The 72,089-nt window shown below is 38.5% G+C and overlaps 2 protein-coding genes across 3 annotated transcripts; both read left to right on the forward strand.

Annotated features, from left to right (window-relative positions):
• Nucleotides 1-1,399: 1,399 nt before the first annotated feature.
• LOC131198397 (uncharacterized serine/threonine-protein kinase SBK3-like) lies at nucleotides 1,400-28,891 on the forward strand. The gene is made up of 4 exons (XM_058182992.1): nucleotides 1,400-1,717; nucleotides 21,215-21,412; nucleotides 25,699-25,901; nucleotides 26,515-28,891. Exons 1-4 carry the CDS (start codon nucleotides 1,591-1,593, stop codon nucleotides 27,286-27,288), a joined length of 1,302 nt encoding a protein of 433 aa, XP_058038975.1. The 5' UTR covers nucleotides 1,400-1,590; the 3' UTR covers nucleotides 27,289-28,891.
• Nucleotides 28,892-51,993: 23,102 nt separating this feature from the next.
• On the forward strand, nucleotides 51,994-71,757 carry LOC131198401 (serine/threonine-protein kinase SBK2-like). 2 transcript variants are annotated; one of them, XM_058182998.1, is made up of 5 exons: nucleotides 52,067-52,095; nucleotides 59,394-59,413; nucleotides 62,336-62,510; nucleotides 66,568-66,770; nucleotides 69,789-71,757. In XM_058182998.1, exons 3-5 carry the CDS (start codon nucleotides 62,345-62,347, stop codon nucleotides 70,347-70,349), a joined length of 930 nt encoding a protein of 309 aa, XP_058038981.1. In that variant the 5' UTR covers nucleotides 52,067-52,095; nucleotides 59,394-59,413; nucleotides 62,336-62,344; the 3' UTR covers nucleotides 70,350-71,757. The 2 variants fall into 2 exon arrangements, with proteins under 2 accessions (XP_058038980.1, XP_058038981.1); XM_058182997.1 differs by lacking the exon at nucleotides 59,394-59,413 and having other exon boundaries at nucleotides 51,994-52,095.
• The last annotated feature ends 332 nt before the right edge of the window (nucleotides 71,758-72,089 follow it).

The raw sequence follows: 72,089 nt of genomic DNA on the forward strand, positions 1-72,089 counted from the left end.
GGTATTATTCACTGCTTTAGATATGAATTTTTTCACCTGAGAGCATTTTTTACGCTGAGAGCATATGCACCAAGACAAATTTCTTGTGTGTCCAATCACACCTGGCCAATAAAAAAAATCTATTCTATTCACCTGAAAATAACTGCTTATGAGAAGTAGTCATATGAACTTCCAAACTGTTTCAACTGAACAGTACTGGAATTTGCACTCAGAAGTTAATATGTGCTATTCCACTCTCTGAAATAGAATTAATATTGCTATTACTGAAAGTTTGTATTTCCTTTTATTACTGCATGGATCTGTTTCTCCATATCAAGACATACAGATTTCATCCCACCATCTGAGTTCCCATCCTTTATGGGTTGAAGGCTTTAAAGGTATGTCATGTTGACCTCCAACTGTGCAAGGCAGTCACTAAACAAGAACTAGTTGTATATGCTCGTCACAGATCATAATATTGTTAGATTGTCTAATTTTAAAAGAAAAGAGAGACCCTGAGAATCAGTCCTGAGGAGTAATTATTATAATCCTCACACTGGAACAAGATTATGATTTAGTAACAGAAATATCATGTGTAGCAGTAGCATCTCATAGCGATTCTTGATTTATCTTTAAAATATTGAGAATTGGACATGGTTAATAGTTAAATGAGAAAGCAGGAAATCCTAAGCTGCCAAATTGAAAAAAAAAAAAACAAAACCTGGTAAAAGGCAATGTCTGACCGCTTTCATCCATGGCCAAGAAAACTAGATGGATGCAATCAGCCAGAAATCTAACTTTACTAAAGAGAGTCCTTATTTTTAATAGTAATACCAAATCCTTTCAGAAACGCCTAATGTTAATTCAGTGGGTTTATCTGCAGATTTACTTTACTAGGGTATTATTCACTGCTTTAGATATGAATTTTTTTCACCTGAGAGCATTTTTTACGCTGAGGGCATTTGCACCAAGACAAATTTCTTGTGTGTCCAATCACTCTTGGCCAATAAAAAAAAAATCTATTCTATTCACCTGAAAATAACTGCTTATGAGAAGTAGTCATATGAACTTCCAAACTGTTTCAACTGAACAGTACTGGAATTTGCACTCAGAAGTTAATATGTGCTATTCCAGTCTCTGAAATAGAATTAATATTGCTATTACTGAAAGTTTGTATTTCCTTTTATTACTGCATGGATCTGTTTCTCCATATCAAGACATTCAGATTTCATCCCACCATCTGAGTTCCCATCCTTTATGGGTTGAAGGCTTTAAAGGTATGTCATGTTGACCTCCAACTGTGCAGAGGTGTAAGGTTTGGATTCAGCTCTGGCACTGTGCATTGTTGCTGTTATCTTACCACTCTCCTCTAGCCTTCCCAGCCTATCTTTGGATGCTTGCCCGGCTTGTGTCTGAGCCTGTGACACATGTTCTCTTCTCCTCACAGTGGAGAGATTATAACCAGCTAGGACAGCTTCAGCTTTTATAGGCGCAACCAGCAGACTGAGCACAGAGAAAAATCCGAGAGAGAAAACGTATTTTACAATTCTTTGCACATCCAGGAAATACAGTTTGGGTGTCAGCAAAAGCTCCAAGTCTTAACCAGCAACAATGACACCTGGACAGATGAATGCCATAGTACATGAGAAACAAACAGCAACAGGAGAATGGTCTGCCGCTATGTTTCCACATGAGCCTTCCATTCCAGCACCAGCCCAGAAGTGCCTTCCAGATCAAGGTAAGATCTAGGAAATCAGGTATAGAGAAGCCAGTTTCGACTGCTTTTTCTGTTGAGTCCTTCCAAAGGACCTGGAATATTATTAAATTTGTTTGCCACATCTCACCATAAGATATAAGATAAGATATCTTTTTTAACTTCAGTCCATGTTTTAATATAATTTTTTGAAATTTTATATTTATACTATGTCATAATATAGTTATTATATATATATATATATATATATATATATATATATATATATATATATATATATATATATATATGTTTTCTGAGGTTTCTAACCAAAGACCTACACACACACACACACACACACACACACACACACACATATATATGGACGCGGTGGCTCAGGAGCTAGGATGTTGAGCTTGTTGATTGAAAGGTCAGCAGCTCAGCGGTTCGAATCCCTAGTGCTGTCATGTAACAGGGTGAGCTCCCGTTACTTGTCCCAGCTTCTGCCAATCTAGCAGTTTCAAAAGCACGTAAAAATGCAAGTAGAAAAAATAGGGACCACCTTTGGTGGGAAGGTAACAGCGTTCTGTGCACCTTTGGCATTGAGTCATGCCGGCCACATGACCACAGAGACATCTTTGGACAGCGCTGGCTCTTCGGCTTTGAAACGGAGATGAGCACCGCCCCCTAGAGTCGGCAATGACTAGCACGTATGTGCGAGGGGAGCCTTTACCTATATATATATATATATATATATATATATATGTAGGTCTTTGGTTATTCGGGTTTTCTCCCGCGTAAAATTGGAAGTGTCTTGGCGACGTTTCGACGAAGTCTCATTCGTCATCTTCAGGCTTCAGCTTCGTGCTTCTGGGAGCAATGTTCACGAATGCACGAAACTGAAGCCTGAAGATGACGAATGAGACTTCGTCAAACGCCGCCAAGACACTTCCAATTTTACATGGGAGAAAACCCGAACAACCAAAGACCTACACACACACACACACACACACACACACACACACACACACATATATATATATATATATATATATATATATATATATATATATATATATATATATATATATATATATATATATATATATATATATATTTGTTTTCTGAACCCGAATAACCAAAGACCTACATATATATATATGTATATATATATATATTTTCTGAGGTTATTATATATATATGTTTTCTAACCAAAGACCTACACACACACACACACACACAATATAATTATTGTGAAACAATGTGTAGTTCATATTTATCATGGTGACACTCAGATAATTTACCTTCTTTGCAACCTTAAAATCCATTTTACTTATCAGTTGTGTTTGATCTTCTATTTTTGTTAAGAACTTTGTTTTCTGTTTGTTAAATTTAAAGCCTGCTAATGCACCAAATTCTTTTAATTTGCTCATTAATATTTCAGTTCATAAATTAGCTTTAGTATGGTGTCTCTTCCATGTTCACCAAATAGATAAAGTTCCATTCAAATCTTATTTTATGGAATCTTGATTGCAGAAAATATGCAAAATTGTTGTTAAACTGTATTTTATTTCATAAATACTTTACTATAAAATGAAGATGACATTGTTTCTTTGAAAAGCATCTTTATTGCACATCATCAGTAACATCACCTACAGTAGCCCAAGATGTCAATGCTTATTTTTATTTTTTTCTAGTTTTTTCTGTTTTACATCATTTTTATTAAAAAAAAATTAAAAGGAAGTTAAAACCCAATACAAATTAGTATAAGTAAGGAAAAAAGGAAAAAAGAGAAAAAAAGAAAGCTAACATGCAAAAAAGTAAAAGAAAAGAGAAAAAAATATACGTCCACTTTTCTTTATAGCAATTACATGAACAACTATAAATTTATCTCTTACTCTATGATTACAACACTCTTCTTGCTATAATTTATCCTGTCTAATCATCAAAACCATTAATCATTTCCTGTTTTTCTGTCTTGCGAAAAGTCTGTAAGAAAGTTCCAATCAGCAATAAATAATAGATAACTGTTTTTTTCTCTTATCAAAGAAATGTAGCAATTTCCCTCCTCTTCACCAACCATTAGTCCATCCTGGGTAGTGCTGAACCTTTCCACCTTTGTGCATACAATACTCTTGCTGCAGTTATCATGTAAAAAAATGAAGTTCCATAACATTTTTCAAGTGTTTGTCCAGTAATCCCAAAAGAAAAGGCATGGGTTTCAATCTTGTGAATCAATGTATACATTTTCATCTAGATTTTTCTACTTATTTTACATGTATATCAAACATGATAAAATGTCCCTTCTTGTTCATTTTCTAAGTTAAATTTGAAGTGCCTTTAGACATTCTAAACAATCTGGTGCTATATAATAATTGTAGATTAGTTTATAAAAATTGTCTAAGTTTAAATATAATATAAATTACAATTCTTTCAGCCACGGTTTCCAATTGTTTCATTTGTATACAACAACCAATTTTTTTAGCCCAGTTTATCGTTCTTTCATTTGTTGTTCTTCTGTTTCAAATTTCAATAAAAGTGTGTTGGATATGTTTGCCATCTTGAGTTATTTGTAAAAATAATAAATAAATAAATAAATAACTCAATCACCATATTGGTGAAGGAGGCACTAGACCAGGGGTATCAAATTCGATTTCATTGAGGGCCACATCAGGGTTGTGTTTGACCTCAGGGGGTTGGGTGGACATGGCCAGGTGGGCATGGTCAGCTTGACATCATTCATCTTGGGGGTACCTGTGGTGGCCCGAGTGCTCTGCCAGTAAAAACAGACTCCCGAGCTCCATTTTTGGCTGTGATGACCCCCTGCAGCCCCCTGCCAGCAAAAACAGAGATTGGGAGGGCCGCAAGTGGCCTTCCTGAGCTCTGTTTTCACTGGCCGAGGCATCGTAGGACAGTCCTTTGCTGTTTGCAGGGTGGCCCTATGGACCAGATCTGCCCCCTGGACCTTGAGTTTGACATCCCTGCACTAGACAATAGCAGCATGGATGACTAAAGACATAAGAGGGAAGGCAACTGATACTGCAGATACAGGCAACTCAACATAAAAGTGAGATGAGCTGTGAAGCTTGGTAGAGATGTTTTTGCTAAAAGAATATCAATATCTTAGTCTTCCAGGATAGTGCTGGTGGAACACAAGGAGTTGGTGAGAGCAAAGCAAATTAACATGATTAACTGAAGGTTGCTTGTAATAGAAAATAGATTTTATATTTTTATCACTTAGTGAATTTCTGCAAGAAAGTTCCAATCAGCAATAAATAATAGATAACTGTTTTTTTCTCTTATCAAAGAAATGTAGCAATTTCCCTCCTCTTCACCAACCATTAGTCCATCCTGGGTAGTGCTGAACCTTTCCACCTTTGTGCATACAATACTCTTGCTGCAGTTATCATGTACAAAAATGAAGTTCCATAACATTTTTCAAGTGTTTGTCCAGTAATCCCAAAAGAAAAGGCATGGGTTTCAATCTTGTGAATCAATGTATACATTTTCATCTAGATTTTTCTACTTATTTTACATGTATATCAAACATGATAAAATGTCCCTTCTTGTTCATTTTCTAAGTTAAATTTGAAGTGCCTTTAGACATTCTAAACAATCTGGTGCTATATAATAATTGTAGATTAGTTTATAAAAATTGTCTAAGTTTAAATATAATATAAATTACAATTCTTTCAGCCACGGTTTCCAATTGTTTCATTTGTATACAACAACCAATTTTTTTAGCCCAGTTTATCGTTCTTTCATTTGTTGTTCTTCTGTTTCAAATTTCAATAAAAGTGTTTACATTTTAGCAGTTACATGGTCATCATTTGACAAAATTCTATTTCAAACTCAATCTTACAATATTCAAAAGTATAATTTCTTTGGTCTACTGTAAATAAAGAGGACCATTTCTTAGTCACCAATTCTTCTCTTGATTTATTTTACCTTCTCCTTGATAAAATTCTAGTATCTCTCAAAAAGTCAGCCATTTATGTGTGTCTTATTTCTGGTATATAATATGACAGCGTGTTTTTGGCTATTCACTATTCTCAATTTGGCATGCCTTAAATAATATTTATTTTTTTAAGATCCACATTAATCCTCACTTTGTCATATGACAATTATCTGTGCCATCCAAATCTCAGGTCATGTCCTTTTAATTCCAAAGACTTCTGTTTTGTGCTTTAATAAAAACCTCATTTGGGAAATTAAATGAAATAAGAATCAAACTTGATTCACGAACTTGACTGCCCATCACGAAGAATAAAAAAGACTAAAAAAAGAGAGAAATTCTTGTTGTTCTGGGATGCTGACAATGCTAAAAAGTAATAGGGACCAGAAATGGATTAGATATATTCACATAAGATCTATCAACACCTCCTAGGGATAGTGTAATACAGAGATTAAAATGGTATTGTAATTTTTCTCTCTCCACAGGAGTTCAGCTACAGGACACAGAAGCAGGGAAAAAGACTTCTGTTTCTCAGCAGCATCCTCTCTTTCATTTAAATCTAAACAGCAAGCTTCAAAATACGGTTTAAAATCAAGTAAACTCAGTCCTACTCTTTTCATTTTGTTACACTTTATATTTAATTCATGGTTTTTCACCTGTACATACATTTAGATATAACCTCTGCCAGTTTTTAAATGGTACATGAATTGCCAAAAGAGTTATTATCTGAAACAAAAAATGTATTTCTAGGCAAGACAGTTATTTTTATCACTGAAATTCTCTCCCAAAATTGTAATTTCAGTTGTAATTTCTTCCATCTTAGCATTATTATTTGGTTCATCACTCAGTCAACCAAATGTGCAGACTGGATTTGGCATTTTTGTCCATCTGTTGAGTCCTTCCAAAGGACCTGGAATATTATTAAATTTGTTTGCCACATCTCACCATAAGATATAAGATAAGATATCTTTTTTAACTTCAGTCCATATTTTAATATAATTTTTTGAAATTTTATATTTATACTATGTCATAATATAGTTATTATATATAAATATATACATATACATATACATATACATACATATACATATACATACATATACATACACACACACACACACACACACACACACACACACACACATATATATGGACGCGGTGGCTCAGGAGCTAGGATGTTGAGCTTGTTGATTGAAAGGTCAGCAGCTCAGCGGTTCGAATCCCTAGTGCTGTCATGTAACAGGGTGAGCTCCCGTTACTTGTCCCAGCTTCTGCCAACCTAGCAGTTTCAAAAGCACGTAAAAATGCAAGTAGAAAAAATAGGGACCAGAAATGGATTAGATATATTCACATAAGATCTATCAACACCTCCTAGGGATAGTGTAATACAGAGATTAAAATGGTACTTTAATGGTGTTTATCTTGGAATTGGTACGTGAGGAAAAATGCTTAAGCCATATTTCACGTCACAAAGATATCTTGTTCCAGCTTAAGTGAGTGGAAAAGAACACATGTAAAAGCTGATAGTTATTTGGTTGACTTATGTCTCTTAGTACAAATGAGCAGGATTTATGTTAAGAGAAGTTTTGATAGCAGATTCAAATAAGCCTTTTTTCTGTTATCTGAGCCAAAAGCAAGTTAAGTAGGGTCTGCTTTTGCATTACATTTTAACTGAGGGGAAAAGGTTATTGTTCTAGGCTAAATGTACCCAGTTAATTAACTTCTAGCCTGTAGAGATTTAATTTTATGTTTTCCCAATCTTAAGGATTTTCCTGTGTTGAATAAAATTTCAGGAAAAAAGACTATACAAATCAGAAAGGCTGATTCTCCCTCTTAAAAATGTCTGTTGCTTTTGCAATTTTATTTTCCTGCATTGCCTTTTCATTTATTTATATATTTAGGACAGCTGTCTTTAGTGACGTGAATAATAAGACTTATTCATTGCCTTAATTACAGTAAGATGGCCATTATTAAATACCCTATGTTGCGGCACCTCTTGATTTTCTTTTCTCTTTTTGCACTGAAAGTTTCTTTGTTCAAACAAAGAACAAATAAATATTCTGCCTTTATTATTATTTTTTTATAAATAAGGCAATGAACATACCCAATACTCCTTCCTCCTATTTTCCTCACAACTCTGAAATGGGTTGGGTTGAGAGAAAGGGACTGACCCAAAGTTACCCAGCTGAATTTCATGCCTAAAACAGGATTAGAACTCAAAAACCACCTTGAACTGATTTCTAGGCTGGCTCCTTAACCACTATACCAATTCTAGCTAGTTGTAAAGCTGTTATTTGAAGAAGGGAGATTAGCATATAAACTTGTGTCTACATTTTCACTCTCTATTGTAAGAAATAGCTAATCCTGTTCCTCTTGTATTAGAGTATCTGTCCAATTTGAGACTCTCATGTATTTCTGTGTCTGTGATTGTTTTATACCACTTTATTCAGTTTAACGTTCACTGATCATAAGATTTATTTCGCAAAGATTAAGATTGGAATTATAATGCCTCTTATGATCTAAAGATGTTTAAAAAATATTAATGTGATATTGCAGCTTAAGCACGACACACCATTGAGTCACAGTAATAAATACAGCAGTTGAAGAAATTGCAACTATATTAAGTAACCAGATCTGAGCTGCAAAAATCTGGATGACATCAGGAAGCTTTAGGTATCTCTTTGCTATCATCTCAAAGTCAGCTAGATGTTTTCAGTCCAGATCTAGGGAAACCAAGTTTCCTAATCCATTGAATTTAATTTATTCCTCATGCTGGAGAGAATTTGAAAACTCCAGACAAAGCTCAAATGAATTCTGATAAAGATTAAATCATGATCAGTTTGTGGTGAGATGGTTGGCAAATAAATTTAATAAAATAATAATCAATTCTAATGATTGGAACATAATGTAATTTTCTTGATGCAGCTGGTGGACACTGTGGTGAGGGGCATTGCTATCCTGCACAATTGTTTACAAATTAATTGGACAAGTGGTTGACATTTCTTCCAAGTGGTCTAAACACAGTTGCTATGTATTTGAGAGCAGGCCTCCTAAGTGTGAGATTTTGTCTCAGCAGGAGCTCTAATATCACTGTTCAGGATCAAACAGTGGCATCCGATGCTCCATCAGCACTTTTTTTTACAAAGAAAAGTGAGCCTACCCCTCAGTTTGGTATGCGAACAATCCTTTCCCATCTCCCTTGGTGTCTGCTTAACACTGAAAACAATGGTCCACAGATTCCTACCTAGGCATAGGATTTTTACAGAGAAAATGCCAAGCCAAGTAACATTCTAAAACTAAAGGTGCTATGTAAGTAAGCTGGCCTGGAATCCAAACTCTGTCATCTGAAAAGTCATCTTACTTTCACAGATGTAAATGGACCAGTTAAGGTTACTTAGAGGAGAAAAAAGAACCAATCAGCAAATGCTCAAACTTCCCGTTCTCAGACTCTCTCTCTCTTCAATTTTAATCTGATACATAGATTTAAATTCTGATTTCACAGAGTTTAAGTTAATGTCTTTGTTTTTATATAATCATAACAATTTTGAGAGCTGGGTTTAAGTAAAAGACACTGATCAGATTAGTAGCAGTTCTGTGAGGGGAATAAACACTGAATGTCTATAATTCTTAACTATATGAGTTACATTGATTGAACCCTATATAACTGAACCCTATATAACCCAATATAACTGTTTACAATATAATGTTTGATGCTGCTTTCTACTTCTGTGATAAAGTTTTTGCTTGAAATTTTCACTGCAGAATTTTGGTGATATAATGAGAGGTAATATTATTTTAAGGTGAGCCTAATTATGATGATATACTCATTGTGATTCTGGATACTGACTTTTCTCTTTCAGAGTAATTTCAAAAAAAAGTAGTTCCAGTCTGAAAAAAAAAGTATATTTTTATTGCATAATTACATCTACATCTCTTTCAGATGTCTTCCTGTAGTTAAAAAAGATGGAGAGCTAAAAGTAAAGGAGTTAAAATATGGGAGGGGAGAAAGGGAGGGAGGAAGGGAGGGAGGAAGGAAGGAAGGAAACCTGAATGAATGGCAGGTACACTTATTAATACATGGTAATCCATCAGTTTCTATGCAGAAGTGTCTTGTGTAGCACTATTTTCAGCTTAATTATTGACATTCTGTTCAGGGCTGCTGAATGAATAATAGGATGATATTCTGCCAAGAATTAAAAACATATTAAACTTTATGTTGAATTTCCTCTTTAGTTTAATTTTTATACATTCCTCTCCTAGTCTTTTGGCTACTTTGATTTTTTGTTTAATTTGGAAACTTTTGTTAAAAAGAAAAATCTAAAGACATGCATGGGAAAACCAAAGCTGCTGAAATTCTGCACCTGTAGTGAGTACTCACAAAAGTATTATAAAACAAGGGATCTTCCTTATGCCCTCTTTACTGTTATTTTTTTTTGTAACCACAAACAGCAAATAAACAGCAAAAGCAGATGCAAACTTTTTCCTAACATTAATGATTACCTCTGAATCCCATCCTTCTTCCAGAAAATCAAGATTGATGATCTTAAAATTCTAAAACATATTACATTGTATTTTTATACTTTAATAACTTTCTATTGGACTAAAGGCTATTGATTCAATGTTTTAAACAAACAAATATCCCTATAATATAGACCCAGCTGTGACAAAGTTTGATTTTTCCAAGCCCACATAGTCCTTTGAATCAATTTTACACATTTAAATTCACGTTTCTTTAATTACTATATCATAATAAAGAGGGGAAGGATGCAGTGAAAGATGATCATTGTTGCTATGGGTATTTGCTGTTACAAAGTGATGTTTGCCCACTGAAATGTAAAAAAAAAAAAAAAGCAAAACATCTGGTACATTTTAATTCTGCTATGAATCATGCCTGATGGCTTCTCCTATGAATCATGTACAAAATGAATCATAACATAGTCATACTTCATCTCTCTGAAATTAACTCAGCCATCTCTCAGATTAAGCGGTTTATATACCTCTCCAATAGACTCCAATAGATTCTTTCAAACTTTTCAAAAATTTGGGCGACTTTTTCTCAATATTTATACTAAATCATTTCTGGGAAGTTTTCTTCTCAGGTTAGAATAAGGAATTGTATATTGGAACATGAACAAGAGAGTTTGGTTACAAAAGACTTCAGTGAAATTCCATACATTGTTCCATGTTTAGATTTTTGACTGTTGTGGAGTTAGCATCAAAATCCCTCGGTGATGCCTGTTTTTGCCATTGTGTTTTGCAATGCCAAATTTAAAAAGTGACTCATTCTAGCTCGCAAATGACTAAACCTTAAAAAGACTACAGAGAATTTTTTTTGGCATATGAGTAGGTAACTTTTCCAAGTGCTGCACTGCATATATGAAAAGACTCATATTCATTTCTAAAATCAAATACTAAAGGCTTTCTGCACTTTCCACTGAATCTTAAAACATTGGATTCCCCCCTTCCAAAGAGTCTAGTCTGAAATATCTTATTAATACTATTCTAACATCATAGTTCCAACAGTATCTGTAATGAGGGAGGGAGGAAATTATATTCCTCTAAATGAATTCTTTTTAATGGTTTACAGAAGACAAAGTTGAGAGAGGACCCGATAGCTGTCTTCAAATACCTGAAACATTGTTTGAAATTATTTTTTACTTTTTCTAGAGTTTGAGACTGGAACTAACTGGATGAAATTTCAAAAATGTAGATACATGTATTAAAAACTCCTGGAGAGTAAGAGCTGTCAATCAGTGGAACCATGTTACTCACAACCCTTTCACTGAGGTTTTCAAATAGAAGCTGGACAGTCATTAATAGTCATATTGGGGATGGTGTATAGTGAGTCCTGCATTGTGCAGGAGGTTGGAGTTGATGACCTCTTGGGTGCCTTCCAATTCTGTTCTATGATTTCATGAAATATCAGTAGCAAGTTGATTTTCCAACAGACAGAGGCCCTCCTTTGAGCTGAAAAAATATCCAACCTCAAGGAACTGCTACTAGGATTTCTCTGTGCTACTGGTTTCCGTTTTTCACGCCAGAATGCTATTTGAACTGAGTTCTCTGAAGGTCTTCCTGGGACTTGAAACTGCAAAGTCAGTCGCTCAGACACACGCAAGCGGCACGAAGGGAATGTCCCGCCTCGCCGGGTGCAGGACGGTGGAAGGCTGGCTCAGGTTCATCTGCCGGTGGTTAGCTGTTTCCTAACCCGCTGGCGGCTTAAGCTCTCTTGTGCTGAACGCACCCTTACCTGCCAGGCTTGGATTCAAGATTGGACACTCCCCCCCCCCCCGCTCCAGCTCAAGAAAGGAACTTTTGGAGAAAGATAGCGGCAGTCTTTGAAAGACAGAGGCACTGAACCATTTGGGAAGCTTGTAAATGCCAAGTCAAATAAAGGGAAATAGATAACAAAAAACCTTCTCTGTTATCTTTTTTTCTTCTTCTCAAGGAGGTCTTTGAATGCAGGTGTGGGCTGCTTTTAACCTTAGGCAATAACTGGCGATATACCATAAACTTCAATTAGTTAAAAAAAAGGGATGCAGGAATTCTTAATCCCGAAGGAAGAGGCAGCAGCCATGCTGTACAAGGGAGCGGTCAGCAATCCAGCGAAGGTTTCCCTTATATGCTCCTGTTACAGAGCTGCTTCTCCCATCCCATCCCACCCACCTCGATTTCACTGTGCACCAGAAGATTTCTTCTACCACCACTTCCAAATCATTCCAAATCAGAAAGGCTATTCAGCTCCTACAGAATTTGGAACATGGGATACATGGAAGGTAGCAGATTTGGGATCCGCATTTCCTACATTCCCACCAGTGGCAAAGAAAAGAAAGATTCAGCACATTCCAGCTCATCTTCTGGGAAGGTGCAATTTATCTAAGGCAGTGTTTTTCAATCTTAGCTACTTTAACATATAGGGACTTCAATTCCCAAGCTAGTCAGCTGGCTGGGGGATTCTGGGAATTAAAGTTCACACATTTAAGAGCAGCAAAGATTGAAAAGCACTTTTAAGGGTTGCAATACATAATCCAATAAACTACTTTATGAAAGCCCACATTGTGAAATCTGTTTGCTATATAAACCCATAATACTGGATTTATTATTTCCTTACAATGGAATATTAGGTTGAGGAAACCACAAAGGCTTCCAAACACACTAATGGGAGAAATACATTTCTCAAATCCGGGTGAATTAATTTGCTTTCCTGACACAGAGCATGAAGTTATGCTCTTCCCAAACTGTGCTTCACAATACCCTAAACTATAAAGTGACCCAGGCATTTGAAGACAAATGCCACAAATACTGGTTCTCCTCAACAAGTGCTAAAATTATAGCAACAAAAATGCATAATGTTAATAGTGACTAATTTTACATATCGTTTTCTGATCAAATAAGTTCACACAATGTCAAAACTAAACAAATCACATTATGGTTTAGTGCAAATGTAAATATACTGCTCTTATTTTGAAATACATAATAATGTATTTATATTAATAATGTAATGTTAATAATAATGTAATAATGTTAATATAATACTTTCATAAAAGGAATTAATTCATTTACAGATACAACTGAGAGAAAAAAAGTCTCACCTTTGCTTTTATGACTGGATCAGTACTCAGAAAGTCTTTGTAAGGTCTTAAGCTTATAGCCAAGTAGGTCCACTGGACTTACACTGCTCCCATAATATTACAGCTTTGTTCTTTAGTCCATTCTTTTGGGTAAATTAAGGCAATGAATGCACTCATATACATACATTTAAAATGGCATTGCTGATCAAACTACAAATAATAATAATAATAATAATAATATTTTAATTTGTATACCGCCCTTCTCCCGAAGGACTCAGGGCGGTGAACAGGCAAGTAAAATACAAACAGAAACATACACAATATTAAAACAACCCTTAAGAAACTTATTCAATTAGCCAGGAAATTTAAAATAACATTACACCCCATAAAATTACAGAAATTTAAAACCCATCAAAATTCAATTAAAATTTAAAATTTAAAAATCAGGCCTGTTAGATTCGGGCAATAACGAGGCAAGAGACCAGGATAGTGACAACAGCTCTTTACTATATGGTGAACCCAGCAGCCAGTGCTGGGAAAAACCTCTCCTTATATACAGTTTAACCGGGGGCTTCAACCAATCAGCAACGTGCTATTTTCCCGCCAAAACTTTTAAAGATACATTACACTCCTTCCCTCCCAGAAAACACTTTACCATTATTTACATACAATTTACATCTTATTTCTCGACGTAGTCACGCAAGTAGACTGGGCGTCTCCTAACTCTTTCAGACCTGCGCAATTCATTCCCTGGGAGTGAGTCGAGCTGGCCGGAGGGACTGTTTGTTCCTCTCAGCTCCTCCTCTAGGCCATCCGGCCCTGGATTATTTGCAGAGTCTTCCCTGCTGTTTTCAGGATGAACCATTTGGCATCGCTGGACCTCCCGGCACTCAGATAAGTCCTGCGTTAGCCCTGGGTTTGAGTCAGCTGTGGATTCCAACATTGAATAGTCAGGGCATGTTTCGTCTGATTCTGTATTGTCTGTTATGCGTCTTCTTATCTGGTCTATGTGGCGCTTCCATACCCGGCCATCCCCCAACTCGACTAGATATGACTTTGGTCCTGTTATTTCTAGAATTGTCCCTGCTAACCAGGTCGGGCCCTCGCTGTAGTTGTGTGCCCACACTAGGTCGCCTGTTACCATCTCTCTTGTTTTACCTTGTGCCCCTTTGTAACCGTCTGGTGTGTAGTTTGGGTTTAAACGGTCTAGGGGACACCTAAGCTTCCGACCCATTAATAGTTTGGCCGGGCTGCGGCCAGTTGTGACACAGGGGGTTCTGTGTTGGACTGCTAGGAATGTATCGATTTTAGTTTGCCAATCGCCTGGCTTGAGTCTGGACAATGCTTCCTTTGCGCTCCGAACGAAACGTTCTGCAAGGCCGTTCGTCGCAGGGTGGAAAGGCGCCGAGAGGACATGCCGGATGCCCTCCTCTGCCAAGTACCCCTCAAACTGGGTTGCCGTGAATTGCGGGCCGTTATCTGAGACTAAGGTTTCGGGCAACCCATGGGTTGCAAATAGGTGCCGTAGGGCTGAGATCACGGCCTCGGCTGTCATGGATCTCATGAGAATGATTTCCAGCCATTTGGAGTAGGCATCGACTACTACCAGAAAGGTTTGACCGTGGAAGGGGCCGGCAAAATCGATATGGATCCTAGACCAGGGGCCCTGGGGTCTCTCCCATTCCCTAATCGGGGCCGTTGGGGGTAGCGGTCTGGACTCCTGGCAGGCCTGGCATTTCCCTACCCTCTCAGCAATTTCTGAGTCCATTAAGGGCCACCACACATAGCTTCTCGCTAGACCCTTCATCCTTACGATCCCTGGGTGACCTTCGTGAAGGAGATCCAATACCTTTTTTCTTAATTTCTCCGGGACCACCACTCGATCCCCCCATAGCAGGCACCCCCCTTGAGCCGAGAGTTCCCCACGTTTTTTTACAAACTCTTTAAAACGCTTGCCCGGCGTAGCGGGCCAACCTCTTTGTACCCAACCTATTACAGTTCTTATTGTAATGTTCTTATACGAAGCCCGAGCCACCTCTTTGGATGTGACTGGGCCAGAGTCCAAAGAGTCAATTAGCAGAACTGGTATCCCCGGAGTGGGGTCTTCGATAGTCTCTGGTAGCGGGCATCTGCTCAGTGCGTCTGCATGCCCTAATTCCTTTCCTGGCCGGTGTAGTAATTTATAAGAATACGCTGCCAGGAAGATAGTCCATCGGGTCAATCTTGGCGAAAGAGCCACGGGCGTTGGGCGGTCGCCTGCCAGCAGACCTAGCAAAGGTCTATGGTCCGTGATGATTTCAAAATCACGACCAAATACATACTCATGAAATTTCTTGACCCCTGAGACTATAGCCAAGGCTTCCTTATCAAGCTGGCTATAATTCCTTTCAGTTGATGACATGGTTCGGGAGTAGTATGCAATAGGGGCTTCTGTGCCATTTGGTAACCTGTGGCTGAGCACAGCCCCCACCCCATAGGGAGATGCATCGCAGCTTAACACTAGTGGTAGCGTGCCATTGTACTGGATAAGGAGGCTATCACTCGATAGGAGATTTTTTTACCCCTTCGAATGCCCTAGCTTCTGCCTTTCCCCAAGACCATGCAGCCGTCTTTGCCAGTAATTTATGCAGCGGCTCGGCTACTGTTGCCTTATTCCTTAAGAATACTGCGTAGAAATTGATCAGACCTAAGAATGCCTGTAACTCCGTTTTGTTCTTTGGAACCGGGGCCTTCCTGATGGCCCGTACCTTGCTCTCGGTGGGGTGAATCCCTTCCCTGTCTATCCGGTAGCCCAGGAATTCCACAGACTCAACCCCGATCTGGCATTTGTTTACTTTAACCGTGAGACCGGCAGACCGGAAAATGCCCAAAACTTTTCGCAGCCTTACCCCTAATTCCTCTAGGTTCTCAGCGGATACCAGTACATCGTCGAAGTATGGTACCACGCCTGGCAGGCCCTGCAATAACCGCTCCATCAGGTTCTGAAATAACCCTGGAGCCACACTAACCCCAAACTGTAATCGGGTGCACTTAAAAGCCCCTCTGTGAGTCACAATTGTCTGCGCTTCGGCTGTGCTGCTGTCTACAGGCAGCTGTTGATAGGCTTGGGCCAAGTCTAGCTTGGCAAAAACTTGCCCTTGCCCCATGGAGTGCAGTAAGTGCTGTACCACCGGGACGGGGTAAGCACTCTTTTGCAATGCTTTGTTAAGCGTTGCCTTGTAGTCAGCGCAAATCCGGACCGATCCGTCCGGCTTGACTGGGGTGACTATAGGGGTCTCCCACTTAGCATGGTCAACTGGTACTAGAATTCCCTGGTTTACTAGCTTGTCTAGTTCCCGGTCAATCCTGGGCTTTAGGGCGAACGGGACCCTCCTAGCCTTTAGACGGATAGGGGCAACTCGGGGGTCTAAGTTAAAGGAGATAGGGGTCCCCGTGTACTTGCCCAGGCAGTCTCTGAAAACGTCCCCAAATTCTTTCACGAGTTCGTCTTTGAGGTCGACTTCGGTTCTGAAGATTCCAGTCACTCCCATGCCCAATGCTCGGAACCAGTCCAGTCCCAACAAGCTTGGCAGGGTCCCATCGACGATGGTGATGGGCAGAGTTTTCTTGTACTTTCCATATTCGACATGGACGGACGTTGCCCCTCGGACGGGGATGCGATTCCCCTGGTAGTCCTGTACTTTTAGTCTTTGTGGTTGCAGCTTGCGCTTTGCGATGGCGGGTAAGGCTCTCACGAGGTTGTCCCAGGACATGATCGTGATCGATGAGCCGTGTCCACCTCAATCGGCACGGCACCCCTCAATCTTTGCTTTGTGAAGATTTTCTTTTCTAGGCGTGTTGATGCGTGACCCACTCTCACGACAGTTTGATTCAATTTCACGCCTTTTTAAACTGACCACCGGGCCGCTTGCTGCCGTTCCAGCTCTGATTGGTCGGTTTGAATTTTTGGCGGGAAGGTTGGGAGCTCGAACCGCTCCCTCAATAACCCGCAGCCGCATTCTGGACTAGCTGAAGTCTCCGAGTGCTCTTCAAGGGGCCCCATGTGAGAGCATTGCAGTAGTCCAGGCGAGAGGTAACGAGCATGAGTGACCGTGCATAGGGCATCCCGGTCCAGGAAGGGCGCAACTGGCGGATCAGGCGAACCTGATAAAAGCTCTCCTGGAGACGGTCGTCAAATGATCTTCCAAGGACAACCGCCCATCCAGGAGCACGCCCAAGTTGCGTACCTCTCCATCTGGGACAACGACTCACCCCGACAGACAACTGCATCTGCAGCTGACTGTACCGGGTGCCGGCATCCACAGCCACTCCGTCTTGGAGGGATTAAGTTTGAGCCTGTTCCTCCCCATCCAGACCCTCGGCTTCCAAACACACTAATGGGAGAAATACATTTCTCAAATCCGGGTGAATTAATTTGCTTTCCTGACACAGAGCATGAAGTTATGCTCTTCCCAAACTGTGCTTCACAATACCCTAAACTATAGTGACCCAGGCATTTGAAGACAAATGCCACAAATACTGGTTCTCCTCAACAAGTGCTAAAATTATAGCAACAAAATGCATAATGTTAATAGTGACTAATTTTACATATCGCTTTCTGATCAAATAAGTTCACACATTTAAGAGCAGCAAAGATTGAAAAGCACTTTTAAGGGTTGCAATACATAATCCAATAAACTACTTTATGAAAGCCCACATTATGAAATCTGTTTGCTATATAAACCCATAATACTGGATTTATTATTTCCTTACAATGGAATATTAGGTTGAGGAAACCACAAAGGCTTCCAAACACACTAATGGGAGAAATACATTTCTCAAATCCGGGTGAATTAATTTGCTTTCCTGACACAGAGCATGAAGTTATGCTCTTCCCAAACTGTGCTTCACAATACCCTAAACTATAGTGACCCAGGCATTTGAAGACAAATGCCACAAATACTGGTTCTCCTCAACAAGTGCTAAAATTATAGCAACAAAATGCATAATGTTAATAGTGACTAATTTTACATATCGCTTTCTGATCAAATAAGTTCACACATTTAAGAGCAGCAAAGATTGAAAAGCACTTTAAGGGTTGCAATACATAATCCAATAAACTACTTTATGAAAGCCCACATTATGAAATCTGTTTGCTATATAAACCCATAATACTGGATTTATTATTTCCTTACAATGGAATATTAGGTTGAGGAAACCACAAAGGCTTCCAAACACACTAATGGGAGAAATACATTTCTCAAATCCGGGTGAATTAATTTGCTTTCCTGACACAGAGCATGAAGTTATGCTCTTCCCAAACTGTGCTTCACAATACCCTAAACTATAGTGACCCAGGCATTTGAAGACAAATGCCACAAATACTGGTTCTCCTCAACAAGTGCTAAAATTATAGCAACAAAATGCATAATGTTAATAGTGACTAATTTTACATATCGCTTTCTGATCAAATAAGTTCACACATTTAAGAGCAGCAAAGATTGAAAAGCACTTTAAGGGTTGCAATACATAATCCAATAAACTACTTTATGAAAGCCCACATTATGAAATCTGTTTGCTATATAAACCCATAATACTGGATTTATTATTTCCTTACAATGGAATATTAGGTTGAGGAAACCACAAAGGCTTCCAAACACACTAATGGGAGAAATACATTTCTCAAATCCGGTGAATTAATTTGCTTTCCTGACACAGAGCATGAGTGACCGTGCATAGGGCATCCCGGTCCAGGAAGGGCGCAACTGGCGGATCAGGCGAACCTGATAAAAGCTCTCCTGGAGACGGTCGTCAAATGATCTTCCAAGGACAACCGCCCATCCAGGAGCACGCCCAAGTTGCGTACCTCTCCATCTGGGACAACGACTCACCCCGACAGACAACTGCATCTGCAGCTGACTGTACCGGTGCCGGCATCCACAGCCACTCCGTCTTGGAGGGATTAAGTTTGAGCCTGTTCCTCCCCATCCAGACCCTCGGCTTCCAAACACACTTGGATGGCATCGGTGTAAAATGTGCTTTCAGCAGAGTCTGCAGAGTTTGCCACGGTACCGACTGTACCGCGTTGGTTCAGCCAGGGATTCTGCGGTGTCGAAAACTTCTGGACCGCAGTGGCTCAGGAAATAGGCTCGTTTCCTGTTGTCGGAAACTCCTTGAAGTTCATTTGCTTCGAGGAAACACTCGAAGCGAGCCATGTATGATCCCCATTTCTCCTTAGCTGGGTCGAATGGCGCTGGCAGTGTGTAGCCGGACATCGCTGCTTTCTGCCCTTGTTTTGCTGGGTTCGTGTCTTCCTGGTGAGTTCAGCTCTTTTCCTGGCGCTCCTAGCCTCGAGATCCCACCTTCGTCGCCAGTGTTAGATTCGGGCAATAACGAGGCAAGAGACCAGGATAGTGACAACAGCTCTTTACTATATGGTGAACCCAGCAGCCAGTGCTGGGAAAAACCTCTCCTTATATACAGTTTAACCGGGGGCTTCAACCAATCAGCAACGTGCTATTTTCCCGCCAAAACTTTTAAAGATACATTACAAGGCCAGGCCAGCCATACGAAATAAATAGGTTTTAAGTTCGCGGTGAAAGGTCAGGTAGATGTCGAAGCCCAAGGGGAAGCTCGTTCCACAGGGTAGGAGCCCCCACAGAGAAGGCCCTCCCCCTGGGGACAGCCAGTCGACACTGTTTGGCTTACGGCACCCTGAGGAGTCCCTCTCTGTGGGAACGCACCGGATGCTGGGAGATAGAAGCCAGCAGTAGACGGTCCCGTAAGTAGCCCGGTCCTAAGCCATGGAGCGCTTTAAAGGTGGTAACCAATACCTTGAAGCGCACCTGGAAAACAAAAGGTAGCCAGTGCAGTCTGCGCAGGATAGGTGTTACGTGGGAGCTCCGAACCGCTCCCTCAATAACCCGCGCAGCCGCATTCTGGACTAGCTGAAGTCTCCGAGTGCTCTTCAAGGGGAGCCCCATGTAGAGAGCATTGCAGTAGTCCAGGCGAGAGGTAACGAGAGCATGAGTGACTGTGCATAGGGCATCCCGGTCCAGGAAGGGACGCAACTGGCGGATCAGGCGAACCTGATAAAAAGCTCTCCTGGAGAAGGTCGTCAAATGATCTTCCAAGGACAACCGCCCATCCAGGAGCACGCCCAAGTTGCGTACCCTCTCCATCTGGGACAACGACTCACCCCCGACAGACAACTGCATCTGCAGCTGACTGTACCGGGGTGCCGGCATCCACAGCCACTCCGTCTTGGAGGGATTAAGTTTGAGCCTGTTCCTCCCCATCCAGACCCTACGGCTTCCAAACACTGGGACAGCACTTCGACAGCTTCACTGGGGTAGCCCGGGGTGGAAAAGTACAGCTGAGTGTCATCAGCGTACAGTTGGTATCTCACCCCAAAACCACTGATGATCTCACCCAGCGGCTTCATATAGATGTTGAACAGGAGGGGTGAGAGAATCGATCCCTGCGGCACCCCACACATGAGGCACCTCGGAGTCGATCTCTGCCCCCCTGTCAACACCGTCTGCATCCGGTCAGAGAGGTAGGAGGAGAATCACCGATAAACGGTGCCTCCCATTCCCAACCCCTCCAACCGGTGCAGCAGGATACCATGGTTGATGGTATCAAAAGCCGCTGAGAGGTCTAATAGGACCAAGGCAGAGGAATAACCCCTATCCCTGGCCCTCCAGAGATCATCCACCAGCGGGAAGCGGGAAATATAGGAAGATTGTTTTAATCTCCATTTTAAGGAGAGTAAAATTATTTCAAATCTTTTCTGGCTTTCACTTTTCCTTTAAACCTTCCTTTAAACCTTTAAATATCTGCATAGCAGTTGCATAATAGTAACTTTGATGTAAAATCACAATAGAAAGAAAATTGGATCATCAATGCCCAGACTCTTCTCAGCTGAAATCAGATAACTTTTGTAAATCACATTCAATTTTCCAATCAATGCTAAGATAAACTGGAACTTGATATCTGATTTGCAATAGCTTATTTAATATCCCTCTCTCTCCTCAGATGCTGCTGCTGAGCAAGATGTCAATTCTGCTGAGAATATGGATGACACTGAAGACAATGAGGAATTCCTAGAGAAGCTCATATCCATTACCTCCAAGAGTTTACCGAAACTGGAGATAGAGGAGAGATACAACATAACAAGAGAGCTAGGCAGTGGCTCCTATGGTCATGTTCTACAAGTTCAGCATCGTGAGAGAGGTAAGAATATATAAATGTGGTGAACATTTTTTTTTGAAAAGTTTTTCTTTTATTTCTCATAAACATATTTAAGTCTCTTATCCATCATTAATAATTAATCTTGTCTTTTAACAATTTGAATTATTAATTGTTCGGGGCTGCTCTTTTACCATTTCCTCTCTTTTATTTTACCACAACTTTTCCTCTTCTTCTTCTCTTCTCTTCCTTCTTCTGATTCTTCTACATTTCTATTTTCCTTCCCTTTCCTACTTCCCCTTCCCTTACCCCACTTTTCTCTTCTTCCTTTTCTAACCTTCTCGACTACTCTTTTTTCTCCTCTCTTCCTCTCCTTTTCCATCTTTTCTATCCCTTTCTCTCCTTTCCTCTCTTCTCCCCTCCTAGCCTTTCTCTGTCTCTTTTTCCACTTTGTTGTTTCCATTTTCAATTCAATCTAGAATGGTATCAGAGCAGCCCCTATTTTCTATTTATATACATCTTCATTTCAATTTCTTTTTTGTTTAATAATTACAACTATTTCATCATTCATGTACACTTTTTATAGCAACACTTTTTCTCTCCCGACCCTTTCCCCCTTTTCAATTAACTAGGCATCATCTGAGTTTCTATTCTTTTATTACCTTTTCTCTTATTTGTCTTTTCCTTATCCACTTTATCTCTATACCTTTATTCATATTTCTTTTCTAACCAATCATAAAATTTCCCCCATGTCTTGAAATACATCAGTGTGTTGTATGTGGTGAACATTTGATTGGGTTTAAATAATACTGTATGTATAGCCAGGAAGACCCAACCTGTGTTTGCCAATATATTTGTTGGAGCACCTCAGGATCCCCATTTCCATTATTTCTCAGATTCTTTCAATAAAAAAATAAATCTATGGAAAATTGGTATTCTGTTTTTGGTATGGAAATCTATGGAAAACTGGTATTCTATTTTTTTTTCAAAATTTGAAGGGCTGCCATACAGAAAAAAGGGTCAACTTATTTTCCAAAGCACCCAAGGCTAGATAAGAAACAACAGATGGAAGCAAATCAAAGAGAGATCCAATCTACATAGAATTTAAGAGAAATTTCCTGACAATGAGAACAACCAATGGAATAGCTTGCCTTCAAAAGTTGTGGATGCTCCATTACTGGAGGCTTTTAAAAAGAGATTGGGCAGCCAACTGTCTGAAATGGTTTGGGATGTCCTGCTTGAGCAGGGGGTTGAACAACTTCTAACTCTGAAATTCTATGTTCTAAATAACAAAGGGCCAGCCCGATGTGCTAAGGAATATCTTGAGGAATTGATAGGAAGTAGGGGAATGTCCTTATTAGTTTATCTACTGGCAGATGCTTATTTTGAGTGTGGTCATGCCCTGCCAGCAGGTGAATGGAAGCTATAGCTCCTCAGGGTGAGGTTTCTCTAAGAAACTGCAGGTGCAGTGAGGGCCGACACACCTTTGCCCCTCTTTGAATCCAAATATTAACTATCTCTATTTAGCCCTTTATGGTTGGGAGCCATAAATTCATTTGGAATATTTTTAAGCCTATCATGTAACACAACATGGCCACCAGGGATTGCCTGTTCACCAAATAACTTCCACCGTGTATCCAGCAAAGGTGCCAATATTGGTTCTGAAACAGTTTTTCCCCACACCAAATGCAATAATATACATTTCTAGACTAGACTATAGTTCATTTAAACCATGAAGTATTTAGCAAGAGAGTGATAATGTTAATCCATAAATCTTGATTTATAAATTCTGGTAGCTGGAATTTATACAACACACTAAGCCAAAACTGAACAAATCTTTTTCTAGCTTAGCATCATGTATGAAGCCAGACCATGATATCATGCTATTGTTTATCTGAGTTTATTCTGTTGTCCAATAGGTACAGGTTTATCAATATCACATTGGAAAGTCTTATTCACAGGTTCTCTGTTTAAGAATTCACTTAATTACGAGGAATTTAAGGGTTCCTGAGGTTGGGATTACATTTTTATTTCATCAAGCCTTGACTTGGATTGAGTTTGGCCTTCACTGCTTGTTGCTCTCATCCAGTTCACACTGCCTGCAATTAATTAACTGTGTCATCCCAGGCATGTGGACAGCTGCCAACAAGCAGGTGCTACTTTGGCAAAGCAAAACCCAGCAAATAGAGCAGCAAATTGGCTTGTTTCCCAACTGTAAGGCATACAGAAAGAAACAACCCTTAAGAAAAATAAAAATGAATGGCAGATTATTGAGCACCCATGCAAGAAAATACACAGAATATGGATGTTTGCTTTTTTCCCTATTATATAGATTTCCCTTATTATTTAATTAACTAGGTTCACAGTGCCACCTAGTGGGTTGCAGTAACACCTCCAAGTTTGGAAATTTGATTTTCTCCCAATATTTTTCCCTCCTCCTCTTTTGGCTTCCAGTCCTGGGACTCTATGAAGGTCCCCCACTGATGTACTGACTGAGACTACTTAGTTTCAGAACCCAGACAGCATCAATCAGATATTGCTAAGACATTAATACACATAAAATAACAAATTATCAACATTTACCTCTATACTCCATATCTTTTGATTCCAAAACCCCTTCCTTTGAATCAGTATGACTTTAAGGATGTCAGAAACAACTAACTAACTACCTAACAAACTGCAGATAAGCCAAAAGCATCTATTTTCCCATTTCTCTCTCTCCTTTAAAATGGAGTCTGGATGAGGGAGGGGGAAGAATGCCTTGTTTGCTATTACTTAGAAGCTTCTTCTGCAGAATCAAAACAGCATTGAATTAGTCAGTTTTCCGTGTAAATATTTCTAGCAGCTCTAAAAGATGCCCATGTTTTGCAAAGAGAGAGGACCTAGGAAATGGCTGCATTTCATCAGTTTGTTTTCATCTATTAGCACATCTGCAGGAAATCCCAGCCATGTCTAGTCTTTTTTTTTCTCTGCAAAGCTTTATTCAAACTATTATGGGTCAGCCTCATACTTTTTGAAAAAAAGGAACTATTGTATGATTAAGAAAATTAACATTACCAGATGTAAAGACAAGACTTTTAAAGTTCATTTACAGGTCAAAATGCATTGCAAAGATCACTAATGTATCTGTCTGTTCTTTATTTATTTATTTATTAATCAAATTTATATACCGCCCTATCTCCCGAAGGACTCATGGGATGAAAATCTAAAAATAATATTGTAAGCAGATAAAGATTTCAGAAAAGTTTCTCCTGTAGCATTTAACAAACTGTGCAAAACACAATATAATCCTGACATATGCTGCATCTGATTATTATTATACTAAACCACAGTAGCCAGTTTGGTATATGGTTAAGGTACAATCTAAAGAACGAAACAAAACAATGACTTGGACGAGGGGATAGATGGGGAACTCATCAAATTTGCAGATGACACCAAGCTGGCAGGAATAGCCAACACTCCAGAAGATAGGCTCAAGTTACAGAAAGATCTTGACAGACTTGAACATTGGGCGCTATCTAACAAAATGAAATTCAACAGTGAAAAAAGTAAGGTTCTACATTTAGGCCAAAAACAAAATGCACCAGTACCGTATGTGGTACCTTGCTCAATAGTAGTACCTGTGAGAGGGATCTTGGAGTCCTAGTGGATAACCATTTAGATATGAGCCAGCAGTGTGCAGCAGCTGTTAAAAAGCCAACACAGTTCTGGGCTGCATAAACAGAGGATACAATCAAGATCACGTGAAGTGCTAGTACCACTTTATAATGCCTTGCTAAGGCCACACTTGGAATATTGCATCCAGTTTTGGTCGCCACGATGTAAAAAAGATGTTGAGACTCTAGAAAGACTGCAGAGAAGGGCAACAAAGATGATTAGGGGACTGGAGGATAAAACATATGAAGAACGGTTGCAGGAACTGGGTATGTCTAGTTTAACAAAAAGAAGGACTAGGGGAGACATGATAGCAGTGTTCCAATATCTCAGGGGCTGCCACAGAGAAGTGGGAGTTGGGCTGTTCTCCAGAGCACCTGAGGGTAGAACAAGAAGCAATGGGTGGAAACTGATCAAGGAAAGAAGCAACTTAGAACTAAGGAGAAATTTCCTGACAGTTAGAACAATTAATAAGTGGAACGACTTGCCTTCAGAAGTTGTGAATGCTCCAACACTGGAAATTTTTAAGAAAATGTTGGATAACCATCTGACTGAGATGGTGTAGGGTTTCCTGCCTGGGCAGGGGGTTGGACTAGAAGGCCTCCAAGGTCCCTTCCAACTCTGATGTTATGTTATGTTATGTTATGTTATTTATTGGCATATATCCTTGCCTGCAGGAACCTCAATGGCTTTGAAACTGATGTCCAAGGAACACACAGGGAGAAGGGAGTTCCTGTGGGAATATTGTATTGCTCTCTGCCTCTCTTCACATCCTACACTTCTTCGAACCATTGGCAGTGCTTTTGAATCATCTACTCATTATGGATTTGCACAGGAGCTAGCACCAGCTGGAGATCTCTGCAGCATCCTGAACTCAGGGGTATAAAAAGCAAAAGACTTTAAGGACACCAGAACTGGCAAGATCTCATTAAGCATGGAAAATGATAGGGTGATATTTTTTTGAGTGGGTACAAGAGGAGAATTAAGGGTAGGGAAATTACTAGATAAAAGAAGAATTTGCAGTAAGTTTTTCAACTGTGCTGCACATCCTGCTTGTAATTGGAATGGTAGAAGAACAGAGTTTGATAGTGCATTAAATACTATTTCATTTATTTGGGGGCTTTTTTTAAAAAAGGGCTAGGTGCCCTTTTATTCTTTAAAGTCACAATTATACTTTTCTATACATATATTTGCTTTCTTCTTTTGATGCTTTAAACTGTTCCCAAGTTGACCAGATGGTAGTTTCGGTAATACAATTATATAAATACCTGTATACATAACCTTTTTAGATAGATAACACTATCACAGTGTTAGCTAATCTATATAATTCATGCATGGTTACTGTGGCAATCTTGAAAAAGCATTTCTTCATAACCTTTCAAGACAAGGACTCCTTGATTAATTGCAGGGAGAATGTTTTCAAATTGGCTCCACTGAAATGCTGGGTATTTTGTGGAGCTTTTCTGTAATTCTGTTTCTTTTTTCTTCAACAGGAAGGACTTCCTGAGGTGCAAGTGAAACGGTGTGCAAGCCAGTTGGCTGATGCTCTGGATTTCATGCATGGCAAAGCTCTGGTACACCGGGACATAAAACTAGATAACGTGCTGCTTTTTGACCAAGAATGCCATCAGCTGAAATTAGGTGACTTTGGCCTGACACGACTGGAAGGCACCTGCATAGCTGCTATGTCTGCTGTCTTGCCATATTCCCCACCAGAACTATGCCTGCTAGAGAGGACAGAGTCTCTAGCTCTGGACTCAAGCCTTGATATTTGGGCCTTTGGAGTGCTGCTCTTCTGTATTTGTACTGGCTGCATCCCTTGGGATATGGCAATGAGCCCTGATCCTAAGTTTGAGGAATTTAGCATCTGGCAAAATCGCACAATACCAAGTGAGGCTCCAGGCCTGTGGAAAGTTTTCACAGCTCCTGCCTTGCGTATGTTCCGCCGCATCATGGCTCTTGACCCTAACCGTCGTAGCCCTGCTATTGAAGTGAACAAATACTTGCATTTGCCTTGGCGAGTGGGTACTTCCGAAAACATTCAGGATGATTTGTTGAAGACAATTAGTTCTGAGGCCTGCCTTAAGGGACCCAGTGAGGACAATACTGAACTGGGCAGAAACCCCAAGGAGAATTGCCTCCAGCAAATGCAACCCGAAGTCATTGCCCCAGAGAAAACTCATGCCATACAGATGGGTCCCAATCCTGGAAGCAATCCCAGTCCACATGAAGGTTCAAGGCTAAATGGACCAGGACTTGAGCCCTGAAGAAAGTATCAACTCTGAAAATAATGATTCCTTTCATCAGGGAAAGACAAGAAGGACTCCAGCTATCTTACCTTCTTTGTATTAAGGAAGAGTAGAACTAGTCACTCCGTAGGGAGATTTTCAGAATAGGAGCGCTCAGTTGTATAGTATCAATGTAGCATCATGATACCTAGAAACAGTTCTAGAGAATTTTTTTTCTGGAATATCCATTCTTTTTTGTTTCTTATGGCACATAATGCAACAAAAAGAAATCATTGTGATTCAGTATTTTTAGCTTTATCCTCTCATGGATTTTTCTTTAAATATCAGATTTGAAAGAAGGTGCAGTAGCCTATCTAGTTCTGACTTCTCAGGATGCTTTTTTTTAAATATCTTCCACTTTGCAGTCTATGCATTTTTCTTGCATTAATTATGCATTGTTTAATTATGGGATATAACATTATATAAAAATTGTTTGCATTAATGCATTAATTCCTGGATGGGAATTAATGATCAATAGATTGTAAAAAAAATTAATAGCTTCCTGAATTTTCTGAAATTGGAAACTTTTCATTAATGTTTTCCTTGAATTCTATTTACTTTTTTTCTTTTCTTTTTAAAGAAGAATTAGGCTCCTTAAAAGATTTTTTCTTCTTCTAAGTTTTTCTTGTTCTTTTAGTTTAAAAGAAAATATCCACAATTCAAGTTTCTGTCACAGAAACGCTATAAATGCAACAGTTCAGGGAAGATAATAATATAATAGTCTTTCATCACAAATGGCAAATGAAACTAATAGCCTACAATAAGAATTAATCTGTAACCTATAAATTAACTTTTAATTGTGTTTTAAATAACTTTTGCTCAATTAGATTAATAAGTAAATATAAGTGAATCTTTTGCACAGGGAAAGGGTATTTGTACATAATATAGTGACACTTTATTTGCATGGAATTTTTACATTATTTCTGCATGAAACAATTCACAAAGAAGTAATATTTTTGCAGTGTCAAAGAGTTCTAATATGGAAGCATCCAAAGTCTCATGTTTTACATCTGTAACAATGGCCTAATCATTGAACCAAAAAAGGTAGATAATCTTTGGGACGTATGATATCCTGAAGTAATGAGTTAATAAGATATACTATGTTTGTTTATTTGATTATATCATTGAATTTCTATAATAAATTATCACAAAACTGGCTGCTTGGAAGAGCTGGATGTCATGGGGTTCCAAATTAATTAAGAAATTCTTGCAAAGGAAATATAATTCCTATCCTAGACCCTAGAGTTTTTGAATGAGATGGTAACAGTTGTGGAAACTGGTATTCGATTACCTTACTAAGGGCTTTTTCCTTTTATGTATTTTTTAAAAATAAAGTTTGGACCTGCAGCCAACAGTTGAGAACAGAAATGTCTTTTCCCTTATCCTGTTGCATAAATCTAAATGATTTATATCTTAAAGTTAAGTTTTGCTTAGGGCAGAAATGTAGCACCAGTAAATTTCTCTGTGTCACACAGAAATATAATACAATGTCATAATGATTCCTCCTTTCATATGGAGGGCTTCATATACTTATAGCTGGTTAGAGCTCTCTTTGGGAAAAAAATTTATTTATTTATTTATTATTTATTAATTAAATTTCTAGACCGCCCTTCTCCCGAAGGACTCAGGGCGGTGTACAGCCTTATTAAAATACATAGATAGACAATAAATTTGCATGGAATTTTTACATTATTTCTGCATGAAACAATTCACAAAGAAGTAATATTTTTGCAGTGTCAAAGAGTTCTAATATGGAAGCATCCAAAGTCTCATGTTTTACATCTGTAACAATGGCCTAATCATTGAACCAAAAAAGGTAGATAATCTTTGGTATGATATCCTGAAGTAATGAGTTAATAAGATATACTATGTTTGTTTATTTGATTATATCATTGAATTTCTATAATAAATTATCACAAAAGCTGGCTGCTTGGAAGAGCTGGATGTCATGGGGTTCCAAATTAATTAAGAAATTCTTGCAAAGGAAATATAATTCCCATCCTAGACCCTAGAGTTTTTGAATGAGATGGTAACAGTTGTGGAAACTGGTATTCGATTACCTTACTAAGGGCTTTTTCCTTTTATGTATTTTTTAAAAATAAAGTTGGGACCTGCAGCCAACAGTTGAAAACAGAAATGTCTTTTCCCTTATCCTGTTGCATAAATCTAAATGATTTATATTTTAAAGTTAAGTTTTGCTTAGGGCAGAAATGTAGCACCAGTAAATTTCTCTGTGTCACACAGAAATATAATACAATGTCATAATGATTCCTCCTTTCATATGGAGGGCTTCATATACTTATAGCTGGTTAGAGCTCTCTTTGGGAAAAAAATTTATTTATTTATTTATTATTTATTAATTAAATTTCTAGACCGCCCTTCTCCCGAAGGACTCAGGGCGGTGTACAGCCTTATTAAAATACATAGATAGACAATAAATTTAAAATAATTTTAAAATGAAATATTTAACCGGCCAATTTAACTAAAAATAACAAAACCAATTAAAATCAGTACAAAATTTAAAATTTAAAAAACTAAAAAAATCTAATCCAGTCCTGCGCACCTGAATAAGTGTGTTTTAAGTTCACGACGGAAGGTTCTAAGGTCCGAGAGTTGGCGAAGTCCTGGGGGGAGCTCGTTCCAGAGGGCGGGAGCCCCCGCAGAGAAGGCCCTTCCCCTGGGTGTCGCTAGACGACACTGCCTAGCTGACGGCACCCTGAGGAGTCCCTCTCTGTGAGAGCGCACGGGTCGGTGAGAGGTATTCGGTAGCAGAAGGCGGTCCCGTAAAAATGAGATCTCAATTAGCAAAAAGAGTAATTTCAGACTATTTTGCCTCCCTTTATATTAGAATCCTATTTGCATATGTTTGAATTTCCTTAGTTAGTCTGATGTAGATTTTTTTCCTACACACTTTCCTGACTGACAAGTTTGGTTCCTATCCCATTCCCACTTATTTTTCATATTTATTATTTTGAATTCCTAACAAAAATGTTGTTTGAATTATTTTAGCCTGCTGCGCTATTGGTGAAATACAGTCAGAAATTTGCAATAAAACTTCTAAGGTGCAATCAAACAATTAAAAATAACATTAAAAAATACTCTCAAAATATATGTGTGTGAGAGAGTGTGTGTCTTTTGGAGCTGCTCAAATCTCATGGCTGAAAAAATTCCAAAGTAATGGTTCTGCAAAAAAAAAATAACATCTATGAGTTTCCATAACCCCTACCTCTCCCAGATGGGAAATTATTAATAGGTTCTCCCCAGGAATGCTGCAATCAGTGAGTTGAAATCAGATACAGGCAGTCCTGAAAGAAAATCTGAATCAAAATATTGCTAGGTCTTCTAACCTTCTAATAAGAATAAATCTACTTTCATCCAGAGAACTGTTCCATGCTCCAGGCTACTCCATTCCACTTCTTCTGCTATTTTTATTTTCAATTGACTTACTAGATTACATATCATCATGGTTTCTATTCCATCCTTCATAAAGCAATATGAAGCCATCCAAAATAAGTTTTATTTCTGCTACACTCAAAGTAACACAATGAAGAGTACTCACTGTCCTGCTGACCAGCAAGTATATGGTAAATCAATCACATAATCCAGGGTTATCAAACTCGATTTTATTGGGGGCCGCATCAGGGTTGTGTTTGACCTTGGGGGAGTCAGGGGGGATGAGGGCCGGATGGACATGGCCAGCTTGACATTACTCATGTCAGGGGGTCCCTGTGGTAACCTGAGTGCTCTGCCAGTAAAAACGGGCTCCCTAGCTCCCTTTTTGGCTGCAACAGCCTCCTCCAACCCTCTGCCAGAGAAAATGGAGCTCAGGAGGTGATGCTCCCCTCACGAGCTCCATTTTTGGCTGGGAAGCTTCCTGCAATTCTCTGGCAGCGAAAACAGAGCTGGCAGAGGCACCATGGGTCAGTCGTTCGCTGTTTCCAGAGCACCCCATGGACTGAATCCAGCCAGTGGGCCTTGAGTTTGACACCCCTGACGTGGCTCAGGCTGCTAATGCAGTCTGTTATTAACAGCAGCTGCCTGCAATTACTGCAGGTTCTAGTCCCACCAGGCCCAAGGTTGACTCAGCCTTCCATCCTTTATAAAGTAGGTAAAATGAGGACCCAGATTGTTGGGGGCAATAAGTTGACTTTGTATATAAATATACAAATAGAATGAAGACTATTGCCCTGAGTCTTCGGAGAAGGGCGGGATATAAATGCAAATAAATAAATAAATAAATAAATAAATAAATAAATAAATAAATAAATAAATAAAATAATCAATCAATCTACCCTGCTCTTTGAGTTACAAGTAGTAATACAAATTCCAAAAGAAAAACATTTCTGGTTCTAATCTCTCACATTTTTTAATGTGCGTTGTGTGCATTTTGCTTGTATGCAAAAAAAATCTGAGCAGTTGGTATGAAGTAACGTCCACCTGCCAAACTGGCGTTCCTTTGCTTCATTTAAAAGCTTGCTGCAAGCTGTGAAAGTGAAACTATTATTATGTTGCTATTTTTGCAAACAACTGCTGTTCCCAATAATTATAACCATAGGTGCATGGAGTAATAGGAATGCCTTCTCAACAATACCTATGAACAGGAACTAGGAATGAGATGCTGAGGCTCTGTGCTTGGGGAGATGGAAGTAACTGTTGGCATGAATTTTAGAATAGGAGGCTGGACGGAGTAAGTGTTCTCACCCTAAGAAATAGATGTTTTTAAAAAACTGTGATTCAAAGTGGGAGGGGGGAAGCTTGCTCTGGTTTCAGGTAAATTTTTGAGATCAAGAAATAAGTTAATAAAACAGTTATATCTTCTCCTCTCCCATTATAAGCTAGTTTATAATACATGTAGTATAAACTATATACCTTGGAACCTATTGCTCTTTTTCTGCTAGATAGCAACCAAATTTGTTCTTTTAAAAATACTATACACTTGCAATTTCTTCTTATTTCCCAGCAATATTCCAAGCAGTGATAAGTGCTGTTTAGAATTGTTTCAGAAATTTATCCAGAATGCAGTTTGGGCAGCTAGTCTGGTCTGTGTCACCCTCCTTTTTTATCATATAGCACACACAATGCTGTCCTCCAACAAAGGAGGCCACAGAAAGAATGCATTGCAGGAGCTTTCTCACTTTTCCCTTGCATTGAGACAACGGCTGCAGTGATATATTGGCACATCAGAAATCAGACGGTAAAGGGGATATCAAAAAGAAAATGTGAATGGACAAGAAAATTTTTTGACTGACTACTAACATAAATGCTATTCTTTGATAAATTAATTGTTGTCACAGCAGGTGACAACACCTAGCTGTCCTTGGGTTATCCTGAAAAAAATAAACAGAGGTTGGATGAGAGATTTATAAACTCTAAAAAACAAACAAACCCACTATTAAATCACTTCAGTATTGTTGCCAAGACAATTGAATGGATATGGTGGATACGTGCATAAGTGCAGTCATCAGAACTCCAGTGATAGTTCCTGAACAAATTTAATACACCCATGCTTGCAATAATTCACTTTACTTGACAGTTCAACTGATTTCCAGGTTTAAAATAAATTTTTAAAATGAGCAATCTATAATTAAATTTCTCATATGCAGTCAGATTGTTAGGGATTGTTCCTAGCACCACAATTTTTGCTCATATTTGCTGAACTATAACTTGTGATTTAAAACCTATGGTTGCTAGGATATGTAGAACATATCCAAAACCAAATGCATCATATTTGGCCTTAACGCTCTTAGAGATGATATTTTCTAGCTACTTGGCCATACAGAGGGAGAGCAATAGTGTCAAGATTGTAGCAATGAGAATGAAATAGAAAATATTAAGCGCAGGGTGGTAGTGTTGGCAATGTGAAAAGAACTTAAAATTCAAAATGGGAATGTTAACTCTCAAAAAATCTTTAATTTAAAATACCATCCCCACAATCTATGTTATGGTTCACTTGTATAAATAAGTGGCTTTTAGTGATAGGAATTATCATCTACTAATGCCTGCAAACAAAAGCATGGGTTTAGAGGGCAAGTATGGGGAAGGTACTATTACCATTGAGAAGAGGAAATGCATAGGACAAGGAGGGGGAGGAGGAGGAAGAGGAGAAAAGAAGAGGAAGAAGTAGTTGGGAAGTTGAATGCCACAAGGCAGGAATCTTGGAATTGATTTGCTGGCTAGTTTAGGGAAGTTAGAATAGAATAGAATTTTATTGGCCAAGTGTGATTGGACACACAAGGAATTTGTCTTGGTGCATATGCTCTCAGTGTACATAAAAGAAAAGATACCTTCATCAAAGTATAACATTTACAACACAATTGATGGTCAATATATCAATATAAATCATAAGGATTGCCAGCAACAAGTTATAGTCATACAGTCATAAGTGGAAAGAGATTGATGATGGAAACTATGAGACGATTAATAGTAGTGCAGATTCAGTAAACAGTCTGACAGTGTTGATGGAATTATTTGTTTAGCAGAGTGATGGCCTTCGGGGAAAAAAGCAGGACTTGGTCAATGTATCTGAGGTTACTTCTATTTTTTTTATCACGTTGGCCTTCAAAGAGGGCAGCTGAGTTGAGAAAGTTCATTATGAGGTAGATGGAATGTTGAAGTTATCAGTTGGTGGAGGAGGCATTGAAAGTTCTCTATGTAGCAATTTCCTTCCAAGGAGTCTGCCTTTGGTTATACTCTGAGTTAGCGAGCAGGCTTCTGCACCTTTGTTTGATGGGATTGCAGGCAGCTTTGTCTGGGGGCAGGAAAGATAAGGTAAATTTGTGTTGATGAGATTATGAAAAGAGATAACTAGGTTTCACCCTGACCATGTCCACAAGACAGGGAGGAAAAGAGTGTAACTTCAGTTTTGTTTGTTAGGTGTGTTTTCTCTATTACACCTTTAATTGATTTTTTTAAATAATAGTTTAAAATCATTCTAGAAAAATACCTTCTTTTGTATTCCATGCTTGGAGAGACACTGGCTCACCAACTGTGAATTTGGGAGAATATCAGCTTTTTCAGAAGCATCAACTGTTTCAAATCTTACTAGTTTAGCCTACTTGTAGATTTGTGTAGGCTATTCTCTTTTTCCCACGATAAAGAATTTAATTTGCTATGTTTTGCCAATACTGCATTTTTCTGTAAAAATTTTAAGACAATTTTTTTTCATAATTTCCCTCTTCGGGAAAATCTCTATTGTCTTCTAAGCATACGATTCATGGGAAGTTTGTACTAGAGAGGTCTCAAACTTTCCGACTCATCAGATCTAAGAACAGCAATTGTAAATAACCTCACATATGTACTGAAAGTTCTTTCTGTAATTGACATTTAGTACCACTATCTCACTTAGCTGGAAATAACGTGTTTGACAAACTCAGTTCTAAAATATGTATTTACCTGAAACTTCATCTTCTTGTGCTTAGTGATAAAACAATCTGTATATTGGAGAATGTTTTTTTAGGGTGGACTGAAGCAGCTCAAATACTTGTGCATGGCTCTATTTTGGTTGCTTTTGTTACAAAGCCTGGTTTATCATCTGGGTATTAAGCAAGAAAGATGCTTATGTGCTTCATCAAGCTTCTGAAGGAAAGATGGAACAAAAATTAAATCAGACTATTCAGATGCCAGTATAAATAAAATCATACCATGGTTTCAGAACATAAAATACTTAAATCTCTTGATACTGTCTCTCAAATTCTTCCAAAGGAAAATTTGGGGCCCTGGATCTTTAGGCCAGTCTAGATAAGCCTTCCTCTTTACCTCTTTACCAGCTTGGCTGGATGATGACAGGTTGAGAGCTTGTATCATGTTCCATAAACAGCAGGATCATTGTGTCCTCTTGTTCAGCCAAAAGACAGTATGTGACCAGATTCATCTCAAAAGAGGATAGAAACCGGCCAGGGCATGACAGCTGATCACAAAGAAGGTCTTATGGATGTTATAAAGAATTTCCATAATGTTATCCACAATAGCTTTGTCTACCATAAACGCTTAGTTTGGCAATCAAGAGTTTCAGGAAGAGGGGGTTCTGTTTGTTCCATATCAGGCACCAGTTGCCATAATACCCATTCTTGGCTCAGACCAGGTAGAGGGACATCACAGTAGAGGGAGCAAAAATACTGAGAAAAGACTCTTGGTATCCCTTCTAATAATAAAGGAAAAAGCTTCAGCCTTGGGAACAATTTTGCATAACAACTAAAACAAACAGCAACAAATATAAAAATATATTGTGTATATTTACAAACACAAACCTGCACCTGCTTTTGAAGTGTAGTTATTGGCTTGCTGAATGAAATGCTATTTGGTTCTTAAGCCAATTTTCTACCCTTGATCTAAAACAGGGTTTCTCAACTTCAGCCTCTTTAAGCTGTGTGAAGTTCAATGCCTGGATTCCCCCAGCCTGCTGATCTAAAGAGAATAGAAGCTCTAAACTTTTTAGAATTCCTTTGAAATATAATATGAGCTAATGAGTGACGAATGATGAGCTACTGCTTCATCCTGGGACTGTCATCACAGCAGAGCATGAACACAGGCATATTTAGATAACCCACTCCTTACAAATTTTTACCATACCAACAGCTCCTTAAGATACTCAGAGGAGGAAATTTATAGCCTAAACTTAGTCTCTCCATAACAGTAGCAAACCTGCAAATAACTTAATTTTATAAGCACATCTCTACAACTCTGCCATTGTAAAAGCAAATATGATAAATTCAAGTTGAATTAAATACAATTAATGGAAAAATGTAAATTACAATGTTGTGGGACCCAAAGGATGCATAATATGGATCTGGGAAACACATATTTGTTTTGGTGTTCCATTTATTTATTATACTTATTTATTTTGTAAACCTTCTGATAAAGCTTATCTATGCAGTGTGAAATCTATATCCCCAGACATCACTAAACATTTATATAATTTGGTAATTTGGAGATTTTTAGTTTTTAAGAAGTGACCCAGAAAAGGAGTCAAAACCTGTTAAGAATCCCTTTCCCCTCTTAATCATAACACTCAAATTGCATGCTTGGCCATTTTTCTTTTCAGTACTTTATTTCAGCAAACCAATCTTTATCCTAACTGCCTTTCAGTTAGTCAATTTTAGCACTCGCAATAAAAAAAAATCATCTTCAGGTCTCTTTTGCTTTTTATATATATTTTGCCTGAAAGAAGAAAAAATGAAAGCATCTATATGAAAATAAAGGAGATCAAATGGAAGATGAAAATATGACAATATAGGCCAGTGATGGCTAACTTTTTTGCTGTCACATGCTAAAAACTGGGGAAGTGTGGGTGTGTTTGTCTGTGCATGCACATGCCCACACCCATAATTCAATGTGCACAGCCCCCTGCGTATGTGCTCATGACCTCCCTGTGCTCCCCCCGCTTTTGGCACGCAATGGCACAGTATGCCCAGTAGGCCCGTTTTTCGCCCTCCCCAGACTCCAGAAGCTTTCTAGGAGCCTGGGGAGGGCAAAAATGGCCTTTCCCCCAGAGGCCCTCCAGAGGCCGGAAACAGCCCATGGGCAGCTTGATGTCATTCATATAGGGGGCTCCTGTGGTGGTCCGAGTGGTCTGCCAGCAAAAACAGGCTCCTGATCTCCATTTTCAGTTATGACGGCCTCCTGCAGCCTTTTCAGCCGCAATGGCCTCCTGCAGAGCCGGTGGGCCGTGCGTGTCCCCCGGGGCCCAATTTTTGGCTGTGATGATCTACTACAGCCCTTAGCCAGCGAAAACAGAACCATGTGGCCTTCCTGAGCTCAATTTTTTCTGGCAGAGGCACCATGGGCTTGTCCTTTGCTGTTTCCAGAGTGGCCCCATGGGCCAGACCTAAGCACCCTGTGGGCCAGATCCAGCCCCCCGGCCTTGAGTTTGACACTCTTGTTTTATATCTTGAGTAATAGTACTCTGAAGAAAAAGAGTGAATATCACTTTAGATTAAAGTGACCAGATTTCAGCGATGGCAAAGCGGGACACCATTGACGGGGGGAGAGGGGGCTGCTCAGGCGTGCTGAGTCTTGCCATCTGCCTGAAGGAGGAGGAGTGGCTGCTGCTTCTCCGCTCTTCCAGGCAGGCTCGGCTCTCCTCTCGGCTCTTCTCTTCCTCTCGGGTGAAGTCAAGCGGCGTCTCTCCTCCCTCTCGCGCCTCCTTCTCTGCCACTCCCCCTTCTCCGCCTCCTCCTCATGCATTGCCGCCTCCCATTTTCAGAATGGGAGTGAAACCCCCCCAAAAATCGGGACTTTTTGGAATTGCCGCGGGACGTGGGACAAATTATTAAAAAACGGGACTGTCCCGCCAAAAGTGGGACGTCTGGTCACTATACTTTAGATAAAAGGAATTTTAGTGTAGATCCTGCTACACTGAAGTCTTCAATTACAGGCAATATTCTATTACTTGTATCTTTATCTTTAGATACATTATCTTGCTTTAGCTTGTTGCTTCATTTTTTTAAAAAATATATTTTTTTCAACATCAGCATAACTGCCTTTCCCTTCCCTTCCCTTCCCTTTCTTTTGAAAGTTGGAATATGTGCAGTAAATAAGATAATGTACTGTATGAAAATACTTACTGCCCTCATCTGGCACAAATTGGCATAACCATTTTTTAAGCCAATACATTTGATTGCTGCTTCCTTCATACAATTGTATGGGAATAGACATATTCTAAATCTAGTGTTGGTTTACTCAAAAGCATGTTATGCTTTCTAGGAGATTTTAAATTCAACTTACTATCCTCCTTTATTTTCCATCCAGTTCTTTCATCTATTTTGTTACCATTACATTTTATTAAGTTATGAAGACTAGAAGCTACTTCTCTATATCTTTTTTCTTTCTTTTCTGTTTTTTCCTTTATTTTCTTTTCTTTCTTAATTTATATTAGTTTGTATTAATTTTTTTAAAAATGTAATAAAAATTAAATGTAAATATTATGTGCGTGTGCATGTGTATATAACTATGGGTGTGTGTATATTCTGTTTCCCCAAAATAAGACACCCCCTGATAATAAGCCTTATCGGGCTTTTGAGAGCATAGCAATAAGTCCAAGCACTTATTTCAGGGTTCAAAAATATAAGACAGGGTCTTATTTTCGGGGAAACACAGTGTATGAATGTATGTATGTATGTGTGTGTGTGTGTGTGTGTGTGTGTGTGTGTGTGTGCGTGTGTGTGTGGTGTGTGTACACATGCACACACACGCACTCACACACACTCACTCACACACACACACACATACACACACACATACATACAGACAAACTAGCTGGATACCCGTGCTTTGCTACTTATGACCATTTTGCACACTTACAATCATTGTAGCATCCTCATTTATTTTATTTTATTTATTTGTCAAACACAACAATATATATAAGTATAAGCATGAAATAACCGTACGAATTGGATACAACCAAAGGGAACATTAGGACAGGAATGGTAGGCACGCTGGTGCTATTATGCACGCCCCTTACAGACCTCTTAGGAATGGGGTGACATCAACAGTAGATAGTCTTTGGTCAAAGCTTTGGGGATTTTGGGAAGAGACCACAGAGTCAGATAGTGCATTCCAGGCATTAACAACTCTGTTACTGAAGTCATATTTTCTACAATCAAGATTGGAGTGGTTCACTTTAAGTTTAAATCTATTGTGTGCTCATGTATTGTTGTGGTTGAAGCTGAAGTAGTATTTGACAGGACATTGTAGCAGATGATTTTATGAGTTATACTCAGGTCATGCCGAAGGTGGCGGAGTTCTAAATTTTCTAAACCCAGGATTTCAAATCTGGTGGCATAAGGTATTTTGTTGTGATCAGAAGAGTGGAGAACTCTTCTTGTAAAATATTTCTGGACACACTCAATTGTATTAATGTCCGAAATTAGGTGTGGGTTCCAGACAGGTGAGCTTAATCGAGAATTGGTCTAGCAAATGTTTTGTATGCTCTGGTTAGTAGTGTAATCTTTCTGGAGAAGAAGCTATGCAAGATTAGGTTTACAACTCTTATAGCCTTTTTGGTGATGTAGTTGCAGTGGGCTTAGGCACTTAGATTGTTTGATATGAAAACTCCAAGGTCTTTGATGGAGTGAGAGTCATCTACAAGGTAATGTCCATCAAGCTTGTATTTAGTGTTCTGATTCTTTTTTCCAATGTGTAAGACAGAGCATTTGTTTGTTGTCATGGTCTTGACAGACTCTTATTGTCATCATCACCAACAAAGTATATCTGGAGAAATGAAGGCTGCTGCTGAGGCCTTGCCATGATACTCCCTATCCTGTGGTAATTTTATGTTTATTTATTTATTTATTTATTTATTTATTTATCGTATTTATATACCGCCCTATCTCCCAAGGGACTCAGGGCGGTTTACAGGCATTAAAAACAAATAAATACAATATAGATACAATATAAAAACATTTAAAAAACTTATTCTAACGCCCGTCAAATTAAAAGTTAAAAATATAAAAAATAAAACCCAGTTTAAAACCTAAAATTTAAAAACTAGCTCAGTCCTGCACAATTAAATAGGTATGTTTTAAGCCCGCGTTGGCATAAAATTTCCCTCTTTCACCTCTCTGGCTGCAAAATACATCATTTCAAAGCAGCTTTAGTACTTCCAGGCAGCAGAAAGACAGTCTTTTCCCTTTAACTGGTGTTACAGTAGAAGGAACAGATTTATCTGAACTGAGGAGGTCAGTGTAAGAAATGAGTTGGGGCTGAGACATTACACAGAAGAAATTTGGTTCACAATCCATTGGCTCAGTGGTGGTCGGTTATTGAAACACATATGGGAATACCTCTCCCATCGCCTTGAGTCTGGAAGCAGTTCCACAGGTGGAAGGCATAGACATTTTGGCGAGGTAGAGACGTTTAGTACTGTAAGGAATCCAAGACCGCTCCTGAGTGAAGGAGTGGAACTTCTGCCCATTTGACCTGAGGTAACAGAATGTGAGGCAAGCGGCAGTTGGAACTTTTCAGGTGGGTGGGGGGAGTGGAACATCTAACTCCTTAGCATCAGAGCATGTTAATATACTGTATATGAATATACTGTAAATGAAATACTAATGATCTGATGGTCATTTCAAAAAAATCCTTTCTTAGAGAGCACTTAGAAGCCAAGAGGAACATTCATGCCAAATTTCTCCCACGTAAAATTGGAAGTGTCTTGGCGACGTTTCGACGAAGTCTCATTCTTCATCTTCAGGCTTCAGCTTTGTGCTTCTGGGAGCAATGTGTGATCGCAGCTGTTTCTTCCTTTTAACTGCTAGTGGGGATGTGTCCTGTTTGGGTGGGGGCTTGGTTGTGCTCTGATTGGATGGGGTTTTTTTGTGCTCTGATTGGCTGGGGGTGTGTCCTGTTTGGGTGGGGGCTTGGTTGTGCTCAGATTAGTCTGAGCTGCAGGGGGATTTGAGCTGGTGAGCTGCATTGCTATTGTTTGGCTTCGTGTTCGTGGTCGTGCTACATCTTCATAGTGGGTGTCAGTCTGCTGCATGTATGGATTGGAGGGGTTTGAAATGGCTAATGTTGCAGCTGCGGTCTGGCTTCTGGTCCTTGGTTGTGCTTCATGATCAGTGTAAGTTTGGGTCTGCTTTCTGGGTGGATGTGTGGTGGTGACATCCTGTGTGGACCTCGTGAGTGTGGGTCTGGTGTCATTCCTCGTGTTAGGGACTCGTTTGTCAATAAGGGCGGGTTTCCAAATGGCTGGTAGGCGGGAGATATCATCTCGTTTGTTCATTCTGTGTCGGCGTTTTTCTATCTCGATGGCTTCTCTGATTATTCTGTTGTTAAAGTGTTCAGTTTTGGCGATAGTTCTGGTCTTTTTAAAATCAATATCGTGTCCTGTGGCTTTAAGGTGTTGGACCAGGGAAGAAGTTGGTTCCTCTTTTTTGACTGAGTTCTTGTGTTCTTCAATGTGTGCACTTATTCTTCTGTTGGTTTGTCCAATGTATGTGATGGGGCAGGCGGTGCATGGGATTTCATATACTCCTTGATTTTCTAACTCAATTTTGTCTTTGGGGTTTCTTAGGATGGTGGATATTTTTCGGTTTGTGCAGAATGCTGTCTTGATGTTGTGTTTGTGGAGGATCTTGCTGATTCTTTCTCTGGTGCCTTTTATATATGGGAGGAGGGCTGTGCCGTTTTCTTGTTCTCTGTCTTGGATTTTAGCGGGGGGTTCTTTTTGGATTAGTTTGGTAATCTTATTTCTCTGGAATCCATTGGATGTTAGTGCGTTAGTGAGAGTGTGTAGTTTCGGTTTTTAGGTGAGGTTTTCATGGGTGTTTTCTCCCATGTAAAATTGGAAGTGTCTTGGCGATGTTTCGACAAAGTCTCATTCATCATCTTCAGGCTTCAGCTTCATGCTTCTGGGAGCAATGTGTGAGCGCAGCTGTTTCTTCCTTTTAACTGCTAGTGAGGGTGTGTCCTGTTTGGGTGGGGGCTTGGTTGTGCTCAGTTTAGTCTCTGTTACAAGGGGATTTGAGCTGGTGAGCTGCAACATTAGCCATTTCAAACCCCTCCAATCCATACATGCAGCAGACTGACACCCACTATGAAGATGTAGCACGACCATGAAGCCAAACAACAGCAATACAGTTCATCAGCTCAAATCCCCCTGCAACACAGACTAAACTGAGCACAACCAAGCCCCCACCCAAACAGGACACACCCCCAGCCAATCAGAGCACAAAAAAACCCCCATCCAATCAGTTCAAACCCTCACTAGCAGTTAAAAGGAAGAAACAGCTGCGATCACACATTGCTCCCAGAAGCACGAAGCTGAAGCCTGAAGATGACGAATGAGACTTCATTGAAACGTCGCCAAGACACTTCCAATTTTACACGGGAGAAAACCCGAACAACCAAAGACATATATACAAACACCCGTGATATATATATATATATATATATATATATTTGTGTTGATAAACTCATGTCTGTTACTTCAGTGTTGGTTTGTTAACTAGCAGGATTGATCTTATTTAGTATGGTTCAGATTTGTTACTTCAGAAAAAGATGGCAGGGTTATCTCTCTCTCTCTCTCTCTCTCTCTCTCTCTCTCTCTCTCTCTCTCTCTGTGTGTGTGTGTGTGTGTGTGTGTGTGTGTGGGTATTACTCATAGATTTAACTGTTCATAATGAACTGGCACTACATAATGCAGGATTACATGTCTTGTAGAAGCCAAACGTGACTTCATAAAATGCCAACACTACACCAAAAGTTGCTGCCAAAATGTAATCTATGTGGGGGGGAAATGAGCAAATTGTTAAATAGATGGGATGCAATGTTAACTAGATTAAATCAAATAAAAGTAAATTAAATTTAGAATACCAGATACATTTATTTGGACTGGTAAAATTGATAATAATATTTTGCCTGTCCACTATGGCAAACCTTTCTACAGCTTTGTCCAAACTAGTCTTCCATTTTGTTATTGGAAATATCGATTTTTGTTTTGTTATTGGAAATATTTGATTGACAAGCTCATTATCTTAGCCACTGACCTACCATGTCCCTTATAGGAAATATACATGTTGTTAAGTAATAATCATATGAAATGTAGCCTGAAGTAGAAAATGAATGAATTGTTCCAGTTGCTATTTCAACATGTCACCCTTTTTTCTGACACTTATTTTATTTCCCTAGTTATACATAACCGAACATTTCTATATTCCTTTCTAATTTATTTGATGAGAATGACAACTAAAGTCCCATCTACACAAAGAACATATAGTGTTAAAGGCTACCCCAACCAGAAGGCCTAAGAGGTGCACATATATAAAACTGAGAAGCCCATTTCCTGCTGCACTGAAGCCCAAATCTCCAAGACTGATGTTGGTAGGATTACAGAAGCCAAGAGCTTGGGAGGAAAGCCAGGAAATTCCACAACAATGACTCGAAAGAGATGACCTCAGAGGGCAAGAGGCGCTTTCAGTTGGAAATAGCAGCAGCTGGCTATACTCAAGAGCTGGCAATTACAGAAAGGATCCTAAAGGGAGTCATTAGGTCACCCTCACAGTTCTTCTCATCCTCTTAGCACCTGCTGGGAGGGAAGAGGATGATATGGGAAAGAGGTAGGTGGAAGGGAGCACTTTTTTGTGTGTGCTGGTGATTTATTATCAGCAGGAGGTGAGAGAAGGCTTTGGAATGCTTGAAAAGGAAGATGCTATGCTCACCCTTCCTGGAGTGAACTTGAGAATCTGGTCCAAAATACAACAGGCCACTTTAAAAAGCTATCCTTTATGACTTCATACCATTAGATGATACTAATACTACATTTAAAACATGACATTAATATCTGGCTATTAATACCTCCCTATGAATAGATAGCTAAATTATATTATCTGTCACGGAAAACTCTTGTTTAATTAATTTCTTTATTTTCATTTCATCAGAATATATTTAACAATTTAGATTAAACTGAATTATTTAGAGAAAGATAGACAATTAAGCATTCATAATTCTATCTAATATGCCAAGGAAATAATTTTTAATGCAACACAATAATATGAACTCACACATCAGTATTACATATCTTTTAAAAAATACCATTAAATATCTTCAAAATTACAGTTCGTCTTAAGAGATATTTATCTATTGCTTAATCTGTATTTGAAATATTGAATAATCCCAAAGCTGGAAATAATTTCCTAAAATGTTGTCCCTCTGCTACATGTATAGTCATTACATTTTTCAGCAAAGCAGATTTTTTAAAAAAATAATAATAATAATTGGTGCTTACTTGTCAATTATGAATTTATAAAGTGCTGCAATCAATTCTGTCAGTTATTGAAATAAATGACTAGGAATTTATATCTTCCTGAGATCCTGAACAAAAATTTAACTGAAATGTAGATAGGAGGGAGGGAGGGAGGGAGGAAAAAACTGAAGAAGCAAGAAATAACTATTTTGATTTAGGTACCTTATTGTGTACTACTTATTACCTGAATAATTTAGGATTTTGTATAATTTTACTTTACTAGCATATCACCAGATGTGCTGTAAATAGGATGTGCATGAAATTGCAACTCCACTGATTTTCCATTGGCAAAGATATATTACTGAAGCAGCCAACACAGACAGATAGAAAAAAATTGAATGTAGATGGCACAGGGGAATATGTGCATTTTTGAAAAATTAACAGAAACTTTGCTAGGTTATATCAAAAGATCAAATCTAAAATCAATTAAGCAGGAGCACCCTCTTGCTCTTCTTCCTTAAGAATGACATTTAAGGACAACAAGCTTCTAATAGTTGAAGTAATAAATGGCTATGATACTACAAAGTATAGTTCATCAGATTACAGATATGATCATATCCTCTTGATAAAACAATTTATAACAGATGCAGATCTTCAGCAGGAATTGTGTTGTTAATTTAAACTGGGGAAGGAGAAGATTAAAAAAGTTAATATCTACACTGATAATACTGCCACCTATATTGCCATGGGCAAACATAGGACGTGTGTAATTCAGCACTTGGTCACACCTTATGTCCACTAGTATGCAAATTCCATACTGTAAGAACACAACTCAGATTTCACAGCACGCTGAAATACCTCTATGCTCACGAGTTAACTACATATAGAATTCACAGTAGGAAATCTGGGGATGGGAAACCTCCATTAGATACTTGGCATACAAAGGGACTGCTTTGCATAACACAGCCGGACACTGCACAGATTTAAACAAATAATAGAATCTCCCTGCCTAGAACCTTATTGGAATTATACTAACATTTTATAATGCTCCCCTTGAGCAAGTGAACAGGACAGAGCACCAAATTAAGACCAGCAAGAGAAAATGACATGCAATATATTCTGCAAAATGAATCATGCCAGATATAACAATTCCCCAATATCTCAATTGTTGTAATGCCTTTTTCTCTCCTGCAACAGGGGGAATCTGTACAGGCACACCAATATGTGAGCTCACTCTCATATGCAGATACATTCTCTGTTGACCAAATATATATAATCCTCCATACCCTTTCTGGCAATTTTAAATTTGCAAGTCCAATTCATCTGAGGAGAAAATAGGCTGAGGAAAAAAGTTATATACATCAGTCTCAGCTTTTTGGAAATTCAGTTGTCCCTACATTTTCATATACACCCTTAAAAGCACTAGATACTCACAATCACTGCCATCCACACCTTTTTCCACAGCAAAACTTCAACCTAGTTCTATTTTTTTAAAAAAGTCTAACTTCTCCTTAGATCAAACAAACTGAAGAGCTCCAAACTTTGCAGAACAGATGGGAGATATAAACAAATTAATGAATAAAATAAATTTAATAAATAAACTTTTTCAGTTGTAAAGCAGGATAACCAGAATAAGCTTGGAAGCAAAATTATGGTTAGTTTTTCATCATTATTAGCCACCTCCATGCAAACTGGTAATAGAGCCTATTACCTATTTTTTGAATGAAACGTGCTATTAATCAAACTAAGGCACTAAACAGAAATTATTGGCCCTCGTTTTGTTTTATATGCACTGGTTTCACCTGTCATGAGTGTTAGATTCTCATATCCAAAATGTTTTTGCTACCATGAATTAAAGCAAAAAACAAATTTGGTAATTGATGTAATATCCATATAGTGATCACAGAGTGTGTACTTAAATCAACCGTTGATCAATAATCAAACCTGAGCCTCTTTGATAGAAAAATAAAAGCCCTGATAACAAAGAGCTGAAAAAATGAACTTAAGTGTTTGGTGCATGCACTGGCAGTGAAAAAAAAATGAGCAGGAATCCATTCCTATTGCAACAGAGAGATCCTTTACGAAATTCCTGGAACTCTTTAAAGGTTTGGTGTCTTATAATATGGTATTTAATTTTTTGCTGTACCTTGTAGCAACCCACCCCAAAGTCATAGTGACCAAGATCCATTAGCATAAATAGAAGTCCATTCTGAAAAATTGCATGCAGGGAAATTTCCCAGGGCCCTCCATCTGTTATTAAGATGTGCACTTTTGACCATTTCTGGGCTTGCTTCCCCACATGCATGTTTTAAATGTTGACAAGGAAACATCACATTAGATGTGATTACAACACTGGGAACAGAACTTCAGTCACACTCCTGAGCCAGTTCACCCCCTCTGCAACAACACCCAACCCAGGTCAAGACAGCTGTCAGGGTGACATGCAATCCAGATCATTCAATGGCTAACTGAAAAACTTTGCAGTGACCTCAGCTACTGATGGATCAACAAACAGTCCACTGGACCGTCACACATTCCATGTCCTGATTGAGTTAATCTGCCTGAACTAAATAGAAGATTTAGCTTGGTGCATTTTATGTGGTTGAGGAAGGTCTATGATGGAACTACACTACTTTCGCTTAGTGGTTAAGGGATAGGACAAGAAAAAGGGCTGTTCACCTTATGACCCAAATGGCAAACACACACTGCAAAAATGTGAAAAGGCATTCCCAGATATTAGTAAACTTCAATATTGGTTAATATTTATTTAATTCAATGTATATAGTAGCCCTATTGAACAGATCCAGGTGGATAGCAACAGTTGAAAGCAAAATAAAGAGAACAAAATAAAGTACAAAACTTTCTATTGGCACAATGTCCGTTTAATCTTAGCCACTAAATGCCAAATCAAGAGCAATGTTTAAAAGTATTCTGAAAAAGTGAACTGGCTCAGGAAAACCTCCTGAGCCAGTTCATCCCCTCTGCAACAACTGGGAAATATGCATACAAGATGGAAGAACCGTTTACATTTTTGAATAGCAGCTAATAATGCAGCATTCAAATTGCTAATGTATGATACAGAATTAAATTGCATTCTTCAAGGTGCAGTTTGAGGGTATGACTATGATGGTGAAACAGAGCTTTGCAGAACTACATTATTATAATTCATCCAGAACTTGAAATTTAGTTCTATGTAACTGATAATAATCGAATAGCAACAGATTTCCAGGTGCAGTATTAACATTCTGAACTTATAAAACAAATTTAATTCTTTGTTCTACTACTGAGCTTAAACGGCTGATTTGGGGCATTATATTTTCTGCCTAATGCACCATTGCTTTATGCTTATTTAATTCAAATAAAAGCTATAGCTATAGAGAACTCAGAAACTCTCTTTGCTTCCAGGAATTAAATTTGATGAGGCACAGAGAGGGGAAAGCCTACAAATTCATGGCTAGCCATAGAAAAAGATCTGGAGAGTATTGGAAAAATAAAATAAACTTTCAAAACAAATATACTAAATAAATGGGTAATGAATACAGAAGATGACAATGGCCATTAAAGGCAAGGAGAGAACCATCGCAAAAATTTGAAAAAGGATGAAAATTGATCAACAAGAGATCACCTTGTTTCAAGGCAAGTGTGAAGGCATATAAAAGTATCAAAAGCAAAGATGTGGAGCTCTGGAACAAAAAATATTATGAAGACAACAATGCTGAAAAAATGCAGGTGCTTCAGCAAATGGATATGATACAATATGGAAACAGGAGTCTAGATAGCATTTCTCATAGATAACTACTTATGTTTTTCCACAGCATCTTCCTTTTTTTTCTTTTACGTGCGCACGCGTGCGTGCACACACACACACTATTTTCCTACAAAAATATCAAAACATTAAAAAAATCCTACTAAATTTGGGAAAATGGAATCATTGCATAATATCTTTTGATTGTCAGTATTCAGATGTTGGGAAAAATCTCTATTCCATAGGTATTTTGATTCAGGATTTATTGAAAATAAGATCTATGAGACTCTAGATGCAGAACCTTTTTTTCCAGAATTTTAGAACTTGTACCAAGAAAGAACACTCTTTAGGTGCATTATAGATGATGTTTGGCATTATAATAAGAAAGGGGGTACTTATTATAATCTAAAAGAAATGCAGATTATAGCCTACAAAATCCTACGCTCTGTTAAAAAAACTAATATTCTTCTTGATTCATAATTTAAATAACAGTCATCCACAAAAATGACATAGATGATTATATCTTCTAATTTTTGGGCTCTACTTTAGTGTTTGCTTCCCATTTTATGAGATTAATTATAAATCTTTCTGCAACATATGTGTAACTTTACTAAGATTTTTTCAGTTCTGAAAGCAGCAGGAGGATGAATGATGTTATATTTCCAAGCTAATTAATAGAAACTTTCTTTTGTGTTAATACTATATGGCATGTCCTCTATGAGAGAATGGAAGAAATTCACTTGAACAGATACTTGGGCTGTAGCCAGAATGAGAATAAAACTCACCCTAACATCTGTGTTGAATCAGATTTAAAATGTCTCTTCTCAAAATGTCATTGTCTTTTCTCCATTTAGCTTTGTTGGATGAGTCTATTTTCTTAGGTTATGCATAATTTTATATACTTTCTGAGTCTTCTACCTTACTCAGAGCACTATATTTAATTAAGAGTCCCTTAATATAGAGTTAGGGTTAGGGTACTGGATAAAAACTACTGATTTGGGGAGCTCTGAGTCTGTGTAAGAATATATGTGTGGGTATAATGGATTATATAGGACAAAGAAAGAATCAAGTGTGTGTTCACATGTGTCTGAACAAAAAATGAGTAGGCCACAATTCACACAAGAAGAGGTGGTATTCAGCTAGTTCAGACTGGCTCGAGCGAACTGGTAGTGACGACCTGTGAGTGGGCACCCATCTGCCTGGGCGCAATCTCATCCTATATCACTGTGTTTTTGACGCTGCACACATGTGTGAACGGTGAACGAATTGCTGTGTTGTTTGACATCGCATGCATGTGTGGACGGTGTGCATAAGCAAATTACTGTGTTTTGTGATGCCACACGCATGTGCGGATGGCGTGTGCTCACATTTCCGGTGCTGGGTGAACTGGTTGTTACAGTATGTGAATCCCACCTTGACAGACAAGGATATAGCTGCTTACTTTGAGATTTAATCTCTCTTCTCTGGCATGCTTTCCTAGAATATATTTGGCCCTTGGACTGAAATAGAACCTTTAATTGTGTCATAATATGAGGAAAGACAACAAGCTACATTGGAAATATTGTGTAGAGTCTCTTACACTTGCATATTAGCCTGTTTCCAAATAAGAGCAGGGATGAAAATATGTTTCCAAAGCTGGAACCATTGCATTTTGGCATAAAGTGGAATGCATAGCTAAGATACACTGAAGTATTTAAAACTGAAGGAGTAACCAAAGACTGTGCCAAGTCACTGACATTTAGGTTTAAAGTTTTACTTCTATTTCTTTTAGCCAAATCACGTTTTCCTCAAAGACGACCACTACTTTTCTGGGCCTCTTGCATGGACAGAAGCATCTGCCCACACTCTGCACCTTGGGAATATGTCCATCCACCTGCTGTTGAGTTAACCAGCTGAATGATAGGATTAACACTTCTTGAGAAAGACTGTGAGCTCCTTTATAGCAAAGCAAAAAAAAAAAGGGGGGGGATCTGAGCTAAGGATAGAAGTGAGATGGACCAACAAGATTGCTAGCCTAAATGAATGTGTGGATGACCTTGGGGGATGAGGAAAAAAGATACTGCCTAGAAAACAATCAGAGAAGAGAAAGGAGAGCCCAAGGCTTAACAGTCAGAGGAAGAAACCTAGGAAAGCCCTGCCCTAATTGATCAGACAGTTAAAAGTGGCAGCAGGAAGCTTGTACCTTCAGACTTGCAAGATTATGTAGTTTTGCAAGATTAATGTAGTCTTACAAAAAAAGTAGAATGAACTCATCCCATTATGTTTGGTTTTTTGGGTTTAGTTTATCCAAGAGTGCTGACAACCAGCAACATGGGTTTTTAAGATTAGAAGCGAGCAATGGTTGCTGCTCTTTCAAAAGCCTAGATAAAACTGAAACATGGTTGATTCATGTTTAGGAAGAAAATAATCTGCCTATCAAATACTAATGCCATTTCAAGCCCTGATGGAAATTTTGGAAAAGACACTTCTTTCTTACTATATACATTTGTGACATTTTAAGGAGAATTTTAGATACACATTCCAGTAGAGAGAAGGTCTCTGAAGATGTCTCCAGCACAAGCTCAGAAGACTAAATCTCTAGTCCTGGATTGGAATTTTAGATACTTTCAGGAAAATAGCTGATGGTATTGTCAATTAGAAAATACAGCATGAATATTTTTTTGGTTTCTTCCTCCTTTCTGGATTTCCTTCCTGATAAAGAAAAAAGATAGAAGAAAAGAAAGAAATGAAGCTAAATGTGAAATGCCTCACCTAGAAGCCGTTCTTCTTCCATCTGACTCAGTCCATATTTCATATTGCATATTTCAACAACATTTCTCATCCCCCTCAGGACATATGGCAGTTAAATCAAGGGCTGGCAATACATGATGTACAATCACAGAGGGCATCTTCCAACAGAAGAAGAGAAAATGGTAGGTGAAAAACTGAGCCAACTGAGTGGTGAAAAAGGAGAAAGTAAAGTAAAGGCAGAAGTCCACTTGCATTCTAAAGAAGCAGAGCCTACCACTAAAATATATGAAAGTGACAAATTCATGGATTTCCTCCAAAAAGCTCTGTGGAATCCTTGGGTGTGTCTGAACTTTTTTGTTTCCTTGCAGATATTTGATTATCTGGCTAGGTAAAAATAACTAGCCGAGTAATGAAGTGTCTGCAAGAAAATAACCATGTTCAAAGACCACCTAGCACTCCAAAGTTCAACCCCGAGCTACAGATATACACTTCTGTTAGTAGAAAGCGGGATTCATCTTTGGGTATGTGCAGAATTTCTCAGTTGATCTTCATTGGGTATGTGGAGAATTTCTCAGCATCTTCATACATGCTGCATGAATCCAATTAGAGAAATGCATTCTTTTTCTGGCTTTTGATTTTCAGGTTTCTCTGTCTCCTGTTATCCTTTGGTAACAAACTGTTGATCCTGGATCTCTTGCCACTTCTTTTGATTGACAAATTCCATTTTAATATTCTTCAGTTGTATTCAGTACAATTCCTTGTATTCATAAGTGAAGTCATCTTTTCCAATTGCTTCCATTTTAGTTTATTTATTTATTTAATATTTAAATTATACATATTTAAGCTGTTATATTTATTTATAAAATCTGTTTTGTTGTGAATGGTAAAAACTCAAAGCTACTCTGTTCATAGTATTTGCTCTTGAAACTTTGTAGTATTAGCTATGAATTAGCTTTGTAGACATCTAGAAATGTTCTTATATGAGAAATGATTTTATATTTGTAGACATACCAGAGCAACCTGATTTCATGGGGATTCACATTGATGAGCTGGTAGGTTGTTGGCAGCCATAAGACCAGAACAAGCTGGGGCACAAAGAGCATGAACAATGTGAAAAAACAGAAACAGGCAAAGGGGTTCAGAGAGGGGTACCCTCGTTTTCTTTTCACCAATCGCCCCCATGCAATGAAAAGAGATGGACACAGGATGTCACTGTATCACAAGTACAAGATGAAGGATTATGGGGCATGGCCGAGGAGCATGGGAGAAAAGTGAAAGGCTACTGAAGTCCCAGAAAGAGGAGCCCAATATCTTCCTGAGGATTACTTATATTGGCAGATGTCATTGTTAGAGCTGAATGCAACAGAGTAGAGCGGGCTGCCTGGCATGCTCACTCTTTCATCTGTCTGGGAAAGATAGATGAGGTTTTCCCTTGCACTTTCAACCAATCCCCCTCTTCAAACTTAAGCTCTGTAGGGTGTGTGGCACAGGAGAAGAGGCGGAGCGTCACACTTAGACCAGTAATGTCTAGCAGACACCCCAGCTGCGCTTCACACAGCCTCATTAGACAGCAACAGAAGCAAGAGAGAGAGAGAGACTGGACACCCCAGTTCTTCAGCACAAAAGGAAGTGGGTAAGTTCTTGATGCTAGTGTGGTGCCAGTTACCGCGGTGAGGACTCCGCTACCTGGGCTGCAAAAATGGGGTCCCGACATGACAAACTTCAAAGGGGATTGACTTCATGTAACAGCTTTTGTCTGTAAATTTATGCACGCATTATGACATTTTGCAAAAGTGTATAGTGTACGGAAGAGTGAGCTAATGTCACCATGCAGGAATCAAGGTTAATACATAGGGTTTGTCTCTTGGTGTCTAATCATATATCTATTATTGACACTGCATATTCATCAGAAAGTGTTTGTTAAAAAATGGTTTGGACTCTTGTCCAGGCACCTGGAATGCAAAAAATCACAGGCAGCAGCAAAAATGGGCAGAAATGGGCAGGGGTGAATGAATGGTGTAATGCTGACTTCCACTAAATCAATCATTTATCAGTTATTGGGCTGTTATATTTTTTGTGGTGCCACATGGGAAGCATTGAGATGTCATTTTATTTCTTTGTTGCAACCTTCAGCTCACCTGGACAATTAGTGGAATTAACAGTAAAGAGCAATGGTATAAGATCACATATGCTGTAGAATATGGGGAAATTTGGAGAAATAAACCCAGAGCAGCAACAGTTTCTTGCAATATCTACTTTGACTTAGAGATGGCTTACAAAAATGTTGGGACTTTGGGCAAAATGTGAAGGATTTTTCCCTACATTCAATGCTCACAATGAATGTTGCCTTATGTCTGATTAACACAATGTCCAGTAACAGTAGAACTTAATATAAAGATGAATAGATGCTTTAAGTCCATCTTTCTTTCCAAATTGCTTAATCATTACATTTTCCCAACACTAACAAAATATAAAATGGCATTCTCAGATGCTGCTTCATACTTGCTCTCATATTTTTGGAGATTTTGAGGATTAGCAAAAATATTCAAGACTTTTGTACAGAGTCTGTCTAATTTTTTGCATCAAGCAACCAATTGGTTCCATATATATTATAGTAAATATATAGCTAATAATCAGAATATACAAATATATAACCAAAAATTTAGCAGACGAATGGGCATTTGATTTAAAAGCAACCCAACATTTGAATTAAAACCAGGTAGCAAATATAATAAAGGCTTCTTCTGGAATGCATATGCCCATTTTTTCATTTTGTTTTATAATTTTATCATATTGTTACATACTTTTTTTTTGACTGATGCACATCATATCATCAGACATTTGAATCATATGAATTAGTTTATGAATCAGTTCAGAACAATATTCTTTCTGACTAAATGTGAGACATATGGTCTTGGGAAATAATGACTTGATACTGACAAAAAGCACCTGGCTAAATCATCATCACCGATTCAGGAAAAGCTGGTCTTGCTCAAATCTATTGCGTGAAACGGGCCTTAAGGGCTGATATGTGTGTCAGTTGGGTGGGTAAAATAAATCCCTGGGATTTGGTTAATTGATAATTTAATCAGACGGAGGAAGGAGAATTGCAGATAATTAGTGGTGACTCTGTATAACCTAGGGGTGTTGTTTTTTCTCACAACGTTCTTGTTAAAGAACCACTGTCCTTACTAGATGACAATCACAATGGATTTTTTTGCTCGTTCATTTTTATTCACAGTTTCTTAAAGATCTTGGGGTCAAGAAATACTTGAAGAGGTCAAACATTTGACCTTTTCAAAAACTAGTTTTCTAAAATGACTTTAGAAATCCAATTTTATTCAGTACTTTAGGAGTAAGAATGAGGACTTTGGGCTGAATTTTACCGTTAGTAAAAAAAAAAAAGTGGGGGGAAGGGGGAATTCTCTCATACTAACCTCAGAATTAAAAAAACCAAAATTGTAGGGACCGCAACCAGAGGTGAGGAAATTTTGCTTAGGTGCGGACCAACTTACATGTCATATAATATGTCATCAAGTCATCTATGATTAATTGTTTATGTTTATTTTCATGAGCCAGAAATAAGCTGAGAATGTTTTGTTTCATTTAAAAAAACACACACAAAAAAGTAGGTAAAAAAGGTGAACAGGTAGCACAAGCAATCACAAGTAGCATGGACTGGAATCTCACTTCAAGGATTTTCAAATGCTGAAGGATAAAACAAAGTGTAACCTGTAAATTTTATTTATCCCTTATTCAGTGCTAATTTGGCAAACTTTAGTCCAAGGATGCATGTTTTTTAAGCCTTCTAGGCAAAACAAAATGGAATAAAATAAAAAAATAAATCTACTGGAAAAATGGGAGAATATGATTTATTTTCTTTTGCAATTTTAAAAATAATTATTTTCATTCTCTTTGCCTTGAGATAGAATGGGTGTAAAGATCCTGAGCCTAGAGTAACAGTGCATAATTTAGGTGGATTCAGAAGTAAAAAGAGAGAGAAAAAGATGAACTCAAAATGCAATTTAATTTACACTAAAATATAAATGAATTTATTAAATAGCTAAGTTAATTACCAACAATTTTAATCACTTTAAATCCAATCACATTTAATAATTTAGAAACATTTAATAATGTCCTCCTCCTGTCACATTAAAAATGGCAATGTACTGCAACTAAAGCCATAGCAACTCCTCAAAAGTAAAAAAAAAAAATCAGGTTGTTTATTTCTGCCCTAAACCAAGCTTGGCCCTTTTGAAATAGTGTTTTAAAAAGGAATGTATATTTGGCTCCTTCTTACTGATTTTTTCCTTTTGCTTAAATAAAGACAAAATTAAGAATTTTGTAAGTTTTTTAATTTTATGCAGCTTTATATGTATTGCCAGATACTTATTTTATTTATTTATTTATTTATTTTGTCATAACAGTATATATAAGCATTAACATGAAATAACTATATAATATATAAGCATATATATGAGCATAAGTATGTAATATCTATATTAATTGGATATAATGAAGAGGAACAATAGGACAGGGAACAGTAGGCACATTTGTGCTCTTATGCACGCTTGTATATATATATATAGTATATAGTTCTTTGGTTATTCAGGTTTTCTCCCGTGTAAAATTGGAAGTGTCTTGACGACGTTTTGATGAAGTCTCATTTGTCATCTTCAGGCTTCAGCTTCGTGCTTCTTGGAGCAATGTGTGATTGCAGCTGTTTCTTCCTTTTTAACTGCTAGCAAAACACAACCCCAGCCAATCAGAGCACAAAAAAACCCCATCCAATCAGAGCACAGCCAAGCTCCCACCCAATCAGTTCAAACCCCCACTAGCAGTTAAAAAGGAAGAACCAGCTGCAATCACACATTGCTCCCAGAAGCACGAAGCTGAAGCCTGAAGATGACGAATGAAACTTCGTCGAAACGTCGCCAAGACACTTCCAATTTTACATGGGAGAAAACCCGAATAACCAAAGACCTACATACAAACACCTACGAAAACCTCAGAAAACAAATAGTATATTGTGTGTGTGTGTGTGTGTGTATGTGTGTATATATATATATATATATATATACACCAAAGATCTACCTACCTACCTACCTACCTACCTACCTACCTACCTACCTACCTACCTACCTACCTACCTACCTACCTACCTACATACATACATACATACATACATACATATATATATATATATATATATATATATATATATATTTGAAATGGGTTTGAAATGGCTAATGTTGCAGCTGCGGTCTGGCTTCTGGTCCTTGGTCATGCTTCCTGATCAGTGTGGGTTTGGGTCTGCTTTCTGGGTGGATGTGTGGTGGTGACATCCTGTGTGGACCTCGTGAGTGTGGGTCTGGTGTCATTCCTCGTGTTAGGGACTCGTTTGTCAATAAGGGCGGGTTTCCAAATGGCTGGTAGGTGGGAGGTATCATCTCGTTTGTTCATGCTGTGTGGGCGTTTTTCTATCTCGATGGCTTCTCTGATTATTCTGTTGTTAAAGTGTTCAGTTTTGGCGATAGTTCTGGCCTTTTTAAAGTCAATATCGTGTCCTGTGGCTTTAAGGTGTTGGACCAGGGAAGAAGTTGGTTCCTCTCTTTTGACTGAGTTCTTGTGTTCTTCAATGCGTGCATTTATTCTTCTGTTGGTTTGTCCGATGTATGTGGTGGGGCAGGCGGTGCATGGGATTTCATATACTCCTTAATTTTCTAACTCAGTTTTGTCTTTGGGGTTTCTTAGGATGGTGGATATTTTTTGGTTTGTGCAGAATGCTGTCTTGATGTTATGTTTGTGGAGGATCTTGCTGATTCTGTCTGTGGTGCCTTTTATATATGGGAGGAGGGCTGTGCCGTTTTCTTGTTCTCTGTCTTGGATTTTAGTGGGGGGTTCTTTTTGGATTAGTTTGGTAATCTTATCAAAGATTACCGAACTAATTACCAAACAGCAAGATCAGAGCACAGCCAAGCTCCCACCCAATCAGTTCAAACCCCCACTAGCAGTTAAAAAGAAACAGCTGCAATCACACATTGCTCCCAGAAGCACGAAGCTGAAGCCTGAAGATGACGAATAAGACTTCGTCGAAACGTCGCCAAGACACTTCCAATTTTACGTGGGAAAAAACCCGAATAACCAAAGACCTACATACAAACACCTGCGAAAACCTCAGAAAACAAATACACACACACACACACACACACACACACACACACACACACACACATATATACAGTAGTGGGATTCAAATAATTTAACAACTGGTTCTCTGCCCTAATGATTTCTTCCAACAACCAGTTCACCAAATTGCTCAGAAAGTTAACATCCGGTTCTCCCGAAGTGGTGTGAACTGGCTGAATCCCACCACTGCATACATACATAAATACATACATGTATATATATGTGTGTGTAGGTCTTTGGTTATTCGGGTTTTCCCCCACGTAAAATTGGAAGTGTCTTGGCGACGTTTCGACGAAGTCTCATTCGTCATCTTCAGGCTTCAGCTTCATGCTTCACTGAAGCTGAAGCCTGAAGATGACGAATGAGACTTCGTCGAAACGTCGCCAAGACACTTCCAATTTTACACGGAGAAAACCCGAATAACCAAAGACCTACATACTGCGAAAACAAATATATATATATATATACATATATATATATATATATATATATATACATACATACATACATACATACATATATATATATATATATATATATACACACACATATATATAAAAATGTATATACTGTACATGTCTTTTCAGTGAAGGAATTGAATTGAAGCAACATTGAAATCAAATTGCCAAGTAAGATGCGCCACAGAGTTAGATGATGCCATCCATTCAAAAGGAAGAGTGGATTTGTAGGCTGAATTTGTCTTCTTTGAATATTGCACAAAAACAATGTTTATGTCAAGTTCATGCATGCAAAATGCACACTTCTTTTGCATATATGTGTGTGTAGGTCTTTGGTTGTTCGGGTTTTCCCCGTAAAATTGGAAGTGTCTTGGCGGCGTTTCGAAGTCTCATTCGTCATCTTCAGGCTTCAGCTTCATGCTTCGTACGAAGCTGAAGCCTGAAGATGACGAATGAGACTTCGTCGAAACGTCGCCAAGACACTTCCAATTTTACACGGGAGAAAACCCGAATAACCAAAGACCTACATACTGCGAAAACAAATATATATATATATATACATATACATATACATATATATATATATATTATTTATTTATTTATTTATTTTATTTAATCAAATTTATATACCGCCCTATCTCCCGAAGGACTCAGGGCAGTGTACAGGCATTTAAAAACACATAAATACAATATAAAAAACAATTAAAAAACTTATTCTAAAAAGCCCGTTAATTTAAAATTAAAAATATAGAATAAAACCCAATTTAAAACCGATAATTTAAAATCTAGCTCAGTCCTGCACAGTTAAATAAATATGTTTTAAGCCCGCGGCGGAAGGTCCGGAGGTCCGAAAGCTGACGAAGTCCGGGGGTAGTTCATTCCAGAGGGTGGGGCCCCCACAGAGAAGGCCCTTCCTGGGTGTCGCCAGGCGACATTGCAGCTGACGGCACCCTGAGGAGACCCTCTCTGTGAGAGCGCACGGGTCGGTGAGAGATATTCGGTAGCAGTAGGCGGTCCCGTAAGTAACCCGGCCCAATGCCATGGAGCGCTTTAAAGGTGGTCACCAGCACCTTGAAGCACACCCGGAAAGCCACAGGTAGCCAGTGCAGCCTGCGCAGGATGGGTGTTATACGGGAGCCACGGGGGGCTCCATCTATCACCCGCGCAGCCGCATTCTGGACTAACTGCAGCCTCCGGATGCCCTTCAAGGGGAGCCCCATGTAGAGAGCATTGCAGTAATCCATGCGAGACGTCACGAGTGTATATAGGTCTTTGGTTGTTCGGGTTTTCTCCCGTGTAAAATTGGAAGTGTCTTGGCGACGTTTCGACGAAGTCTCATTCGTCATCTTCAGGCTTCAGCTTCATGCTTCATTGAAGCTGAAGCCTGAAGATGACGAATGAGACTTCGTCAAACGCCGCCAAGACACTTCCAATTTTACACGGAGAAAACCCGAATAACCAAAGACCTACATACTGCGAAAACAAATATATATATATATATATATATACATACATACATACATATATATATATGTATATATATGTATATATAATACATACATATATACATATAAACATACATACATACATACATATATATATATATATATATATATACACACACACATATATATAAAAATGTATATACTGTACATGTCTTTTCAGTGAAGGAATTGAATTGAAGCAACATTGGGAAATCAAATTGCCAAGTAAGATGCGCCACAGAGTTAGATGATGCCATCCATTCAAAAGGGAAGAGTGGATTTGTAGGCTGAATTTGTCTTCTTTGAATATTGCACAAAAAACAATGTTTATGTCAAGTTCATGCATGCAAAATGCACACTTCTTTTGCATATATGTGTGATCACAGATTGTTCATCGTAAAGCTCAGTGCCTTAAACTCAAAATTAGAATTTTACAAAAAAAAAATGGTTGGGCTAGAAAATAGATGTACAAAATAGATACTTTATTGTTAGCAGAGAACAGCAAAGTTCACATCTAGCTTTCGTTTAGAAGTTCGACATAAGGGGATTACTCTCAAATGTTTATTTGTCTCCAAATAAACTAACTTTATTTTAATTTGTTGTTCATTTTCACAAAATTATTCTAAGCTTTAACAAGCCTCTTTTGTAAATCCAATAGAAACAAATTATCCAGGTCACTCTCTTGGTTTGTTAATTGTATTTCCGTTTTAAACACAACAACATCAATTGGTTTCCATGTCCAGTGTGACAACTTTTTCCAAGTCATTATTGTAACCTGTCATTTTTAAATTCACTTTCAGATCAGTCTCAACTTAATCAGGTAAAATTGTTCTTCTTTCATAACATTGTTTAAATGCAGTTCATCTGTAGAGCAATCACTAAAAGTTAAATTCTGGCTTCATCATCCAAAAATATGTCCACTGTTAAATTTTACTTCATTCTGTATCTGTAAATTAAATGTGTTCTTCTCTTTTAATTTTAATCTTTATTTCCTTCTAATTTATCTTAGTATCCAATTCTCTTATTATGTACACATATTTTTTAAAAATTAAGAAAAAAATATTTTTATATGGAAAGCATTCTTATTTTTAATAGTTGAAAAGCAGTTAACAAGCATTTTCCAAAAGTGATGAAAAGGAACTATGAGAACCCAGTATCCGTTTAAAGGTGCCAGAGATGGTTGAGCAAGAATTCTCTCATCTCCCAGAGCTCTAAATCTTGCAAAGACCAGCATCTTACAATCTCCTTGGGACGAACAACTATCTGGAGCATTTGTGGATGATCTCAAGTCTGCTTTGTCTAGAGAAGAGTTACAAAGAGCCACTGTTCTCACCAATTCTTCATTAGATTGTGGTTGTTGGCTCAATTTTTTGTGGCGCTATCTTCTGTTTGCCATTGTCTCTGGAAATTGGAGGTACCACCATTTCCAAGTATTTAACGCAACAAGAGACTTCATTTGTCTAACATTGAAAGTTAAGATGAGACATTCATAACTAGCTGTAAAAGTGCTGTAAGTTTTGACATTTATATTGTGATGTTTATTTGTGATATTTACTAAGCGGAATTCAAAAATACTGTAAGGAGTGTGTCATAAGAATAGCAAGAACAACAATAACATATATCTTGATGGAGAGTTGTTTGTGCAACATTGTCCCTATGAAAAAAATCTAAAAAGTATTCATGAATAGGTAAAGAAGTTTAAATATGATTCACTAAAGTGTTTTAGGAGTGTATCACTTGAATTGAGCCCCAAATTCCCATAACCCTTGTAACATGTAGGATAGGACACTTAGCATGAATCAGAAGCCATCTACTGGCATCAGTTAAGTAAGGAGGCTGCAAGTGACTGTCAATTTTCAGTGGGTCACTAGAAATATAATATAGAACATGACATCAGTCCAGTTTACAATGATTTTTTTACCCCAAAATTGTACAGGAGCATGAGAATGCCTAAAAAGGCCAACCCTGAAATATTTTCCACTCTTCGTTCTAGGATCTCATAGCTCCCCAACTAGGACAAAATTCTGCAACTGGCATTAGTTAGGAAAAGTGATATACTTAACGAACCTGCTAAATTCTGCTTGCTAAATTTGGAATGAGTTTTGCATGTGTGAAATGGGGACAGAGAAGGGAGAGACCACCCACGGCACATGGTGCTCTAAGAACACACGAATGAAGGATTGTAGCTTTGGTTCATCAGAGGTGCATGAAAACAGCTAGCTGCCTATCAAGCTCCCCATGATTGGCACATAGAGATTGTAGAAAAAAAACTTTCAAGGAAATCAAAGTCACTTCTAAACACATTGCCAATGCATTTCCATTATTATTGCTCCTGCATTGGTTTGAACTAGGAAAACAACTGAAAGACTTTAAGCTTTGCAGTAAAGGCTTATCAACTGAGTACAGTAGACTGGCTAACTAACTTGATTTACCCAGTCTTATATATAGCTGAATAATTTCATTGTGAAAAATAATGCAGTCACCTCTTAGACAGGAAGGTCACATTCACGTGGAAAAAGTGGCAATCCCTTTTTCCCTTTCCAAATTTAAAAACTGGTGTTTACCAAGTTTTACATCTTTCAACATAAGAGGAAGAAATCAAGATAAGGAGAACTGTGTATGTTTATCAATCATAAGGGGTTTTTCCTCTGAAATTATTATTGGTCAATCTGTAGCAAATAGCCTGACAAGGAGAATGCAGAAAAGATGGTCTCCTCTTTTGGTTTCTCAGGAAACTGGGGAAAAGACAGGAAAGGTTATAAGCCAGGTTTCCTAGGGGCTTCTGTAGCTCTGACCCTTTTTATTGCCTCTTTTGAAGTAAGACTACATAGAAAGCAGATGCTTCACTGCAATGTGTTGGAAAGATGGAAGAGCACACCAACTTTCTTTCCCTCTTGTATTGCCAAAGGAATCTAAACTTAATGAAAATGAGCAATATCCATGTTAGGTCTCATAGACCCAGACAGATTTAATTCTTGAGGGACTGAGTGCAGAATAAACAAACCCCACTTTTCTTTTCTAATCTATAAATCTATAAAACAATTTCAGGGCAAAAAGTAGCAACAGGGAGCCAAACTAAACAATAATAACAACTAAAATCTCTTTATCAAAAAAAAGGAAAAAAAAAGGACAGAAAGACTTTTTGGGCTTAAGGAAAAGAAACTCAAGGGTAACAACTGACCACTCAAGTTCCATTCAGTGCCATTAATGTTCTTAATACACAGAAGATGGTAGGGAAATTGTGCATTTTTGTATTGGTAATTCAGGAGGATTGAATGCAAGTACCGTAGAAAGGCACAAAGAAAATTATAATTACAAAGAAAATTAAAATATTTCTTATTTCATATTACGATGCACATTAGAGCATGCAGAGTTCATGACTAAAAACTACAAACTAAAACCATTTAAAAGAGATGGCAGGAGATTTCAATCTCGCAAACACTGTTAATGTAGACTGACAATGAGACACAGTGAACTCATCTACTCATGTTTCTTGTCTGGTTTACCAGAGAGGGTTGATGCCAATTTTTTAAGTCTCGAAGTACAAATCTCCGAATGTCACTTTACCTGTCTGCTGAATTAGGACGGGTCTAATTCCTCTCTGACTATTAAGGCACTGGATCCCCCTCACTCCCTTGTCTGATCATTCCCTAGGCAGCATCTCGATTCCTCATCCCTTGAGGTCATTTTCACATACCATTGCAATAAGATATATTCACCAACTTCTTTGCATTTCTTATAGGGTTGCACCATGAACCGTAGTTTGGGGATGGAGGCACAGGCTCGTCTCACAGACATGTTGGAAATTACTGCCCAGAGCCTGGTGAGCATGGAAGTAGCAGACCACTACCAAATCATCAAGGAGCTGGGCAAGGGGAAATACGGCCAGGTGGTCCTGGTGATGCACAGGCAAAGAGGTAAAGATTGCTTTGTGTGGTCAAACAATCCCACTCTCTTTCTCCCTTTTAAATTTGTTTGTTTGTTTGTTTCCCATCTTTGTTATTTGTTACACATAACTCAAGGCAGCGAAGGTATCCACTACACATATTTCTCCTCCTATTTTCCGCACAAGAAGAACCTGTGAGTTCTTGTTGGGCTGAGAGAAAGCGACTGGCCTAAAGTCACTTTAATGGCTTTCATGACTAAAGCGGGACTAGAATTTACAGTCTCCTGCTTTCTATTCTGGTGCCTTAGCCACTAGACCAAACTGGCTCTCTATTTGGACTGAGGAGGGTTTTTTTAATGCAGGACCTAGTAGGAGCCAGGATATAAAGACGAATGGAGAAATAAAAAATATATATATAAATCAATTAAATATATCTAATTAAATGATTTTACATTTACTTAAAATGTCTTCTTTCTGTCACTTGAAAAATTGAAATTTGATTGAAGTGAATGATAAGGGATATATCAAAAGCTATAGGGAGTATATGTAGTGCTGGAGTTTTAAGTTAGGCTGCCCTGCTTTATACTGATTTGACATACTGGTTAATAGTAGTTTGGTATCAGTGGTGCGTTTCAAATTTTTTTACTACCGGTTCTGTGGGTGTGGCTTGGTGGGCGTGGTAGAGAAAGGGTATTGTAAAATCTCCATTTCCACCCCACTCCAGGGGAAGCTTATGGCAAAATCCCCATTTCCTTCTGATCAGCTGGGACTTGGGAGGCAGAGGATAGGGGCGGGGCTGGTCAGAATGTTTCTCTGAACTACTCAGAATTTCTGCTACGGGTTCTCCAGAACTGGTCAGAACCTGCTGAAACCCACTTCTGTTTGGTACCCACTTAATACAGCCAGCTATTCAGTTTCAATGAAAAATAGTTTCCATTACAGTTGCGTTTGAGAAAAACAGATTGATTCATATAGCTAGTGACTCTATATCCGTGTTTTCAAACTTGGCAGCTTTTACATCTGTGACTTTCAATTCTCAATATCTCAGAGTTCAGCATGTTTCTGTCTACACCTGAGCCCTTAACTGCACATATGTATGCATGCACTATATAGTATATGTATGTTTCTGTCTCTTTCTTTCTCTCTGTGTCTATCGAAATACAGAGAAGACAATATGCAAAGATGAATTTTAAAAAGTGATAATATGCACACACACAACACATTAATGATTAAGTTAAAATACCAAAAGACAAATAAAACATCTCAAGAATCAAAAAGCTAAATTGATATAAACCATGATCATTTACACATTTAGTAACAATGTAGTAAATTAGGTATTCAAATTGTCTATTTGCAAAATATGAATCTTACACCAAAGGGAAAGATCATTTTTGATAATTAAAATCTTTTTGTAAATTGATCAGTCCTATATTTCCAATCTTTGATATTTGGATTAATGATACTTTTCCAATATCTTGTGCAATTTGGTTAATAGACAATATCCTAGAGTGGCTTATGGTGATATACAAAATAATTTATTGTCAAAAGCCACAGGATCATTGTTACAAATACAAAATCAACAAAGATTTCCTGACAAATACCCACTAATTAGATGAGCTGTCACTTATTTGAGCCAAGTTTTTAATTTAAAACTAAATAATGTTGCAATTGGCTACCATGGTCAGAATAAATGTATCTCTCCCCCCACCATACAAATGTAAAGTACATTCACTACCAAACTGAAATCTCTCCCTCACCACCAATACACTTGAAGTGCTTAAAGAACCCTTATAAGAAAATATTCATAGCAAGTTGAATTGACCCAAGTGGTGATAGAGAGAAGACTTAGTGAAGAACCTGTGGCTCAATAATCCTAATTGTTTCTATTAACTGACATAGTGCAGCTGCCATGTTTACCTTGTAGAAAAAGACAGAGTCAGTTTGATTTAGTGGTTAAAGCACCAGGCTGAAAAATGTGAGACTATGAGTTCTAGTCCTGCCTTAACCATGAAAGATAGCTAGGTAATTTTGGGCCAGTCATTCTCTCTCAGCCTAACCCACCTCATAGGGTTGTTGTGGTGGGAAAAATAGGAAGAGTTAGGGCAGGGGTGTCAAACTGGTGGCCTGCGGGCTGGATGCGTCAGGCGCTGGCCACACCCATCCCAGCTCCAAAAAGGGGGAAAAGTCACAAAACATAATGTGATGGTAACGTGACACCACAAGTTTGACACCTGTGAGGTAAGGTGTTGAATATGTTTGCCACCTAGAGCTATTTGTTAAAATAATAAATATGGGATACAAATAAATAAATAGGTCACTCAGATACACACACACACACACACACACACACACACACACACACACACACACACAGTTTTTGCTGTTGCTCATGGCCACTCAGTAAAGTATCAAAACTTTACTGATTGTCTGGTATATAATATATGATTGCCTATATGTATGCCAATAAAATTATTCTATCTTTAAGTGATTTGGTTGCTTTAGATGAGCCAGGTTTGGCATATACAATATCTATTCTGTGAACAGAGTTTTATTCCAGCCCCTTTTCTCAACGCAAGAATTCTTCAAAGATGTGAAGGGGAATTCCTCTTGCCTAGTCTCATCCTATTGCAGATGTGATTTAGCAGAAATTTAAATACTGACTTTTACAATGTTTTTTTCCTGAACTGGAAAAAAATTGATTGCATAACTTAGAATCTTTCAATTTGAATAGAAAAGAATTGAGAAGGAACAAAAATGGAATTATTGATTCAGGAAAATATTTAATATAGTGTATAAGATTATATTTGCAAGGATTTGTACAAGATGCTATATTTCAGACTCTTCAAAGACTGGGCCTGGGGTGCATTAGATAAGAATTCAACTGGATGCCTGTTTCTTCTTTGTCACAGGGATTTGATCAACATATACATTTCAGGCATGTTTTTTTTTAAAAAAAATAGAGGCTGGAAGTATATGTGATACACACACACACACACACACACACACACACACACACACAAGGTGCCCACAACAGTACAAAATGGGCAATTCTACTGTATATTTAAAGATATATAACAGTAAAAATTATGTTTAGCATAGTGATGAAAAAAGGAAGAAATAACAAAATTATAGAAAGAGGAAGGAAATTGTTAAGAAACAGGTTCTGTCTAAATGAGTGTGAAAACAAATATGTTGTTCTTGAGTTATTCTTAGCACTTAGTGTTATTCTTAACATTTAGCTGCAATCATTTCATACATACTAACTTTTTCCAGCAGCCGCCACCCCCATGCAAATTATAATTATATATAGTAGTGTCTTTTTTAAAATGCTTATTGGTTTGGAGCTGAAATATTTGGTTATGTTAGCTGATCCATTAACTAAACCACTGTTTACCTGAACTTAACCAAAATGAATTCAGTCTCTTAAAAACATTTTAAAACAATATAATTTTAGAATTATATCACCATATTTTGAATTCTTTAAAAATGAAAAATCTAGACTGTACTTGTCAATTTATCTATAATGGAAATGTATTTACTGATATAGGATGTTTGATTTACAACTTAACAACCATTCAAAGTTACAACATAGTCCCTATGCATACTTCCAATCGTTTTCAGAGTAATGATACCCACACAAACCCCAGTAATTGGGTGATCACATTTTCGGTGTCTGGCAGCAGGCTTATCTTTATGATTGTTTGCAATGTCTTATGATCATGTGACTCTGATTTGTAATGTGTTTTTGCCAGTTTCTGGCAATTATTTCTGATTTCTGGCAAAAACACCCATTAGGAAAAATGAATTCACTTAACGACCATGTTTCCACTTAACAGTTGTAACTTCAAACTGGTCATGTGATGGCTCAACTTATGACCGTAACGTGACTATAATTCCAGATTCAATTATTGTTGTAAGTTGAGGACTACCTCTCGCAATGACTCAAAATTTTGGTGATTTTGCATATGGAAAACTCTGCTGGAATAGTTGCCTAAAATTGCACAATGATCAAAAGACAGAAAAGCCTTTTGATTATTAGGAAATGAGGATTTTTGGTCTTATCTGTATCCCCTCCCAACTTATCTCAGGGACCCCGATGGCTCTCAAGCTACTACCTAAATCTAGCACCAAGCTCCAGAATTTCTTATATGAATACTGTGTGGCACTCTCACTTTCTGCACATCCTGCCATCGTTGGTATGTTTGGCATTGCTATAGAGTCCAGCCAGCATTACGGTTTTCTCTATGAAGCAGCCCTGCATCGAGACCTTATCTCCATTATCAAGCCCAAGGTAAGGCATATTTTTACATTTCAAGGTTTTAAAAATTAGTATTATTAATAGATTTTAGATTTATTGTATATTTTAGCATCTGCAATTTGTTACTTTTAGATTTTAATAATAATAATAATAATGGCTTTAACAAAATGAAATTCAATGATGAAAAAAAGTAAGGTTCTACACTTAGGCAAGAAAAACCAAATGCACAGGTATAGTATAGGTGGCTCTAGAGTAGTAACTGTGAGAAGGATCTTGAAGACCTAGTGGACAACCATGTAAGTGCAAGCCAGCAATGTGCTGCAGTTGCTAAAAAGGCCAACACAATTCTAGGCTGCATAAACAGAGAGATTGAATCAAGATCACGTGAAGTGTTAATAGCACTTTATAATGCCTTAGTAAGGCCACACCTGAAATATTGCATCCAGTTTTGGTGACCACAATGTAAAAAAGATGTTGAGATTCTAGAAAGAGTGCAGAGAAGAGCAATCAAAATGATTAGGGGATTGGACACTAAAACATAAAGAGAATGATCAACCTATTCTCCAAAACACCTAAAAGCAAGACAAAAAATAATGGACGGAAACTAATCAAGGAGAGAAGCAACATAGAACAGTGATGGTAAACCTTTTTGGCACTGAGTACTGAAAAAGAGAGCACTTCGCACACACTCATCTGGCCTGTGACCAGAAAGAGGAACTGCTCAGGGGGCATGTGTGCGCATGCCCCCTGAAATAAGGTACTTCTAGTTTCTGGGATGCACATGTGCACCGGCCAGCAAGTCTTCCAGTTACTGCTGTCCATGCACATGTGAAGATAAACTGTCCGGCACTCATGCTGGAAAATAGAAGACCAGCACTTCTGGTTTCAGGCACTGCCACACGCACAAAGGCCAGCTGATCGTCGCATGCGCTTCATGCCAGAAACCCGAAAGAGGAATGGGTGATACTGTGTGTGCCAGGCGAGATGGCTCTGCATACCATTTTGGGCACGCATACCAAAGGTTCACCATCACAAACCTAGAACTAAGAAGAAATGTCCTGACAGGTAGGACAATTAATCAATGGAACAACTTTCCTCCACAAGTTGTGAATGCTCCAACACTGGAAGTTTTTAAAAAGAGATTGGACAATCATTTGTCTGAAATGGTCTAGGGTTTCCTACTTGAGCAGGAGGTTGGACTAGGAAACCTCTGTCGTGTCCCCCCTCCTCCTCTGACGGCCGGGTCTGGGAAGTCTGTATCAAGCGTGGCCACGAAGCCTCTGCAGCTTTGCCAAATTCCTGTCAGAGTTCTCAAGGCAGGCAGGAATCCAAGGTGTGACTTTAGCAACTAGATGAGACTTTGCTTGACTCAAGGAATGCCAAAAAGCAGATCCTTTATATAGGCCATGGGGTGTGGCTCATGACTCAGCACTTATCCAGGCCTGCCCCTCCCTTCCTTTTGTTGACGTCGCCTCTCCATTCTCCGGAAGCGGGGATCCGTCCACTGTGTCTTTCCGTCCTCCTTCTCTGCTGCCGGCACTTCTAGCACGTGGCTGGCTTCTTGCTCACACGCTGTAGGAGGGAGGTTTGTTTGCTCACTCTGTCCCGGCATGGTGCCAGGGCTGGGGGCTGGAGGCATGCCAGGCCATTCTTCTTCAGTATCAGTCTCTGGCTCAGATAGCAGGAGATGGGAGAGGCCCGGCTGAGAAGAGGAGGGCGGGCGAGGCACAACAACCTCCAAGGACCCTTCCAACTTTGTTATTCTGTTCTGTTTCGTTTTAAGATATGCATGTATTTCTGTGATCATAGCGTACTTAAAATAATCACGAGACTTATTCAATAAATTATTTACGAACTTATTACATTTTAAAAATAGTATATAAAGTTTAATTTTTCAAAATCAATTAGAAACAAGTCAACAAATCAGCACAGAATGTGTTATAAACTATGGGTCAAACACGAAGTACGAGATGAAGTATTTTGAACTTCAAAACTTGAAATTTTGAACTTTGACCATAAAAGATGATGAATGATTATAATTCCAATTTCAAAAGAGTTTTGAAAGCTTTTTTCAATAGAATCGTGATGCTGAAAAAAATTAAGAATAAGTCCAATTTTAATTTCAATTGTGATTGGATGGGTTCTGTGTTGAAGAACAGAAAAAGGCTTGAGTTTTAAATGCTATAGACCAGTGTTTAGCAACTTTAAGGTATGTGGACTACAACCTAATTTTGCGTAGTAAACCTAATTTTGCGTAGCTTCTTTTCCAAAAACACCACACTACTAACCAGAGCATATAAAACATTTGCTAGACCAATTCTAGAATACAGCTCACCTATTTGGAACCCTCACCACATCTCTGACATCAATACAATTGAACGTGTCCAGAAATATTTTACAAGAAGAGTTCTCCATTCCTCTGAAAACAACAAAATACCTTATCCCACCAGACTTGAAATCCTAGGCTTAGAAAACTTGGAACTCCGTCGCCTTCGACAAGACCTAAGTTTAACTCACAGAATCATCTATTATAATGTCCTTCCTGTCAAAGACTACTTCAGCTTTAATTGCAATAATACAAGGGCAACCAATAGATTTAAACTTAATGTAAACCGCTTTAATCTAGATTGCAGAAAATATGACTTCTGCAACAGAATCATCAGTGCTTGGAATACTTTACCTGACTCTGTGGTCTCTTCCCATAATCCTAATAGCTTTAACCAAAAACTTTCTACTATTGACCTCACCCCATTCCTAAGAGGACCATAAGGGGCATGCATAAGCGCACAAACGTGCCTACCGTTCCTGTCCTATTGTTTTTCTTTTCTTCTTCCTATATATGTTTATATGTGTATATACTATATAATCTTTTTGTATGATGTTGTGACAAAATAAATAAATAAAAATAAATAAACTCTCAAAATTCTGACTGGCTGGGGAATTCTGGGAGTTGAGGTCCACACCCCTTAAAGTTGCCAAGGTTGAAAAATGTTATAGGTCATTTAGAAGAACTAATGGAGTAAAAAAAATGTTTTTCTCTAATCCATCTAGGCAGGCATCCCTGAGAAGGCAGCCAAACTCTGTGCCAAGCAACTAGTAAGTGCATTGGACTTTATACACAGTCGGGGCCTGGTGTATCGAGATGTTAAACCGGAGAATATCCTGCTTTTTGACCGTCACTGCCACTGCATTAAACTGACAGATTTTGGATTGACCCGACCCCAGGGCACTCTGCTGCAGCTTGTGACGGGGGTCATCCCTTATACTGCACCTGAGCTAAGCCGGGGCACTGCTGGCACCCCAGGGCTACCCATTGATGCCAGTCTTGATGCCTGGGCTCTTGGGGTGCTGATCTTCTGCCTGCTCACTGGCTACTTTCCTTGGGAAAAGACTCTACCCGAGGATTCCTTTTTTGACGACTTTGTGATATGGCAAGAATCAGGTTCAGATGAAGATCTGCCATTTCACTGGCGCCCTCTGTCTCAAGATTGCATTGCTATGTTACAAAATCTTTTAGCCCTGGAGCCTACCAAGCGGGGGCCCATCCGCCAAGTACTCAGCTACCTGGATCGGCCTTGGCGAGCAGACTTGGCTGCTAAAAATGCCATCTGAGCGGAAATTTATCTGACTGGTTGGGGGTGGAGGGAGGGCCTCCCCATTATTATGTATTTGCAAAAAAAAAAAAAAAGTAAAGAAATGCTATGCATTGGGTATTTTACAACAGTTCTCAATGCAATGGTGGGATTCAGTCGGTTCACACCGCTTCAGGCAAACCAGTTGTTAAATTACCCATCCCCCACTATCAAAGTGGATCCCGGCACTGCGCTGCAATAGAGAAATAAGCAACAGAGTAGCCAGTGCGAGAAAAGGAGAAGGCCGCTTTCCATCCTCCTTCCCACATGCCGGCTGCTCCATTGCCCATTTCTCTATTGCAGCACAGTGCAGCACCCAGAATCCACTTTGATGGTGTGTGTGTGTGTGTGTGTGTGTGTGTGTGTGTGTGTGTGTGGTAATTTAACAAGCAGTTCACCCAGAGTCAGGTTGGCCATTGTGGGAGGCTTGTCCCACATGTGTGGTGGAACTGGAGGACAGGGATGGACCACGCCTCCCATAACAGCCAACCAGACCCTGGGCAAACTGGTTTTTAAATTATTTGAATCTCACCACTGCCTCAATGTATATACCTTTTGAATGGTTTGGTTTTATTGGGAGAGTCTAAATCAATGCATGTGATCATGTTTAAGACAATTATAAAACATGAAGGTAAATATTTTTGTGTTAGTAAGTTGGAATTTTAATTATGAAAATATATCATTTTCATTTAACAAACTGTTACTTTAGATTTTGCTCTTAATGATATATAGTGATTCTAATCATGTATACTAGTAAGCCAGAATGCAGTTTATCTGGTTTCAGCTTAGGCTGACATTGTGTCATTGTGGTTTGTGAACCATTCTTTATAGTTTAGTCAAGAAGCCATGCTTAAAAAAACCTATGGCTTAGCACAATATGTGAACCTAGTCAACTACTGTTTAACACTTTGCAGTCATACTTGTTTTATTTTGGCTTAATTTGCCATGGATCCAATCACAGTGATTTTTTTAACAGCAGAGATGAACAACCTGCAAATCCAGGGCTACATATGGATTATCTTTTGTATAAGAAGACCCTCTCTAGCACAATTACTAAAATATGTGTGGCAAAGTTTCAGGCCAGGAGTGACAAAAAATGAAAATTGATAGTTATAAACACTAATATAGATTATAGAGGCAAAAATCAAATAAGATTCTCAGGAAGCCTCCTATAAATAAATATCAGGAATACTGATCTCTGATTATTATAGTTCTAATTCAATGGCACTCTGACTTTTAAATCAAAACAATAAATCAAACAAACAAACAAACAAACAAACAAATTTTAAAAGTTAGGATGCATTGAATTAGAAATATATAAATAAATAAATATATGTAGGTCTTTGGTTGTTCGGGTTTTCTCCCGTGTAAAATTGGAAGTGTCTTGGCGACGTTTCGACAGTCTCATTTGTCATCTTCAGGCTTCAGCTTCGTACTTCTGGGAGCAATGTGTGATCGCAGCATTGCTCCCAGAAGCACGAAGCTGAAGCCTGAAGATGACGAATGAGACTTCGTCGAAACGTCGCCAAGACAGTTCCAATTTTACACGGGAGAAAACCCGAACAACCAAAGACCTACATACAAACACCCGTGAAAACCTCAGAAAACAAATATATATATATATGTTATCCTATTTATTGTTATAAATAAAGTTGGACTGAGAGAGTTATTGTCCAAAGACAGGCAGCCAGCTTTCATGTCTGAAGTGGAACTAGAACTC

This window comes from Ahaetulla prasina, chromosome 4 (assembly GCF_028640845.1).
Source record: "Ahaetulla prasina isolate Xishuangbanna chromosome 4, ASM2864084v1, whole genome shotgun sequence".
NCBI lineage: Eukaryota > Metazoa > Chordata > Lepidosauria > Squamata > Colubridae > Ahaetulla > Ahaetulla prasina.

Coding starts and splice junctions, on each gene's coding strand:
- LOC131198401 (XM_058182997.1), top strand. CDS start 62,345: ATGAACCGTAGTTTGGGGATGGAGGCACAGGCTCGTCTCACAGACATG. Junction 62,511..66,567: donor GGTGATGCACAGGCAAAGAG/GTAAAGATTGCT, acceptor AACTTATCTCAG/GGACCCCGATGGCTCTCAAG. Junction 66,771..69,788: donor TCTCCATTATCAAGCCCAAG/GTAAGGCATATT, acceptor TAATCCATCTAG/GCAGGCATCCCTGAGAAGGC.
- LOC131198397 (XM_058182992.1), top strand. CDS start 1,591: ATGACACCTGGACAGATGAATGCCATAGTACATGAGAAACAAACAGCA. Junction 1,718..21,214: donor GAAGTGCCTTCCAGATCAAG/GTAAGATCTAGG, acceptor CTCTCTCCTCAG/ATGCTGCTGCTGAGCAAGAT. Junction 21,413..25,698: donor AGTTCAGCATCGTGAGAGAG/GTAAGAATATAT, acceptor CCTTGCCTGCAG/GAACCTCAATGGCTTTGAAA.